The 65,270-nt window shown below is 45.1% G+C and overlaps 2 protein-coding genes across 2 annotated transcripts; both read right to left on the bottom strand.

The window, feature by feature from the left end:
- Positions 1-38,612: 38,612 nt before the first annotated feature.
- Positions 38,613-39,566, bottom strand: LOC115645466 (olfactory receptor 52E4-like). Its single transcript, XM_030550144.1, has one exon. The coding sequence runs from the start codon at positions 39,558-39,560 to the stop codon at positions 38,613-38,615; it is 948 nt and encodes a 315-aa protein (XP_030406004.1). The 5' UTR covers positions 39,561-39,566.
- Positions 39,567-44,283: 4,717 nt separating this feature from the next.
- Positions 44,284-45,231, bottom strand: LOC115647933 (olfactory receptor 52E4-like). The gene has a single exon (XM_030554886.1). The coding sequence runs from the start codon at positions 45,229-45,231 to the stop codon at positions 44,284-44,286; it is 948 nt and encodes a 315-aa protein (XP_030410746.1).
- Positions 45,232-65,270: the final 20,039 nt, after the last annotated feature.

Raw genomic sequence — 65,270 nt, 5'->3', positions numbered from 1 at the left:
ACTATACTTACCTACATGCCTCCAGCTTTCATCCAGACCACACCACTCAACCCACTGTCTACAGCCAAGCTCTACGATACAGTCGCATTTGCTCCAACCCCTCAGATAGAAACAAACACCTACAAGATCTCTATCAAGCATTCTTACAATTACAATATCCACCTGCAGAAGTGAAGAAACAGGTTGACAGCACCAGAAGAGTACCCAGAAGCCACCTACTACAGGACAGGCCGAAAAAAGAAAGTAACAGAACACCACTAGCCATCACCAACCAGCTCCCAACCAGTGGTGTATTATCGCCTAGGCCAACAAGGCATAGGCTTAGGGCGGCAAATTTGCTCACGTCCCCTCCCCATCTCTGCCTCTTCTCCAAATCCCTGGCCCGCCTCCTCCCCCAGGCATACTGCACTTCCCTCCTTCCATCTCCCTCCCTGGCTTGCCATGGAAAGACGCTGGGAGGGAGAGAGAAGCGAGTAGTGGCACACCCAGAGGAGGGAGAGCAGAGCTGAGCTGCGACCCACGGGTGCAGGGAGTAACCCGGGAGAGGGGGCAGGAACCGTTTCCCACCCTAGCTCATCTCCACTCCACAGCCGCCATCCCCCGAACGTGCCACAAGTCCCCTTCTCCTCCCTCCCTCCCAGGCTTGCCGTTGGGGAGCGGAGGTGAGCTGGCGCATGGGGGATGCATGGCAATTGTTTGAGGGCCTAGGGGTGGCAAATTTGTTAATCTGCCACAGCCCCCAACTAAAACCTCTCCAGCACATCATCAAGGATCTACAACCTATCCTGAAGGACAATCCCTCACTCTCACAGGTCTTGGGAGAGAGGCCAGTCCGCTCTTACAGACAGCCCGCAAACCTACAGCAACCACACAACAAAAACATTAACCCAGGAACCTATCTTTGCAACAAAGCCTCTTGCTAACTCTGTTCACATATCTATTGAGGGGATACCATCATAGGACCTAATCACATCAGTCACACTATCAGAGGCTCATTCACCTGCACATCTATCAATGTGATATATGTCATCATGTGTCAGCAATGCCCCTCTGCCATGTACTTTGGCCAAACCGGACAGTCTCTATGTAAAAGAATAAATGGACACAAATCAGACGTCAAGAATTCTAACATTAAAAAACCAGTGGGAGAACAGTTCAATCTCCCTGGCCACTTGATTACAGACCTAGAAGTCACAATATTACAACAAAAAAACTTCAAAAACAGACTCCAACAAGAGACTGCTGAATTGGAATTAATTTGCAAATTGGACACCATTAAATTAGCCTTCAATAAAGACTGGGAGTGGATGAGCCCCACTACAGTTCCTCACATCTTCTTGTCAATTGCTGGAAATGGGCCATTTTCATTACCATTACAAACAGTTCTTTTTCTCTCCTGCTAATAATAGCTCACCTTAACTGATCACTCTCCATATAGTGTGTATGGTAACACCCATTGGTTCATGTTCTCTGTATATATAAAATCTTCCTACTATATTTTCCACTGCATGCATCCGATGAAGTGGGCTGTAGCCCACCAAAGCTTATGCTCAAATAAATTTGTTACTCTCTAAAGTGTCACAGGTACTCCTGTTCTTCTTTCCCTTTACACAAACCGGCTTGAATACATTTGAAAAGAAACAAGATCATTGTGTCAGATGTGGATGTGCAATGGCAGGCAAATTTGGTGGATATGCACATGTTCTCCAAATGCACCAGCGGTTTTAAGTACATCTTAACAGTGATAGACATTCTATCCAAATATGCCTGGGCCTTAGGCCTAAAAGACAAGACAGGTGTTGAGGTATCCAAGGCCTTTCAAGCTATTTTCAGCAAAGGTTGCGTGCCTCAAAAATTACAAACCAATCGGGGGAAAGAATTTTTAAACAAACCTTTAAGCAGATTATTAAAGTGGCATGGAGTTCACCATCTTCTTACTAATTATGAAGTCAAAGCAGGGGTTGTAGAGCGATTTAACAGAACTTTAAAACCTAGGATGTGGAGATATTTTACAGCCCATAACACCTTTTGCTACACTGATGTGTTACCTGACTTTAAAGAGTTACAACCAGAGATTCACAGAACTATATGTACCAGACCCGCTGATGTTAGCTCTTCAAATTCTTTGAAGGTAAGGAAAATGGTTTACGGAGATGGTTTAAAATAACACTGGTTGTTGCCCCTAAACAATCCCCCAGAGGGGGATTCCACTCACTCTCCCTTTTCACAAATATGACCCAGACAGTGTCGTGGTACAGGCACCACTCTTGCAACCTTTCTAGGAGGTTGTATAGTTCTAAGCAGGCATAAGCGGTGGTGAAACAGGCTATGAAGACATTGGTATTACCAGAGACAGAGTACCGGTCTTTTGCGTGCTTCCAAAACACACACATGGTTTCATTGTCGATAAACTCACAGGATGAAACCTTGTAACTGAGGGAGAAGAGATACTGAAAGAGTGGAGAAATTGGAGTGTCCAGAGAAGAGCAAAAAGAATGATTAAAGGTCTTGAGAACATGACCTATGAAGGAAGGCTGAAAGAATTGGGTTTGTTTAGTTTCGAAAAGAAAAGACTGAGAGGGGACATGATAGCATTTTTCAGGTATCTAAAAGGGTGTCATAAGGAGGAGGGAGAAAACTTGTACACCTTAGTTAGCCTCTAAGAATAAACAAGAAGGCAATGGGCTTAAACTGCAGCAAGGGAAGTTTAGACTGGACATTAGGAAAAAGTTCCTAACTGTCAAGGTGGTTAAACACTGGAATAAATTGCCTAGGGAGGTTGTGGAATCTCCATCTCCAGAGATATTTAAGAGTAGGTTAGATAAATGGCTATCAGGGCTGGTCTAGACAGTTTTTGTCCTGCCATGAGGGCAGAGGACTGGATACGATGACCTCTCGAGGTCCCTGCCAGTCCTAGAATCTATGAATTTATAAAATCTAAACGTTTATTCATAAAAGGAAAAAGATACAGATGAGAGCTAGAATTGGTTCAATGGAATCAATTACATACAGTCATGGCAAAGTTCTTGGTTCAGGCTTGTAGCAGTGACAGAATAAAGTGCAGGTTTAAATTAAGTCTCTGGAGTACATCCCCAGCTGGGATGGGTCATCAGTTCTTTGTTCAGAGCTTCAGTTTGTAGCAAAGTCCCTCCAGAGGTGAGAAGTAGGATTGAACACAAGATGGAGATGAGGCATCAGCCTTTTATCATTTATCCACGTGTAAGAACACCTCTTTGTCCTTACTGTGGAAAATTACAAGCAAAATGGAGTTTGGAGTCATATGGACAAGTCCCTGCATACTTTGCTGACTCACAAGGTGTATCTGCCTTCTCTCAATGGGTGTAGCTGATGGTCCTTAATGGGCCATCAAGCAGGCTAGGCAGAGCTGACACCAACTCGCCTGGGATGTCACCCAGAAGCATAGCATAAGTTTGAAATACAGACAGGATAGAGCCAATATTCATAACTTCAATTACAAAATGACACATGCATACAGACAGCATAATCATAACAAACAAGCCATAATCTGGTTTTAGACCCCTTCTAGGACCCCCTTCACATAAGATTTGGTGCCACTACAGGACCTTGGTTGTAGCCATGTTCTATGCAGTCCCAGTTCAAGTCAATAAGGTGACACACACATCTTCCGGTTTGGTCATTTTCTTTAAAACATGGTCACGGTCAGGGTCTGCACTAAATTGCACAGCATTTATCAAGGTCACCTCTTACGCTAAATGTTCTTGGGTTAGGCACAGACATTGCATAGAATACCCTATGGCAAGAACAGTGTTTAATAAGCTTTCCAAATACAGCTCAGCACACAGGCCCCGGAGCTTGCAGTTTATATCTACTGAAGTCATGGCGCCGTTGGGCTGGCACATCTATGACACAGCCCTCACAATCTTCAAAAAGCTTTTCCCTAAGGCAGTTATTCAGGACAGCATAAACAGCAACACGTACAATAGTCTGCATGACTTTTTTTATGCTCATGATGTGGCACTGGCTCAGTTAGTTCCATGCCAAGCCTCCTAAACTCCTCATAGCCATCATCCTCGGAGTCCTCTTCAACAATTTGTATCGGCTTTGAGCAAAAACAAGGAGAACCCAGTTCATCTTCGCTGCTTGATGTAACGCTGTCCAGGGCCTCCGGGTCCTCTAGAAAGGCATCGTCAAGCTGTCGAGAGATTTACAGAAAAGAAACAGTGTAAGTTCTCCCTGCTTGTTTTTAAATAGACACAACCCAACCCCCACCCCCCGGTTCCTAAGCCCATTACACCCCATCATCAACGGTCACTTTTTAATCATTCATTTACCTGAGCATGTCTTTTCCGTTCACCTTCTCCTCCGATGACTCCCCCAAGCTGTGTTTGCCTTCCATCTCACAGGGGCGGAAAATGAGAGGCCCTCACACTCATCAGGGTGCCTCACGAGAGTTTGGGTTTCAGGTACTGGCGTATCCATCAACGGCTGAGTCAAAGAGCCCTTGTGGGAACTGTCGCTAATGTAGCGCTTTCTCCACACATGTTCAAAGGCCTTCGGGGCTAAAACAAAGTCCAAAGTGCTCACAGAGGTGGTGAAAAAGGAATCCATGTTTCCATGATTTCTAAGGCACGTATCCTTGGTAAAAGATGGCCCCTTCTGTCCCAATTTCTGGGACTTATGGGGTGATAGTGCTGCACTCTGATTGGCAGAGGGTGCTGGGAGGAGTTCTCAGAGGGGTCACATGACCCTCATCTGGATTGATGACCCTGCCCCGCAACACCACTGATTGGTCAAATCTGCTCTCGGGGTGGTTCTATGCGGCTGAAACCCATCGTGATTGGTAGAGTGCAGTTGGAGGAGATCTTAGAGGGGTCACATGAGCCACATCTGGATGAGTCACCCCACCCTGGAACACCTCTGATTGGTCAAATGACCTCTCGGCGTAGGCCTATGGGGGTGAAACCATTCCTGATTGGTAGAGGACAGTGGAAGGAGTTCTTAGAGGGGTCACATGACACACTTTGCTTTCGGTCATGTGTCCGCCTTGACTCCAGAAGTAATATCCCTGTGGGTGGGGCTTCTCGTGATAGGCGGATGGCGTTTAAGGGTGGTGGGGCAGGGCTTTAGGAGTCAAAGGGCCGGTTTGGGTTTGATTGATGGTAGGCCCCTAATAGTACTACTAGACAGACTTAGGGTCCCTTGCCTTTCAAAAGGGTGGCTTTGTCAATTTAGTGTCAGCTCTTCTTGAAGGAAGGATTGATTCTTGAACCATATGAGGTAAAGTAACAAATCCAGTGAGCTAGCCACACCCTCAATCTCATCCAAGCTCCCAGGACCCCTTCATATTGGAATCTGAATTTAGATGTCATACCCCAAGGAGAGTCTCTTATACATCAGTCTCTGTGTCCCAGGACAACAAGCCATTCTTCTCAGCCACTTTAGCCCATGCTTAGCAGATCCGCTGGATGATAGGGAGATGTTGGAATTTGTGGGCCCCTTCTGTTAGTGGGCATGCTGGCAGGGTGGGATTCAGTAGTGTGGTAACCGGACACCCTTGGAGGCCCTTGCCTTCCAAAAGGGTGGCTTTGTAAATTAAGTGTCAGATGTTCTGGAACGAGAGTCCTTGGAAATTCAGGGACTTCACTTTCTTTTGAAGCTTGCTGAAGGTTTGCTTGAGGCACATTAACATCTGTTTGAGCACTGTAACTTTGCTCCTGGAAGAGGATGGTGTCCTCGCTCTGGAGGCCTTTGGTGACTTTGGGGGAGAACCATCAGGATTCCCAGTTGCTTTCTCCCCAGCTTGCCAAAGCCCTGTTGTACTCGTCGCAATGGACACCGTCTTTGGTTGCTTGGTGGGAGCCGTTTTCCTCATTCCATCCTGCTTCTTGCTCTTGCCTGCTGGAAGGAGCCACATCTCTGGCATCTTGTTGTGGTTGGATGATGCTGAGGAGTCTCCTGGAGTCCATGGCTGTGGAATTCCATGGGATCTTGTGGGAAGTCAGCACCTGCAGAGTCAGCTGGTCTCTTCCATCGAAGCTTACTGCACTCCTTACAGATTTTGATTGGCGGCTGGTCCCTGGGGAGCTTTGAATTCACAGTTCCATCGAACCCCTGTGAATCCACGATGTCTTGAAGACCATGCAGCTCAGCAGATGTCTCCTTCTGAGTTTGCTTACCCTTCATCTTTCCTGGATATGCCTTGCGGCACTGCTGGCAAACTGAGACCTGGCCCACCATGAGGCAGGAGCTGCTCAACATTTCTGTCAGCTGCTTGATCTGCAGGTCGTGTGCAGCCTGCCCAGCAAGGAGAGAGTCAAGAGTGGATCTTGTGAGCTGTTCAGAGCCTGGTGCCTCTAGGGCAACCTGGTGGCATTGGGTCCTGGGAAGATCTGCCCTGCTCTCACCTGCCTGTGCCCCTGGCCCCAGGCAGGAGCCTTCTCCCAAGATCACCTTCCTCTCCATGTGCAGCTCCAGCTTCTCTTCAGTCCCTTTGGTGCCGCTCACACTGGTAAGGGGCTTTCTCAATTCGCTCCTACAAATCTGGAGTGTGGCTTCGAGGGTCTTCTCTGCTATTGTGGTTCCTGGAGGTGGCAATGCCAGACCCACCATTGCTGGCAGAGTGCAGCGATCTGGGTTAATCTGGTTTCCTGCCACCCCATCATTCCTGCCCGTCTCCACGGTGGTATCTTCCACTGGCGTTGGAGGACGTGTGGAAGAAGAGGAGCTTGTGCTTTGCCTCCCCGTCTGCAGGAAATCGGTCTCCATCTCACTGAACTCCACACTGGCTCCCCTGGCTTGGACGGCGTGAGGCAGCTTTGCTGGGGGCTCTGGGTCCAGGGTGAGCAGCCCCCTCTGCATGTCGAGATGCTCACGCCTTATGTGGAGTTCGATGGGGTGGGCAGGCTGCTGTCCCATTGTTGGGAATGCCACTGTCCTGTGCTTGCCTGGCTCCCTGGGGGGGCGGAGTGGCCCAGGCAGGGCAGTCTCTCTCAGGAGGGGAGCATCTCTGTGCGACTCTCTCACGATCTTAGGAAACGCCTTCATTTGGATCTCTGAGCATTTCTGAGCCACGTGATCCTGCAGCTTGACCCTGGCCGTAGGCACAAGCCTGGCCAGGATGGCATCAGGGGATGCCATGATCCTGTGGGCCTTTTGGTGCAGGGGTCCCCAGGGGCAGACACATGGCTCCTGGATCTCCTGTGCATGCTGAGCGCTGGTGTCAGATCTCAGAGGCTTTGAGACCTTTGCTGGAAATCCAAAATTGGGCCGATCTGTATTGAATGCCCATTGCTGCTTGGTGTCCTGCTCACCCAGCAATGGCTCCCTCGGGATGGGGGTTTGTGGAGCCCCCAGTTGGCTCTGCAGATGCTTCTGTCGGATGTTGAAGTCTGAACCATGCTCTGACATCTGGTCCAGACCTATGTTCTGCTCTCGCCGGTCTCGTCTGCTGTAGGCAGGAGGACTGGGAAGAGGCTGGGCTTGGATAGGATGAGTGGATCCTTCCCAGCTTGCGACAGTCATGACCTCCCTTGTGTGGCAGAGGGGCTCTGACCAAGTCATGGAGGCTTCTCTCAGGGAAAAGGAGCTGGGACTCCAGAGGGAAGAGGTGGTGGATTCCATAGGGGAATAGGAGAACTGGCTCATGGCAGATGTCGACACACCCGGCCTGTGGGAGAAAGCAGAAAGGAACAGATGGAACATGGCCCTGCTGAGCAAAGGCAGGGCTTGGACACAGCCTTCCAACAGTAGTGCAATGGGGCAGTGCCTAGGCATGCGTTGCACACCACAGCCTGACACAAGGACATCAACTGGGTAACGAAGGACTGAGAGGGGGAGCTGGCACTCATTTCATCTAGAACGATAACCCCTTTGTTACACGCACATGTGCAGCACCTAGCACAATGGGGCCTTGAGCATGATCAGGGATCTACTGCTATTTTAATAGAAAGATTAGCTAAAACAATTGGTTTAGGGGAGGAAGATGTGAGCATGTGTGTGTAACCCTTGCCAGAGGATGTTGTGAAGGCCAAGACTATAAACTATAAAAGGAACTAGATAACTTCCTCAATGGCAATGAGCTACCTGGGTTTGAACCCAGCTGATGACTAGTGTTTGGGGTGTATCATGTGGTGTCCCCTCACTACTTGTCTGTTGCCTACTCTGGGGATTAGCTCTCGAGGTCAATGGCCCTTCCAATTGTCGCATGTGGTCACTGTCACTTCCACAATGACGCAGATAATTTTCCTGTTCATTGCCCCTCTGGTTTATGCCACGCCTTTGGTGGCTGGTAGGGAAATCTGGGCCCACACTTCACATTGGGCTCCAGGCCAGGGACCCTCAACCCAGCAGTTCTGGGTTTTCCTCTCCAAGCCTGGACTGCTTCCTACTACTCCTGGTTCCCCTCCTTGTTCTGGGTGCACCAGCTCCAAATACTCCCCTCTCTTCCCAGGGAGGGGCTGCCCTTTCCCAGCAACAGCCCCTTTCTGTTGTCAGCTTCCTGGCTTTATAGGCCCTGCCTATTCCTGCCCAGCTGAGCCTGCTCGAAATCAATTCCCTGCTCCCTGGCTCTTCCTCCAAGTGCACCCTGTGGAGTTAATGGGCCTGCCTGGCAACCTGAGCCCCTTCCAGTGCTATGTGGGATGTATACCTCCTCACAGGGTGTCACTTGATTGCTTTTTCTTTCAAACACAGCACGGGCAGGTGCTAGATAGTCGCCTACTGGCATATATTGCCGTACAGAAGGATTTGATCCTACTCACAACCCCAATGTGTAGTCTCTGCATTTAATTTCTGATAAACACTCAGCTCACTTTCACTGGTCTCTCACCTTGGAAGCTAAAGCCTCTTAGTGGCTTTTTCCCTGTTATTTTAGGATCCTGGAGTGTCTGATTGTCCCTGCTCCCTCCTCTCTACATTCACTATCCCCTGTCACCCAGCCCCCAGTCTGGTGCCCCCCGGTCAGTTGCCTTACGGTATCAGAACTTCATCCAGATGTCTGGCCACGTACTGTAGCCTCCTCTCAAGGAGCCTGAGGCTGTGAGCCAAGGGGAGCTTCTCCAGGGGCACAGGGCAGCTGTGGAACAGAGAGAGCAGATAGCTGAGTGCAGGCCCTGCCCTCAGGCCCTCTTTTACCCAGAGGTGCGGCACCAAAAGGCTCCCTGTCCCATTCTCCACTGAGGCAGCCTCCTCCCCTGCAATACCCGGGCCTTGGATGGTCTGCTTTGGGGTTAGCTGGATTGTTAGGTGAGCCCTGTCTAATGCTGAGGAGGTGAGAGTGTATCCTGCTGGCAGTGTGTGTGTCATGTCCCACCCACAGAAGCTAATCAACATATAGGATAACAGCCTACTATAGCTGCCAACTAATACAGCTACCTCTTTAGCTCTAAGGGGTGCTTTATGCTGCAGAGCTGAAGGTCCAGGGTTCAAATGCTACTGGGAATCTATCCTGGGAGACTGGAGGAGGGGCCATTACCCAATTGCTGGTGGATCCCTTTCACCCTACTCACCGTACCAGAAAGGCCAGCCTTCCTCCTGACCTTCTCCAACTCACCTCCCTAGGGTGCACGGGGCCTGCTCGCAGAAAACATTTTCTCCCCCTCTTGGGAGGGGAGGATGGTCCAGTCCAGTCAACACCATCTACCCCCACACACACACTGCCCCAGGTTAAATGAATCGTATGATGCTTGAGGAAGGGAATGACCCACTGTACGAGGTGTGGGGGTGGATTAGAGATGGCAACTTCTGCTGGGTGGGAATGAATTGCATGATTCTAAAGGAGAAGAGCTGCTTGCCTGGTACATAGGTCAGGGCAGGGGAGGGATTACTCAGGCTACTGCTCCTGGGTGGGGATGAATTGCATGACGCTATAGGATAGGACTGACCCATTGCAGATTTATGGAGAGGGGCATTGCTTACCATGTCTCTAGGGATGCACAAGCCTCCTCCAACTCTTCCTCACAGCACCCAAAAGCTGCCAGAAGTGAGACATAAAGGAGACATTAAGCTGCTTGGGCACCCTCTGCTTCCTAGCACTCTAGAGCCCCAGATTTCACAGGCAGCCTGTGAATGGAGCCCCAGCCAGTGCCTCTGCATGACTCTGGGCAACACTGTACCTTTGCAGGAAGAGGGGAGGCAGGTGGGGGAATAGATCCTATTTCTCTGCTTTGCATGGGGCCTGAGTCTGCCACCACAGCTGTGGGATCAGGAACTGCTTACCTTTCGATTTCTTCTTTTTCTTTCTATGCCTCCTCTTCCTTGGAGAAGCCTGCCACACACAGAGAAAGCAGCAGTGTTAGAAGAGAACTCCTCAATTAAACTGGGAGAACAATGAGCCAGAGGTGACTGCCATGTGGGGCCAGAGGGAAGTTTTTCCGTGTGGGAGAGTATTGCACTATAAGGCATCATGGGTAGGCATTGTGCTTTCCTATGATGCAGACAATATAGTGCACACATCACAACCCATAACAGAGGTCACTGGAACAATCCAGGGGTTGGAGAAACAGGGATTGCTGGTACAAGGAGCCTGCAGAGTTTATAAGCATTGAAGGAGAGAGCCTGCAAAGTTCTCTCTCCTGCAGAGATGATAAAATTCTGCCGGTTTTAGGATTGCAGGCTATGCAACTAAGTCCAGATACCATGCACGTAATTCAGACCTTGCGGGAGAAATCTGACCTCTGGACAACAGTGTTTCCTAGATACATATTTAAGGAATGCATGCTATTGGGGTTTTATCTGCATGCATTTGGGATGGCCGTGCTACTTCTGAGTGGTGAAACCATGAATGGGTTATGCAAATCCTAACAAATAAGTGCTGATATAATTCCAATATCATCCTTAAACGGCAGCTCTTTTACACCAAAAAACAACAACAACAGTTTGGCATGAGTTCAGCCCACTTGCCTGGGAGCTGCAAAGTTTCTTGAAGGTAAACTGCACTGCTTGCAGCTTAACTCTCCAGGCATTCCTTTCACAGGCTAGATCTTTCTTGCCTCGGCTCAGCCCCTGCCCTCATCCCCCACAGTTTAGTTCCTTTATTTCTCCAGGTGTTTTCAGCTGTCTTCCTTTTTGGGCAGAGAGGTGGTGGAGAAGAACCTAGATTAATTCCCTTTGAATCCTTAAATAGGATTTGGCTATTACAGGAATCCTTTGTCTCCCATTTTGACCCCTCACTCCCTCCTTTTGGAAAAATACCACCAGTCCAAAATGATGTCCATCCGAGGGAACTGGGATTGTTTAGTCTGCAGAAGAGACAAATGAGGGGGGATTTGATAGCCGCTTTCAACTACCTGAAAGGGGGTTCCAAAGAGGATGGATCTAGACTGTTCTCAGTGGTGGCAGATGACAGAACAAGGAGTAATGGTCTCAAGTTGCAGTGGGGGAGGTTTAGGTTGGATATTAGGAAAAACATTTTCACTAGGAGGGTGGTGAAGCTCTGAAATGGGTTACCTAGGGTGGTGGTGGAATCTCCTTCCTTAGAGGTTTTTAAGGGCAGGCTTGACAAAGCCCTGGCTGGGATGATTCAGTTGGGAATTGGTCCTCCTTTGAGCAGGGGCTTGGACTAGATGACCTCCTGAGGTCCCTTCTAACCCTGAGATTCTATGGATTCTATGATTCTGTGAGGTGACATGATCACATGACCCTGCAGTGTCAAAGCAGCATCCCAGGAAACTTCTCAGGAAGGAGGAAGTTTAGTATCTTCAAAGTCCTATTGTCCTCCCTAATAGTCCGTCCAGGTTGATTGCCTACTGTTTGGGGGCATTCCCCTGGTGCAAGCACTTCTGTAATTGATACAGAGCCCATATTCCTAACTTCAGATACAGAAATGATACATCCATACAAATAGGATAATCCCATTCGTTCATCATAACCTTTCCAATGATATGTCACATGACCCATCTTGCATAAAACATAGCTTAGTTATGCCATATTCATAGAACAATATTTGTATGAAGAATATGGGGCATAATGTCACAGGGGTGAAGAGGCATGTGGACAAGGGCGATCCAGTGGATATAGTGCACCTGAACTTTCAGAAAGCCTTTAACAAGACCCCTCATCAAAGGTTCTTAAGCAAAGTAAGTTGTCATGGGATAAGAGGGAAGGTCCTCTCATGGACCAGTAAGTGTTTTAATGATAGGAAACAAAAGGTAGGAATAAATGGTGAGTTTATGAAGAGAGATAAATAGCAAGATCCCGCAGGGATTTTTCCTGGGACCAGAATTGTTCAACATATTCATAAATGATCTAGAAAAGGGGGGAAACAGAGTAGTGGCCAGATTTGCAGATGATACAAAACTAAAGATGGTTAAATCCAAAGCTGAATATGCCCTCCTTGTTCCGAGATGTATCACTCTGTGCTGGGATGTGTGAAAATGCATTTTGTTTGAATGAGCCCCATTTGCCAAACAAACTCTCCAGAACTCTCTGTATGACTGCCCTGTCCTCATCGTTATTTACCATTCTGCCAAACTTTGTGTCATCAACACATTTTTAACAGCAGCAATTTTGTATTTACTTCCAAGTGATTGAAAAAATATTGACTAGCATCAGACCTAGTACTGATCCCTGCAGAGCCTCATTAGAAACACCCACATTCGATGACCCTTTTGACAATTACTTTTTGAGATTGGTCAGTTTGCCATTAGCTTGTTCCCAATCCGTTTAACTTGTGCTCCATTGATATTTTGTACAGTGCTAATTTTTAATCCAAATGTCCTGCGGTACTTGGATGCATTAACAGGGGAATCTCAAATTGGAGAAGAGAGGTTATTTTACCTCTGTATTTGGCACTGGTGCAACAACTGCTGGAATCCTGTGTCCAGTTCTGGTGTCTAACATTCAGGAAGGATGTTGATAAATTGCAGAGGGTTCAGAGAAGAGCCAGAAGAATGATGAAAGGATTAGAAAACATACCTTGTAGTGATAGACTTGGGAACTCAGTCAATGTCGCTAAAAGAGATTAAGGGTGGTTTGAGAAAAAGTCTATAAATCCCTACATGGGGAAGAAATAATTACAAATGTGCGCTTCAATTTAGCAGAGAAAGGTCTAACATGGTCCAATGGCTGGAAGTCGAAACTAGACAAATTCAGACAGGAAATAAGGCGTCCATTTTTAACAGTGAGAGGAATTAACCATTGGAACAATTTACCAAGGTCATGGTGGATTGATTCTCCATCATGGCAATTTTTAAAATCAAGATTGGACATTTTAATAAAAGGTATGCACTAGGCATTATTGTGTGGAAGTTCTTTGGCCTGTGTTAGACAGGAGGGTCAGACTAGAAGATCACAATGGACTCATCTTGCCTTGGAATCTATGAAAAACAACACCATACAAAACTCTAAGTTTGTCACATCTATGTTTGACATGGCCCATTTTCCATAAAACATTGTTAACCTGCTTTAAATATATTCCTTTCCTTTAATTCTTCACTGATTGATTCCCATATCAGTTTGTCCATTATTTCAGGCTAACTGGCCTATAAGAAGCTGCGTCAGGCTTTTTGAATCTTGACAAAACTTTAGCACACTTCCAGCCTTCTGGAATTCCCTCAAGAATCCTAAATTGGTTACAAAATTAACATCAGTGGGCCAATAACCTCCTGAGCCAGCTCTTTGAGGACTCTTGGGTGGAGATGATCCGAGCCTGCTGATTTAAAAGTACTTATATTTGGTTCCTGCATTCAGCTGGCATCAATCCAGCCTTTCCATCTTTCTAGGAGTCTCACTTACCTCAGATCTGGCGAGCCTTATCACAGCATAACAGACCAGAAAGAGCAGCATGAATTCCAGGATCTCTAGGCAGGAGGCAGAGTTGAGATAGAGGAGGAGTGAACTCATTTCCCTGGGCTCAAACACTAAGACACTCTCAACACAGACACTCTCAAACCAGTAACAAGTACCCAGGCTACACCTGAGGGCAGGTTGCTGCTCTGGCAACAGGCAGGTGCTGATGTGATGTCTAGGTCACAATGAGGCTGCCCTCCTGCAATCTCCCTCTAATTTGTGAGGTGTCAATGCTGTACTTAGATGAGGAGATGGGATGAGGCAACCGCCCAAGTAGGCTGAGCAGCTGAGCTCAGAATAAGTCAGGAGAGAGGGCATCAGGTCTCCCAGGAAAATCCTGGGTCATTTCCGAGCTCTGACTCTCAAGCCCTCAGGCAAGGGACATTTTTTCTGTACTTGTGCGAACTCCTAAAACCGCTGTGACTGAGGCAGAATCTCCCAGCCTGAAGTGAGAAGCAGCCCTGACGTGATTATCTAGTGCTACCAGTTCAGAAAAACTTTCATGGTATCACAGCCCAAGCACTCCAATACCATGAGCGGGGCCCCACCAAAATCATGAGATTGGCTTCAAAATAATGAGATCTTCAAAAAACATTCATCTGGGGAACTTGTCATATGCCTTCTCGTGTCTGAGCCGCTAAGTTGCACTCAATTCACATTCTCCAGCTTCTCTTTGCAACTACGAGGGCTTCAAATTGGCTAACAAATAAAATAAAAGAAAGAGCAGAGATTCTCAAATAAATCACTTGACTCCAGCAGTGGATGCTTTAAGAAAAGCACCCTATATCATAAGATAATAAAGAGCCCTACCTCTTATCTAACATGTTCAATTAGTAGATCTCAAGGCACTTTACAAAGGAGGTCTGTAGCATTAGCCCCCTTTTCCAGATGGGAAACTGAGGCACAGAGAAGAGCAGTGACTTGCCCAAGGTCACCCAGCATGACAGTAGCAGAGTCAGGACTAACACTTATGTCTTTTGAGTTCCATTTAGTGCTCTATCCACTAGGCCACAGTGCATTTGAAGTAAGGGGTCAGAGTCAATACATTCCTATAGTGGTTCTTTTGGGCTCTTCCAGTACCAACGTTATTCAAGTTACACATTTTGACCTGTGGCCTGTGCGGGCACAGGGGCTTCCTTGTTAAAACGAGTTTCTCATAGCAGGTTGCATCTGAGTTCTTGTTAGGCCTGAACAGAAGTTCACTGGACCATGTCTCCAATGTCCCCATGGGAAAGTTTAAAAGCCATTGAAGGCCTTGCAGTGCACTGACATACTGGGATTTTCAGAAAGCCTTTGAGAGGGTCCCTCAGCACAGGTTCTTAAGCAAAGTAAGATGTCATGGGATAAGAGGAAGGGTCCTCTCATGGATCAGTAACTGGCTGAACCATAGAAAACAAAGCGTAGGAATACTGCATGGAGATGTGGTCTCTCCATCTCAAAAAAGATATCTTGGAATTGGAAAAAGGTTCAGAAAAGGGCAACAAAAATGATTAGGGGTGTGGAACAGCTTGCATAGGAGGAGAGATTAATAAGACTGGGACTTTTCATCTTGGAAAAGACAACTACAGGGGAAATGATAGAGGTCTATAAAATCATGATTTGTATGTAAAAAGTAAATAAGGAAGTGTTATTTACTCCTTCTCAGAACAAAAGAACTAGGGGTCACCACATGAAATGAATAGGCAGTAGGTCGAAAAGAAATAAAAGGAAGTATTTCTTCACACAGTGAACAGTCAAGCCAGGGAACTTCTTGCCAGAGGATGTTGGGAAGGCCAAGACTATAAGAGGGTTCATAAAAAGAACTAGATAATTTCATGGAAGATAAGTCCATCAATGGCTGTTAGTCAAGATGGGGAGGGATGACCCACCATGCTCTGAGTGTCCCTAGATTCTTTTTACCAGAAATTGGAAATGGATGACAGGGGATGGATAACTTGATGACTCCCTTTTCTGTTCCTTCCCTCTGAAACACCTGGCATTGGCCACTGTCGGAAGACCGGATACTGTGCTAGATGGACCTTTGGTCTGACCCAGTGTGGCCATTCTTATGTTACAGCTGTTCAGCCTCCTTGATACCTGTGATGTCATAATCCTGCTCAGTTCTCCAGTCCTCCTTGGAGTGTGGATGGAAAGCCAGGGTAGATGTCACCTAGTGAGCTGGGCCTGTAAGAGCAACCCGTGTTCAGGCAGAGAGGGGTTCCTGGGAGAGCAGCGCTGTAAAGCGCCAGTGTAGCCATGGCCAGAAGCTTGGGACACCATTCCTGCCCATCCTGCTAATAGCCATTGGGGGACCTGTCCTCCATGAATCTATCTAGCTCCCTTATGAACCTCGTTATACTACTGGCCTTCACAACAGTCTCTGGCAAGGAGTTCCAGGGGTTGACGGTGCGTTGCATGAAAAAAATACTTTCTTGTGTTTGTTTTAAACCTGCTGCCTATTAGTTTCATTTGGTGGGCCCCTTGTTCTTATATTATGAGAAGGAGTAAATAACACTTCCTTATCTACTTTCTCGATACCACTCATGGTTTTATAGACCTCTGTCATATACCCCCTTAGTTGCCTCTTTTCCAAGCTGAAAAGTCCCAGTCTTATTAATCTCTCCTCCTATGCAAGCGGTTCCACACCCCTAATCATTTTTGTTGCCTTTTTCTGAACCTTTTTCCAATTCCAAGATATCTTTTTTTGCCATTGCCTGTCACAGGGGTTACAGCTGGTGTACACGAAGCCAAGCAGCTGGGTTTCCCTGATGGCCAAGTGGTCCCCATGGGAATGTGCAGACATGCTTCATATAGACAGTTGCCTCTCTGTCTGAACAGATACTGCCTGCTGCTCGTGTAACCTCTCCGATGACTCCTTGTCCTTTAAGGTGAAGATCCCTGGTGTCAGCGGCTTCCCGTCTAGCAGGAATTGGGTACGTTGGCAGGTTTCACTATCATTAAAATACAAAATGAAAGGTAAAGGCTGCAAATTGTTTCCATTTGCAGATGTTCTGCACAGCAGCCGAGGACTCAGCTGGGCTGTCGGAGTGACTCAGTGAGGGAGCTGGGGGGCAGGCAGTGCTAGGTAGCTTGGGAACCCCTCCCCTACATCTGCCCAAGCTCTACATTGGGCTGTTCAAGTTACACAGAAATCTGACATTCAAAGCGAGCTCGGAGTGTTAAAACCCTAATACCCCAAGTTTGGATTCTGAATGGGTCCGATTTCTAGACATGCAGTGCACTCTGAGTCCGATCCTTCCAGGGGCTGAGCCAGAGGAGACCCTACTGAATCTCAATGACTAGTTCCCAAATCACCTCAGCTTTAGTTGATGCAGGAAATTTAATCAGCAAATACATTTTCAAGAGTTTTATTCTCCGGCTCAATTTTTAAGGCAGGAGAAATCAGAGCTGAATTGCTCTGTGGTAACAGGTCCAAAAGGGCATACTTCTGTTTCCTGATGGTTTGAAGGCTCCAGTTTTTCTCCTCTGTAGATACCCCTCAGAGTTACAGGGTGACCGGCATCTCTGTCCCGTCTCTGGTCTCCGAGTACCAGATGTCAGGCCTCGGACCCTGCCCTCTCATGGGGTGGAATCTCACAATTTCCCCACCCTTGACTGGGCCCTGAGCTACCACGTATTGTGGATCATCTGTTCTTACCCAGCAGATCTGGCTAGGTTTGGTACCCATGGTTGACATGTGTGCATGAAAGTACAGATGTGTAAATCTTATGGTAGAATATTTCATTGCAATAGAAATATCCCAAACCAACCTTTTGTGAAATGAATGAATGCCAAAACACAACAGTGACTCTTTGATCAGTGAACAGTTGTGTGATACTGTCTCCTGGTAAAAGACCATTAGCTGTTTCTAACACTTACATTTAAAGTCATGAAGATAATTTCCTTTGTATTACCTGTGAAAGACTTTTGTAAAAGTCCTGAGAGAACAGAACTGCTGAGTAGAGCTGAGGTTCAGGAAGAGGGAGTATTATACTGTCTTTGATGCAATTTACACCCATCACCTTTACAAGAACATGGCTGAAGTAACTTGCACATTCAACCGGATATTAGTGCTAACCCAGTTTTTCCACTATTTACCCAGGAGCAGCGCCAGGGTTTTCAGCGCCCTTGGCGGGGGTCCTTCCGCGCTCCCGGTCGGCGGCAATTCTACGGCGGGCTGTGAGGGGTCCTTCCGTGCTCCCGGTCTTCGGGGGACTTCAGTGGCGGGTCCCGGAGCGAGTGAAGGACCCGCCACAGAATTGCTGCCGAAAACCTGGAGCGCGGCAGGACCCACCACCGCCGAATTGCCGCCTTCAGCCAGTCAGGAAACAGAAATACAGGCAAGTCACATCTTAGGCACATTTAACATGCGCGAATTCACCTTTGTGCAGTCGGTAAAAACGGAAACAAAAGAAAAATTACAATATAAAACCTGCATCTGTAGTGCGGGCAATTCCGCCCGCCATTCTACTCAATGAGTGTTTCACCATTCGTGGTTTTCACTTTACGCTCTAACCGTGGAACGGAACCCTCGCATAAAATGAGACTTGCTTGTGTGCCCTCAGAGCAACACAGCTCTGAATTCCTGCATCTACAATCCAGTCAAAGAGTAAAATTGTTGAAAATGCATTTCCTGATTCAATTTCCAGCAGGAAATAGACCTGATGCAATTTGAGAAGTAGTCACTGATATTCCGTGGGGTCTCTTCTTCCTCAGCCCCTGGCAGGATGGGGCCCAGAGCACACAGCACCTCTACATATGGGACTTGCTCAGGGCATCAGGCTTTTAGCATTGCAAGCTCGCTCTGAATGTCAGATTTCTGTGTAGATGAAATTACTCCCCGTGGAGCATGGGCAGATGTAGGGGAGGGGTTCCCAAGCGACCTACTGCTACCTGACCTCCATCCCCACCACTAAGTCACCCCAACAGCCCAGCTGAGCCCTCTGTCGCTGCACTGAACATCTGCAAATGGAAACAGCTTGTAGCTTTTACCCTTCACTTCACATTTTAAAGACAGTGAAATCTTCTAACGTACCCAATTCCTGCTAGATGAGGAGCTGATGACACCAGAGGTCTTCACCCTAAAGGACAAGGAGTCATCGCAGAGGTTGCAGGGCAGCAGGCAGCATCTGTTCAGACAGAGAGGCACCTGTCTTTATGAAGCATGTTTGCAATATCCCTTAGGGGTCACTTGACCATCCGGGACACTTAGCTGCTTGGCTTCGTGTGCAGCAGTTATAAACCCCGTCAGAACGAAAGGCAAAGTGCAAGAGGTGAAATGAGAGGGAATGTGTGCTAATGCTACCCAATGAGAGTGCAGAACCAGGCCTGTTGCAGGCTGTCTTGCTGGAATTGGGGCTTATCATCCCTGTTATTCACATGGCTATCTTGAGGGTGTCCGAGTGGTAATGATGATGCCATAACTGCTGTGATCTTGCTGAAATAAACTAAAATAGAATAATAATATTAATATAGGAGCAGATTTCTCTGAAGCAGCCCCCTTTCCTGCATTACACACCCCAGGTGCTGACCAGAGTACAGAGAATCCACAAGTCTCTGTACATGGAAATTTCCCTCAGATCATTCCAGGAGGGGAGCTCCCTTCCTTTTCCCTGAAGAATGAAAAGGGGGGACCCAGGACCCAGGAATCCCCAAAGTTATGCCCTGATCTCAGTGATCCATCGGGAGCTAGGCCCACCCATGCACAATCTCTGTGCCTCCCCAACTACTCCAGGACCCTCACCAGCTCCCTGGAAGCTCATTAGAGATGTGCTACCAGGGCCTGTCACAATAGCCCACAGAGATTGGCAGATTGGTTGGTGTAGCTGAAGGGCACAAATCCTCAGCTATAGACTGGTTGGGAGGTTTTGCCCTTTCCATATCCAGAGTGCAGCCAGAGACTCCACCAGTGCAGCCTTCATTTATGTTATGAGGGAGAAGCAGATGAAAAGTCCCAATTTCTCTAGGGGATCCAGGCATCTGCAGCTGGGCAGTATCGTGGAAATTGAAATTTTAGAGAAAAATGATCCATTTTCTTTGAAAACACACCCCAGAGAATGGATAAAAAGGAAGCATTTTAGTTTGTCTTACTTTTATGGGGGGGCACCTGGGGGGGACCTCTCAGTTTTCCAGCCCAGCTCAAGCTTGAACCATGAGCCTCTGTCCCATTTCAGGTGTGAAATGATGTTCTATGTCCATGAATACTCACGCATTTCACTTTGAAATCTGTGTCCTGCAAACCCTCATCGTGCCTGAATAACAGCTCTGGGGTCACCATGTACTAGAGAGTGAGAGCTCAGGGAATGCCTGTTATCGCTCCAGATACAGGCTGCAGACTGACAGAACAGAACCTGAGGAGAACCAGTCAGCTACTAACCGAGGGACAGAAGAGCTACTAGACTTTTGTTTGCTGACAGGTCATTGACTGAGGGCTGAGACACTGGGATCTTTCAGGTTCTGAAGAAATCCAGATGACAGATGCTACATTTTATGTCCCACTCTAGCCTGAGAAATGATCTCTGAAAGACGATTGGAGGGGAACGAGTGGGTTTACATGTGTGTCAAAGTACAAATGTGTAAATGTTATGCCAAAACTTTTCTTTGTAATATAAATATTAAAAACACAAAGTTTCATGACATGCATGTATATCAAAAACCAGCAGCAGAGTTGTTGGAATCTCTACAGGAAGGAGTAGTGGGGTCTTTACTGCATAAAGGTTTTTGCTTTAGAAAGTATTTCAGTAGTACTCCAAATAGCTATTTGGGTACGGTCTCCCGGTAACTGACCAGTAGCTATTTGTAACACTTACATTCAGAGTTATGAACAAAATCCCTCTGCGATTCCAGTGCAAGACTTTCCAGAAAGAACCGCTGGGGAGTGATCCAGCGAAGAGTAGAGCTGAGGTGCAGGAAAGGGGGGTGTAGTAATGGTTCTATATTGTTGTGATGGGTTGGATCACAGAAAACTCTAGGGACGTGCCACCTGATGTGCCGAGATTACCTCTGAGCCCATTTTCCCTGGCTGTTTGGGACTTCAGTGCCCTGCCTGGTTTGAGCCAGACAGGCTATGTCTGCTGCAAACCCAGACCCAGATCTCAACAACATCCCCCAAAAGCTTTAGGCTTAACTGAAAGCAGCTTGAGAAGTGTTCTTGTCTCCAGCACTCAGATGCCCAGCTCCCAATGGGAGGTCCTAATGGCATCCAAACCCCAAATAAATCCTTTTTACCCTGTATAAAGCTTACACAGGTAAACTCACAGATTGTCTGTCCTCTGTAGCACTGGTAGAGAGATGCACAGCTGTTTGCCCCCCAGACATACTCTGGATCAATTAATAAGTAATAATTGATTGTATTAAATACAGAAAGTAGGATTTAAGTGGTTCCAAGTAATAACAGATAGAACAAAGTGAATTACCAAGCAAAATCAAATAAAACATTCAAGTCTAAGTCTAGTACAGTAAGAAAGTGATTACAGATGAAATCTCCCCCTCAAAGATGTTCCAATAAGTTTCTTGTACAGACTAAGCCTTCTAGTCTGGGTCCAGCGATCCTCACCCCTGTGAATACTGTCCTTTGTTCCAGTTTCTTTCAGGCATCCTTTGGGGTGGAGAGGCTATCTCCTGAGCCAGCTGAAGACAAAATGGAGGGGTCTCCAAAGGGCTTAAATAGACTCTCTTTTGTGGGTGGATTCCCCCTCCTCTCTCCTATGCAGAATCCAGCAAGTCACATGTCCGCGCATGACTCAGAACTTTACAGGTGGCAGCCATTGTTCACATGCTACCTTCAAAGTCCCCAGGTAGACTTCTTCTTTGGATTGGAGTCTTCCAAGGTTCTATTGTCCGTTCAGTGTTTCTTGATTGGGCACTTAACTTGAAAATTCCTTTCTTAAGAATCTGACCAAAGGCCTTACTAAGGTTACTTAAAATCAAACAAGTACACAGCCTATATTTATAACTTTGAATACAAAAATGGCACATGTACAAATAGGATGGATAGATTCAGTAGATCATAACCTTTGCAGAGATATGTTACATGCCATGCCCAGTTATGTCATATATACATTCATAAGCACATTTCCATAAAGCACATTGGTTAAACATCTTGCAAAATAAATAACCCACAGAAGACATGTGGGGAGATAATGTTTGTGGTTTTGTGTATTTACATATGTATGAGTAATGTGGAAAATGTAATCAACAGTCCCTGTCTGTGCTGTATTCTGATAATTCAGAGGTCAAAACAACATCCTATCATGTAAATAAATTGTAAACACAGGCTATCTCAGTATTCATCTGTCTTTGAAATGTACTGTGAATGGTGGAGAACAAGCAAATGGCCTTATGTTAATTTATACAGCTAAGTAATGGTGATGGACGTCCTTCAAAGTCATCCTAATTACCTGTTGTTCTCTGAGGAATTTCGACTTGTCAAAAGACATGAAATTGTATAAATGATCCTTGGTTCCTGAAATATACAGGAAAAAACCAAAACACAAAGAACTGCCCAGTCCTCTCTGACTCACAGAGAGCACAAGATCTCTCAGCTCCCTTTGGGAAGCTCCCATAAATTACTGTTTACTGCTAAAGCTTGATATTGGTCTTACCCAAAAGGGTCATTCTGATGTTCTTATAGAGATACCAGATATATCTGCCTCCTGTTGTACCCCCCAAAACCCCACCCATCTTCTTCCCTCCCCGAGCTGAGACAAAACCCAGGAGTCCTGATGGGGTCTCTCTCTGCAGAGTTAGTAATAAAGTAAGAACATACATCAAATTTTTAAACCTAACCAGTGTCCCTTAAGTGACTTGCCACATGAAGTCAGAACCTGTTAGTATTGAGCTGACTGCATCTAATATTTATTTAATTTTCTTTCTTTTATATAGGAATAAAATCCAGTGAGTCTGTCAGCTAATTGCTACGTTATCTGTCAAAAACGTAAAATTTTCAGGTGCCTACGTAGCCCCTGGAATCAAGGTTAAGGCTGCTGTCCCCTTACCAGAGCTGGCTCAGGGACTGGCGGAAACAAGGGCTCTGGCCAGCGATCGCAGTGAAAATACACAAGACTCCACACTGGGCTGTGGAACGGGCAGGCCCCGCTCAATTCCCCTTGCCTTGTCTGAACCAATGCTGCTCTCACACTGGTGTAAATCTGCAAAGCCCTTGGCATGTCACTCTCCCAGCCCCTATGGGGGGCGTATGCTCAGGGACAGGGAAAAGCTGGCGACTGTTTCTCTATCTCACGCTCTCCGCTAAGCTGCGGCTCCCCACGTGAGGCAGAAACTCTGCTGAGATCCCACAGCGATGGCTGTAAACCTCCCTGCCCAGCGCTCCTCTGGCAGAGCACAGAGACTCTCCGGATGCCTCCCGCTGCCCGGACAGCCCCTCTCTGCTGCACAGGAGCTGGGTGAATGCAGGGCTTTGGAGCCCAGAAATGGCCCTGGTTAGTTGCACCTGCCCGACATAATAGCCCAGAGGAAGCATGAATTCCTCTAAGCTCAATTACCAGCTTAGAACCTGTAGCACTGCCACCAACCAGGAATTCCAGTGCCTCGTTGTCATAACATTTTTCCCAGATTTGGACATTAGCGTCCAAAATATGGGGGTTAGCATGAAAACCTCCAAGCTTTGTTACCAGCTTGGACCTGGTAAAGCTGCCACCACCCAAAAAATTAGAGTGTTTTGGAGCACTCTGGTCTCCCCAAAAACCTTCCCTGGGGACCCCAAGACCCAAATTCCTTGAGTCTCACAACAAAGGGGAATAAACCATTTCCCTTCCCCCTCCTCCTTCCCAGGTGTTCCCTCCCTGGGTTCCTGGAGAGATATACAGAAGCAAGCTCCGTGAATCTAAACAGAGGGACTCCACCCTCCCTGTTTCCAGTCATGGAAACACAAGTACCGAGAGAGCTAATCTCTCTTCCCCCCTCACCCAGAGGGTATGCAAAGTCAGGCTTAGTAAATCTAACACAAAGAGATTTTCCCCCTGACTTCTTCCTCCCACCAATTCCCTGGTGCTGCTGCAGACTCAATTCCCTGGTGTCCCCACTAAAGAAAAACTCCAAAAGGTCTTAAAAAAAAAAGCTTTATAAAAAGAAAGAAAATACATAAAAATGGTCTCTCTGCATTAAGGTGACAAATACAGGGTCAATTGCTTAAAAGAAATATGAACAAACAGCCTTATTCAAAAAGAATACAATTCAAAACACTCCAGCAACTACACACATGTAAATACAAAAAAACCCCAATATAAACCACTGTTTTATCCCTTTGTACTTACAACTGGGAAACAGAAGATTAGAAAGGCAGGAGACAGAAAAAAATCACTCTCATAGCCGAGAGGGCCAGGCACAAGACAAAAAACAAAGAACTCAGACACAAACTTCCCTCCACCCAGATTTGAAAAAGTCTTGTTTCCTGATTGGTCCTCTGGTCAGGTGTTTTAGGTTACTGGTGTTACCCCTTTACAGGTAAAAGAACATTAACCCTTAGCAAACTGTTTATGACACTCGTACACTCTGGTAGTCAGAAAACTTTGCCCGGGGACCCCCAAGACCCAGATCCTCTGGATCTCAACACAAGGAAAGTAAACCCTTTCCCTCACCGTTGCCTCTCCCAGGCTTCCCCTCCCAGGGTTACCCTGGAAGATCACTGTGTGATTCAAACTCCTTGAATCTTAAAACAGAGAGGAAAATGCACCAATTCCCTGGTGAATCCAGACCCAGTCCCCTGGGGTCTCACCAGAATAAAAAAACAATCAGGTTCTTAAACAAGAAAAGCTTTTAATTAAAGAGAGAAAAACAGTAAAAATTATCTTTGTAAATTTAAGATGAATTAGGTCCAAGGTTTTTCAGCTATAGACACTGGGAATACCCTCCCAGCCTAAGTATACCAGTACAAATTAAAATCCTTTCAGCCAAATACACACTTGAACTTCTTCCAACCAAATACACATTTGCAAATAAAGAAAACAACCATAAGCCTAACTCGCCTTATCTACCTAGTACTCACTAGTCTGAATCTATAAGAGCCTGAATTGGAGAGATTGGAGAGAAACTTGGTTGCACGTCCGGTCCCTCTGAGCCCCCAGAGTGAACAACAACCAAACACTAACAGCACAGCACAAAAACTTCCCTTCCTCAAGATTTGAAAGTATCCTATCCTCTGATTGGTTCTCGGGTCAGGTGACAGCCAGGCTTACTGAACTAGTTAACCCTTTACACTCAGAGATATAAAGTACTTCTGTGCTATTAACTTTTCTTATCTGTTTATGACACGCCCCCCAAATCAGGATTTTCTGCACCTGCAAGGCTTTAAACCATGATTTGAAGACTTCAGTGGCTCAGATATAGGTCGTGGCTTGTTTCAGGAATGAGTGGGTGAGATTCTGCAGCCTTCATTGTGCAGGAGGTCAGACTAGATGATCATAATGGTCCCTTCTGACCTTAAAGTCTATGACTGGTTATTAAATGGAAGAAAGATTGTTTGGAAAGATTTAGTAAAGACTAGTTTGGAATGTTATTAAAATGGAAAAAGAGAACTTAAAGGAAAATAAAGATTTTTGTTATTAAAAGCTTAGTATGAAAGAAAAGAGGCAAGTTATTAAAGAAAAGAAATATTTTTGGTTAGGTTTATTAAGGAGAGATGATTTTAAAGGACAAGTTTGCCTTCTTATTAAAGAATCTAAATTTAAAAAGTTTATTAAATATAAAGTTAGGTTAAAAAAGAACACATGCTAGAAGAAAGGGAATTTTATAAAGTGAAGACTTTTTAGTAAGCACATGATAAAAATATAAGGGTAGGTTAATAAAGAAACATTTAAAATATTAAATATAAAGGTAGGTCCTTACTGAGGGTCATATAGGCCGCTCGAGCCTTGCCTGGACAGATAGGGAGCCAGCCATAGGGCCTAGGTTAACCTATCTCATCCGGCACCCAAGACTATCTACTCAAAGGTGCAGAGGAAGGAGTGTGGCTCATTAGCGGGGCCCATCTTACACAGTCCCAACCCTGATACTGAGGTGGAACTCAACCGTTTTGTAGAAGCTGCTGGTGCACATTGTCTTGATCCCTTATAAAGTCTTGTAGGGTTTTCTGCTGTTCCACTTGCCAGGAGAGTACGGTCTTCTTCTCCAGTTGGTGGGATTTCTGGAAGGCTCACAGCACCTTTTGCATATCCTCCTGTTACTCCGCCAGCCATTGCAGGGTTCCTTCCATCTCTGGGCTGCCACGCACTCATGATGGCTCTGGGTCCTGGACATGCCGCCACATGCAGCCAGTGCAGCTGGACCCCTCTTGCTTCTGCCTTTGCTGCCCTCACAAACCAATCAGGGACACCTCAGGGAGATGCAATCACCAGTGTATTTAATTTATAGTTATTTTCACCACCACTTTACTATCTATACAATGGATTTCGCAACCAGTTATCACAAGCAGCAGACTAGAGCCACCAGTCCCTCTCAGTCTCTGACCTTTCTCTTCCCTGCCTTCTTTCTAGCCTCTATAGCCCCTGGCTAATGAAACTAGCAGCTGTTTCTAGATGGCAGGTAGCCACAGGTCTATTCAGCCAGCTCCAATCTATCCCTCTTAATTGAAGCAGGTGTGGCAGTGGGCTGACTAAGCACTCCTTGCCCAGCACCCTGTCACAAGGGCCAAACAAGGGCACTTAGCTCTCACAATGGGCCATAGAGGAAACACTTCTCTGTAATATGTTCAGTGGCTGCTTTTGTGAGTAATCAAAGCATGCAAGGACATATGATATGCTCATGTGATCCTGGACTCCAACTTAGACCAATAATGTTCCAGGCACCTGGGCTGTGTCTGGACTGTAAAATTTCATGCACGGGGTAGAGGATATAGAAGGAGCCCTGAGACATCTCCATCTTGTCTTCATTTCTTTGCACTGGGTTTCCAAGAAGGAAGCTCTGTACAAGAATTGATGACACCCAAATTCCTTGGGTATTTTTCAGAGAGACTTTTGCAAGCTAGCAGTTTATTCTATCACTCCCATGATTGTCATCTCTGAACACTGAAATATCATTTGTATGTATCTGATCTATTGACCATTTATAACTCTTCTTCTTTTCTTATTAAATCTCTACTAGGCAGCAGTGTGATTATTGGGTACAATCTTAGTCATATTCACCTGGCTAAGTGGCTCTTGAGATTGGAAGGACCCTATATGTGCTGTAACTGGTTTTCTCTCATCATCCATCATGGAGTCCAGTGTCCAAATGGTAAGCTAAGGGCTGGGACACCTCAGGAGACTGCACTTTGGCTTCTAGTTAACCAGTGTGGTCAGACAGAAGTTTATATTTGTTGCTGGGTTGGTGTGATGTAATGAGAGAATAACCACTAGTGTTGGGTGAGTCTGCCCTATTTCTCAGCAGTTTGTCCTGAATTTGGCAACCGCGGCTGTGTCCCACAGAGGCACAGTGACACATGGACTGTGACAAGGTTGGGACTCACCACTTAGCGCCTCCTGCTAGTTGTCTCCGAGAATTAGCTCAGTCCAGTGGAGCACCCTCTCCTGGTGGTGTCCCACCCGTTGTCTCACCTTGGTTGGCACTTGAGCCTGTGTCGCTTTTCAGCTCACGGTGTCCTCTTCATGACCACTGCCCTCCGGCTGTGCCCCTCAGTCCAGCCACACCCGCTTCCGTGGGGGGGGGTCAATAAGCAGTCTTTCTGCACTCCAGCCACCATGTCCAACTACACCCCCAAAGTCTAATCCCTCCAGCAAGGGATCTGGTGTACTCTGTGATGGCCGCTCCCCATGGTCAATGGCTGGGTGTACTGAAAGGAGGGAACGGAGGGACCCAGGCCTGCCCTCTACTCTGGTCCTGGCCCAGGGACCTTCTGGCAGCAGCCTCACTGTCCTCCTTTTTCCTTACCTGAGGAGGTTGTGAAGGCTAGGACTATAACAGCATTTAAAAGAGAACTAGATAAATTCATGGTGGTTAAGTCCATTAATGGCTGTTAGCCAGGATGGGTAAGGAATGGTGTCCCTAGCCTCTGTTTGTCAGAGGGTGGAGATGGATGGCAGAAGAGAGATCACTTGATCATTGCCTGTTAGGTTCACTCTCTCTGGGACACCTGGCATTGGCCACTGTCGGTAGACAGGATACTGGGCTACATGAACCTTAGATCTGACCCGGTACGGTCATTTTTATGTTCTTATGTTGCCCTCATCTGTCCACTTCCCTGGGCTGCTTCCCCTATGCCCCCTTGCACCCACTAGGCCCTTCCCCTCAGGACCTGCAGCCTCGCAGGCTACAGCTCCCTTTGGCTCCTCGAGCCTGGCCATCACTGCGCTGTCCCAGGTGCTAGTCTCCCAGCCCTGGAGACAGACCTTCCTCTTTGGCTAGGACAGACTGACTGCTCCTTTCCTGGACAACCTTTATATAGGGCCAAGCTGAGCCCTGATTGGCTGTCTCCAAACTTGGCTCTGATTGGCCCCCTTAAGCCCTTTTCTTATTGGCTGTCAGTCTGCACAGGCCCACTGGCCTTCCACAGCCCACACTATCAACATGTGGGATAGCCACCCCACTACATGGACACAGAGTTGACTATCGATAGGTGCTTCACAAACTGTTGCTCACTATTCCCAGGAGGTATCTCACTTTTACAGATGGGGAAACTGAGGTAGCAGGAAGGGAAATGTCTTGAGCCAGGAACACAGCCCATCCATTGCTTAGTCTCTCTTAGACCGGGCTTGTATAGTCCATGTAGCATCACAGAGGCCTGGTGCCTCTCTCCACCGGATTCTCCAGTGAGGGGAATCTCTCCTGATTTCAGTGGGGCTGCAGCCACTTAACTAGAAATAAAGCATCAGCAGAGACCAGTGAGCTGAGAGTGAACAGTCCCAGCTCTGTCATAGATTTGCTGGGTGACCTTGGACACAGCCTCTCCATGCATTAAATGGAGATTATTATTTAATATGTTCAATATCCTGCTACCAAAATGCTTTAATCAGAGCCTTTGAGTCACATGCTGCATTGATTTGGTTCCTTGCAGCACATTGTTGGTCCTCTCTGTAGAGTTCCAGGTAGTGTGTTGTCCCTGGTAAAAAAGCAAGACAAAGCTGAAAACCGAGCTGTGTGGAAACCTGTTTCTGTGGCTGTTTTTTGTTTTGTTTTATTTTGTTTTGGGTTTTTCTTTGGCTGTTTCTTTAATAAATTCCTCTTATTTAAAAAGGACTGCAATTCCACAGATCATAGCACACAAGTAGCCTCACTGCATCTAATTCAATGCAGAGGAGCAATGCCCGTTTGTGACGTTATTGATATAAACTGGGACCATATAGAACATGGTTTACAACTGAGGTCCTGTAGTGGCACCAAATCTTATGCAAAGGGGGTCATATAAGGTGTCTAAGACCAGGTTATGGGTTGCTGGTTATGATTATGCTGTCTGTATCTCTGTATCATTATGTAGTTGAAGTTATAAGTTTTGACTGTATACTGTCTGTATTCCAAATTGGTGCTGTAGTTCTGGGTGACACCCCAGACAAGTTGGTGTTAGCTCTGCTTAGCCTGCTTGATGGCCCATTAAGGACCATCAGCTACACAATTGACCCATTGAGAGGAGGCAGATATGCCTTGTGACTCAGCAAGATATGCAGGGATTTGCCCATGTGACTCCAAACTCCATTTTGCTGTAATTTTCCACAGTAAGAACAAAGAAGTGTTCTTACACCTGGAAGTGCCTATATAAGGCTAATGCCTCATCTCCATCTTGGCTTCAATCCTGCTTCTTACCTCTGGAGGGACTTTGCTACAAACTGAAGCTCTGCACAAAGGACTGAATGACCTATCCCAGCTGGGGATGTTCTCCAGAGACTTGATTTGAACCTGCAGTTTACTCCATCACTGCTACAAGCCTGAACTAAGAACTTTGCCATTATTGTATGTAATTGATTCCGTTTAACCAATTCTAGCTCTCATCTATGTCTTTTTCCCTTTATGAATAAACCTTTAGGTTTTAGATTCTAAAGGATTGGCAACAGCGTGATTTGTGGGTAAGATCTGATGTGTATATTGACCTGGGTCTGGGGCTTGGTCCTTTGGGATCGAGAGAACCTCTTTCTTTTACTGGGGTGTGGTTTTCATAACTTTTCATCCCCAGGACGGGTGGCACTGGTGGTGATACTGGGAGACTGGAGTGTCTAAGGAAATTGCTTGTGTGACTTGCAGTTAGCCAGTGGGGTGAAACTGAAATCATTTTTGTCTGGCTGGTTTGGTTTGCCTTAGAGATGGAAAAACCCCAGCCTAGGGCTGTGACTGCCCTATCTGAGCAATTGGTCCTGAATTGGCACTCTCAGTTGGGTCCCGCCAGAACCACATCGTCACAGTGGCGTAGTCGGCAGGATCCACAGAACCAGGTCAATTAAGCTTTGGGTCAGAACCGCATGCTATCCAAATTTGCAATTTTGGAATTGAGAGTTTAGTTGGTTAAATATCAGTGACCATGAGCCAGAAAGCATCAGCAAAAGCAATGAAACTGCAAGCCCTGATGGACAGCCTGCAGTTTGAATATGAGCAAAAACTGGCAGAAATTCAAATGAAAGAGAAGCAAGCCTTGGCCCAGCTGGAGGAAGAAGCTGCTGAACGAGAGAAAGAAGCTGCTGAATGAGAAGAAAAAGCTCGTAAGGGGCGTCTGGAACTGCTGGCTGCTGGGGAGAAAGCTCGACAAAGGCAACAGGAGCTGGAACAGGAGACTCACAAGATGCAACAAAAAACTGCCAGACTTCAGCTCCAAGTCAAAGAAGCAAGGGAAGAACAGCAGAAACTGTATCCTCTTAACAATCCAGTTTATAACTATGTTGATCTGTGGTATTACTCTGGGCAGTTTTCTGTGTGTAACCAGTTTTGCTATGGCCACGGAAAGGGGGAATCTAACCTGGTGGGTAATAGCTGTTTGTCTGTGCAAGAAAGCAGTATGTCTGTGAATGGAGTTTCTGAATGTCTGTCTAACATCTCAGAAGTGAATCTGGAGTTAGATCAAGAGTAAAAAGATCTCATTGGGGAGGAAAATGTTTCTCAGGAGCAGATTCAAGTAAATGGTCAGGTGGAAGCCCTGACTGAGGAAGGAAAGGGTAGATTTGTAATGGGTAATGGATTGGTGGCTAGTATAGCTTGTAAAAGTAAACCTAAAATGGGTAACTGTGATTTGCTGGAAGTAGCTCAGTGTAGTGAAAAAAGTAGCAGCTTATCTGTGGGGAGTGGCAATGTGCCTGGTAGGGAAAGTTTGGAGGAGCCTAGGCAGCCTTGTGAGCTGATGGCTTTGTCTAGTCTGCAGTGTGGGAAGACAAGGATAGTGGAAGATGAGTGTCCCTATCCCTTACCTGTTTCGTGTGTGGAGAAATGTGACAGAGAAGGAAATGTGCCTGTGTCTGTCAGGGGTATTGACTTGCCTATTGTGATAAACAGATAGCTAAGGGTTAATGTCTCTTTCACTTATAAAAGGGTTAACAAGCAGTGACCTGAAACACCTGACCAGAGGACCAATCAGGAAACAAGACTTTTTCAAATCTGGATGGAGGGAAGTTTTGGGTGTGAGTCCTTTGTTTTTGGGCTGTTCTCTTTCTGGGCTCTGAGAATGACCACAGGAAGCTCCAGGCTTCCTAATCTTCTGTTTCCAAGTTGTAAGTACAAGGATAGTAAGACAATAGGTTTATATTGGTTTTTTTTTTTTGTATTTACATGTGTGTAGTTGCTGGAATGTGTTAAATTGTATTCTGTTTGGATAAGGCTGTTTGTTCATTTTTTCCTTTAAGCAATTGACCCTGTATATTGTCACCTTGATACAGAGACCATTTTATATCTCTTTCTTTTTTTTTATATAAAGTTTTCTTTTTAGGACCTGTTGGAGTTTTTTCTAGTAGGGGCTCAAGAGGGTTGAGTCTGCAGCCCACCAGAGAATTGGTGGGAGGAAGAAGACAGGGGGGAAGAGAGAATCTCTTTGTGTTAGATTTACTAAGCCTGAATTTGCATAACCTCTGGGTGAGGGGAGAGAAATATTTGATTTCTCAGTGCAGTGTTTCAAGGACTTGAAGCAGGGAATCTACCTCCTCCCAGATTTCCCCACCCTGGGTACTCTAGGAAAGAGGGTTATTTCCCTTTGTGATGAGACTCAGGGCATCAGAGTCTTGGGGTTCCCTAGGGAAGGTTTTGGGGATATCAGAGTGAGCCAGACACTGGAATTCTCTGGCTGGTGGCAGCGATGTCAGATCCAAGCTGGTAATTAAGTTTGGAGGTCTCATGCTAGCTTCTCATGTTCTGAACTCTAAGGTTCAGATCTGAGTAGGAAAGTTATGACACCTGTGGAGGAAGCTACCTCAGTCTCCAAGCAGTTGTCTGTGAACAGCCCTGTGTGCTGGGACAAGGGAAATAAGATCCCAAGCTGTGTGTCTGGTGAAGCAGAAGGTGTCTCCAGCTTTTCTGTGTCTGTGGAGCAGACAGAAGGTGCCTTTCAGCCTGTGAGGGTTGAGAATAGTGCAGTTGTCTCAGAGTTGGCTGTAAATACAGCGAAAGCCCAGGAAGGGAATGGTCCTAAGTTTGTGTCTGCTGGGGAGAATGGCACTGTGACTAGGTTGCATCCAGTGAGTGTCATAGCAAAATCCCAAAGACCAGACAATTCTGGTGCTTGTAATTTGCCCGTTGCTAATGTGTGGTTGGAAAAGGGTGTAGCAGCTCTGTCTGCTCAGGGTGATACCCTAGCCAGGGCACAAGGAGAGCAAAAAGGTGATTTAATTGTGTTACCTACTGACAGTTTAACAACTTGTAAAAAGGAGGAAAAGTTTCCTAAACTTGTGGGTGTTGAGCCTGACAACGTGCAGGTGGCCAGTGACTATGAGGAAAGTTGCAGAGGGAAGGAGAAAACCTCTAAACTTTTATCTAGTAAGTCTATAAGTTTGCCTAAAAGGGAAATGGGTAGAAATCTGCCTGATGGGCCAAAGGTGATCCTGAATGTAAGTAAGACCCAGAAGAAGTCTGTTGTAAATGAGGAAAGTGTTCCTTTACAGCAAGCCCTAGGTGAAGAAGGTAAGAGCAAAATGTCTGTAAGGGGTGAATTGTTGCTTAGAGAAGTTGCTAAGGAAAGAAATCCTCATGGTAATCTGTGCAGGCAGTTTGGTACAACTGAAGAGTGTGAAAGTGATTTAATCAAGGAAGTTTTAGAAAACTTTTTGCTGTTAGGAACTACTGTGAATGGATCCACTGACTTTCCTTTTGAAAAATCCAGTGTGGATAGCTTTGAGACGGTCTCAGATGGAGTAAAAGTTGTTAAGGAATTTAAACAGCCCTACGACCAAGTGCCTGGGTTTGGCCAGCTTGTTGGGAAGACAATGGTGTTGGGACAGGAATGTCTCCATGCTGATTCTGTAAGTGAGCAGCCTGTGCTTCAGGATCTGAGAACAGATTGGGTTACTGGTGTTTCAAAGCAGAATAGTTTTATGGATAAAGACTTGAGGATCCAGGAAAGAGCAAACAAACTCTCACCCTTAAACCCTTTGGATTTGTGTGCTATCTCTGTAAGACAGAGTCCAACATTGAAATTGGTGGCAGCTAAGAAATTAAAAGCTGGTGTTTGTGTTAATGCAAATTACCTGGCTGGTAGGGAGAAGAAAGACTTGCTAATAGCTGTTAGCACAGGGAGCCCACCCATCAGCCAGTAAATTTGGTTAAGCAAGAGAAATCAGGGTTTAATCCTGCAGGACAAGAAGGAAAGAGAAAACTTTTGGCTTCCCTTTGCAAAATTTAGTTAACCCTAAAATTCCCAAACTCCAATGGTATTGAGCCAAAGGTGTGTGGCATAACAAACTTAATTGTAAATGGACACTTGCAATGAATTTGTTGTTATTGCTAATGGTGATTTTTGTAACTAATGTGTTGCTATTACCAAGAATTGTAAGAATGTACAATGTGCCCAATCCTTTTGAAAATCCCTTGAATGTGTTGAAAGCAGTACATGAGAACACACTTTATGTTAAAAGGCCTTGCTATACTAACGTTTCACAGTTAATGCCTGTAAACAGTATTGAAACTTTTCACAGGGGAAAAGACATTCCAGACCTGACCTGCACTAGGAAAGGGGAAACTGAGGCACGCTACCATATTGATTGCATTGCTAAATGCCAAAATTTGTCTACTGTGAACAACATTAAAATCTATGTTGATTTGATATTAATTGGGTTCCAAACATTTGCCAGAGCTTGTACAGATAAAATAGCTAGTTTCTTTAGCTCTTGGCAGGTTCATATAAGACATACAGGAATCCTGCTGCAAGGGCAGATCCAATCCACGGTTGTTCAAACTAAGTTTTACCTTGAGTTTGTAAAAAATAAATAAATAAATAAAAATAATAAAAAAAATTCAATCATGTTACTGAACATGACTTTGATAAACAATTTCTGTTATACACTGATATGGCTTCTAACCCAACACTAGCTGTAGTAAGACAGACCCAAGGATGGGGAGCTCTTGGGATGCAGTCAGAAATGTCTGTGTCATCCCTTCCTGCATCAATTTTGCATTGGCGGTGTGCTGTTATTGATATAAACTGGGACCATATAGAACATGGTTTGCAACCGAGGTCCTGTAATGGCACCAAATCTTATGTAAAGGGGGTCACATTAGGTGTCTAAGACCAGGTTATGGGTTGCTGGTTATGATTATGCTGTCTGTATCTCTGTATCATTTTGTAGTTGAAGTTATAAGTTTTGACTGTATACTGTCTGTATTCCAAATTGGTGCTGTAGTTTTGGGTGACACCCCTGACAAGTTGGTGTTAGCTCTGTGTTGTCAGAGGTGTGTTGTTGTCAGATGCTACCGGTGTGGTGCTCTGCTCTCTCCTTGTTGGTATCACTCGGCTGCGTGCGTGTGTTCCCTCTGTGTGCCGTCCCAGCTTTGCGCAAATAGCTGAAACAACAGACCCGAAGAGAACCCCCAATGACCACAGAGTCTAGTAAGGTACGAAGGCACGTTGGCCAGGTTTATTGCCGTATGGACACAACGATAGTTCCCCTAGTTTGTTACTCTAGTAAAAGGCATACTACTAATATGTGCCCACGGTCAATGGACTCGGCTCAGTCAGTGGCGGGACTTTCCACTGCCCCCTCGGCCGGACAAAGACATCGCCCAGGGATACATTTTTATACACAAGTACAAACAAGTTACACATCACTCCTGACGTATTGAGGTGCAGCCCCTCTATGCAGCAAGGTACAACCCCTCTACGTAGTAAGGTGCCGCCTCTCACCTTGTACATGTTGGCTCGATCAAAACAACTCTATCCATCCTATTACCCTTTTGCCCCTGTCATTGGGATGGGTCGGCCTGTTCCTTGTTATCTATGTGGAATATGCAAGTATGTCAATGTTCTGATTTCTAGTGTCAGTACCTTTTAGGTACGTATCTTCTTGCAGCATCAGCCCTTTCCTTGCCAGCTTCTGTGAGCAGGGCCTGCCTCTGACTCAAAGCTTCACTTTGCTTTATGTTAGCAAAGTCTTGACCATTACTTTAGTTGAGGCCTCAGGCCTCAAACTGGGCCTTTATCAGGGCCTTCACTTACTACACTCTGCTTAGCCTGCTTGATGGCCCATTAAGGACCATCAGCTACACAATTGACCCATTGAGAGGAGGCAGATATGCCTTGTGACTCAGCAAAGTATGCAGGGATTTGCCCATGTGACTCCAAACTCCATTTTGCTGTAATTTTCCACAGTAAGAATACAGAAGTGTTCCTACACTTGGAAGTGCCTATATAAGGCTGATGCCTCATCTTCATTTTGTCTTCAATCCTGCTTCTTACCTCTGGAGGGACTTTGCTACAAACAGAAGCTCTGCACAAAGGACTGAATGACCCATCCCAGCTGGGGATGTTCTCCAGAGACTTGATTTGAACCTGCAGTTTACTCCATCACTGCTACAAGCCTGAACTAAGAACTTTGCCATTACTGTATGTAATTGATTCTATTTAACCAATTCTAGCTCTCATCTCTATCTTTTTCCCTTTATGAATAAACCTTTAGATTTTAGATTCTAAGGGATTGGCAACAGCGTGACTTGTGGGTAAGATCTGATGTGTATATTGACCTGGGTCTGGGGCTTTGTCCTTTGGGATCGAGAGAACCTTTTTCTTTTATTGGGATGTTGGTTTTCATAACCATTCATCCCCAGGATGGGTGGCACTGGTGGTGATACTGGGAGACTGGAGTGCCAAAGGAAATTGCTTGTGTGATTTGCGGTTAGCCAGTGGGGTGAAACTGAAGTCATTTTTGTCTGGCTGGTTTGGTTTGCCTTAGAGGTAGAAAAACCCCAGCCTAGGGCTGTGACTGCCCTGTTTGAGCAATTGGTCCTGAACTGGCACTCTCAGTTGGGTCCCGCCAGAACCGCATCGTCACACCGTTCATGGTCAGATCAATGGTTATTTTGCCCTGGATTTGAGGGGCGTGTATAACCCAGAATCTGATCACTATGTGCATTCAGCCACCCTGAATTAACGGAACACAACACCACATAGCTAAAGTTATTTTGGAGGGAAGATGTATTTGGGTGTGGGGCTTTGGCAGAAGAGACAGGGTTAGGGACGGGGTCCCAGGGGTTATGGTGGCTAGTTCTCTGTAAACATCCACTCAGTGTGAAGCGACAGTCAAAAAAGTGAACAGAATGTTGGGAATCATTAGGAAAGGATCGATGATAAGACACAAAATATCATATTGCTTCTGTATAAATCCATGGTATGTCCACCTCTTGAATACTGTGCAGAGATCTGGTTGACCCATCTCAAAAAAGATATATTGGAATTGGAAAAGGTTCAGAAAAGGACCACAAAAATGATTAGAGATATGGAACAGCTGCCATATGAAGAGACATTAATAATATTGGGACTGTTCAGGTTGGAAAAGTGACTACCAAGGGGGGATATGACAGAGATCTCTAAATCATAAGTGGTGTGGAGAAAGTAAATAAGGAAGTGATATTTACTCCTTCTCATAGCAGAAGAACTAGGTCACCAAAGAGGCAGCAGATGTTTTTTTTTAAAAAAAAAAAGGAACTACTTCTTCACACAGTCAACCTGTGGAACTCTTTCCCAGAGGATGTTGTGAAGGCCAAGACTATGACAGGTTTCAAAAAGAACTATATACATTCATGGAGGATAGATCCATCAATGGCCAGGGTGAGCAGAGATGGTGTCCCTAGCCTTTGTTTGCAGAAGCTGGGAATGGGTGACGGGATGGATCCCTTGAAAATTACCTGTTCTATTTATCCCGTCTGGGGAACTTTGGATTAGCCATTGTTGAAAGACAGGATACGGGGCTAGATGGGCCTTTGGTCTGCCCTAGTATGGCTGTTCTTAGGGGTCCAGTTTGCAACAATTGGAAATGTGACAGCCCAATGAGTTCTACATAGACGCATTCCCCAGGTTGTCGCTCTTACAGAGCACAGTAAGGTCAGGAAAGGGTTTAATGTCTCTTTGACTGTTCAGTAAGTGATTCAGGGAAGAGGGCCCAGCACCATGTCAGCAAACAGCTCTGCACAGTGTTTGGTCCGAGATCCAAAGTATCAAGAGAACTTTAGGTCCCTTTATGAGTAAAGAGCCGGAGCAGCCATTTCCAGATCTGTTCGGTCCTCGCCCCGTAGATGATGGGGTTTAGCATGGGGGAAAGCAGGAGGTACATGTTGGCAATGAGAACATGGAGGCGCAGGGCTGCATTGTGGCCATACCAGTGCATGAGGGAGAAGAGATGTGGAATGTAGAAGGCTAAGATGGCACAAAGTGGGAGCTGCAAGTCCCGAAAGTTTTGAACCAGGCGTCCTTTGTGGGGAGGCTGAAGGTGCCCCTGAGGATCTGGGTATAGGACATGGTGATAAAAAACACATCCAGACCCTTCACACAGATTAGCACAGAGAGGCCATAGTAACTACTGACACGGGTGTCAGTGCAGGCCAGCTTCACCGCAGCCATGTGCTCTCAGTGTGTGTGGGGGATGATGTTGGTTCTACAATATGGCCGCCACCTCGCCAGGAAGGGATAAGGCAGTAGGAGCATGGCACCATGCAGCACCACGGCAAGCCCGATCTTGGCCACCACAGGGTTTGTCAGGATGGGGAAATCTCTCAGCGGGTGGCAGATGGCCACGTAGTGATCAACAGCCATGGCCACAAAGATCCCAGACTCTATCACTAAGAAGCAGTGAATGAAGTACATCTGGGTGAGGAAGGCGCTGAAATCGATCTCCCTGGAATTGAACCAGAAGATGCTGAGTGTTTTGGGCAGGATGGATGTTGGCAGAAACAGGCTGGTGACAGCCAGCATGCAGAGGAAATAGTACTAAGGGGGGATATGATTGAGGTCTATAACATCATGATTTGTGTGGAGAGATTAAATAAGGAAGCGCTATTTACTCCTTCTCATAATACAAGAACTATGGGCCACCAAATGACATTAATAGGCAGCTGGTTTAAAACAAACATAAGGAAGTGTTTATTCACACATGGTACCGTCAACCTTTGGAACTCTTTGCCAGAGGATGTTGTGAAGTCCAAGGCTATAACAGGGTTCAAAACAAGAACTATATAAATTCATGGGGCAGATAGGTCCATCAATGGCTTTTAATCAGGATGGGCAGGGACATTGTCCCTAGCCTCTGTTTGCCAGAAGCTGGGGATGAGTGGCAGGGAATGGATTACTTAATTATTTCCTGTTCTATTCATTCTGTCTAGGGCACCTGGCATTGGCCGTTGTTAGAAATAGGATGGATAGTGGCTAGATGGACCTTTGGTCTGACCCACTTTGGCTGTTCATATGTTCTTATTTTCAGTAAGTGATTCAGGAAAGAGGGCTCTGCACTCCAGAACACCAAGAGAAAACTTTAGGTCCCTTTATGAGCAAAGATCCAGAGCAGCCTGTTCTGTATCTGTTTGGTCCTCACCCCGTATATGATGGGGTTCAGCATGGGGGGCACCAGGAGGTACATATTGGCAATGAGAACATGGAAATGTGGGGCCACATTGTGGCCAAATCGGTGTGTCAGGATGGAGAAGAGACTGGGGATGTAAAAGGCTAAGATGACACAGACGTGGGCAATGCAGGTCCCAAAAGTCTTGAGGCGGGCATCCTTTGTGGGAAGGCCTATGATAACCCTGAGAATTTGAGTATAGGACACAGCGATAAAAAACACATCCAGACCTGTGATGAAGAATACCAAAGACAGGCCATAGTAATTACTGGCACTAATGTCAGCACAGGCCAACTTGACCACAGCTATGTGATCGCAGTAGGTATGGGGGATGATGTTGGTTCTGTAATAGGGGCACCGCCACACCAGGAAGGGATTGGGTAGTACGAGTATGCTGCTGCGTAGTACCACAGTGAGACAGATTTTGGCCACCGTGGGGTTTGTCAGGGTGGTGGAATGTCTCAGGGGATCGCAGATGGCTACATACCTATCCAAAGCCATGGCCACAAAGATCCCAGATTCCATTGCTGAGAAGCAGTGAATGAAGTACATCTGCATGAGACAGGCACTGAAATTGATTTCCCTGGAATTGAACCAGAAGATGCTCAGCATTTTGGGTAGAGTGGACGTGGACAGGACCAGGTCAGTGGCTGCCAGCATGCAGAGGAAATAGTACATGGGCTTATGGAGGCTTGGCTCCCTCTTCACAATGAACAGGATGGTGAAGTTCCCCAAGATGACTATGATGTACATGGTGCAGAAGGGGATGGAGATCCAGACATGGGCAGCCTCCAGGCCAGGAATGCCCAGCAGGATGAAGGTGGAGGGGTTGGTGAAGTCGGTTGTGTTAGTATCTGACATGGAGTAGGGGAGAAGGTGTCCAACTTTGAGGCAGAATGGTGTCTCCTGCATGTACTGTATGTCCCCTGATTTTCTGTATGTGCCCAAGCTCTAGGGTGATGGTCGTAGTACAAATGCCTGGATGGAGAGACAATGTTAATATGAGACACTGCATGTGCTACCGGAAACTGTTCTCATGGGGCAAACAGATTGGTCACTCTTCATACACTGAAAATGACATTTTTGTTATTCAGAGAAATTAATTATGAAAAAATGACCCTACTTATGCAAATTCCATACTTTATGGTGCTCCATGTGTGGGAAATGATAATAGGCACCAACAGGAAACACTAAGGTGGATATGCCTTATAATAGGATGGAGAATAAACTGCTTTGGATCTGTGTTCAGTTATGGTGACCCTCTCTCTATAGAGGATCATATAATATCAGGCTTGGAAAAGGCCTCAGGAGATCATCTAGTCCAACCCCCTGCTCAAAGCAGAGCCAATTCCCAGACTTTTTTTTTTTGGTTAAACCCCAAGTTCGCTAAATGGTCCTCTCAAGGATTGAACTCACAAGCCTGGGTTTTGCAAGCCAATGCTCAAACCACTGAGCTATCCATCCTCCCTTTGCAGTAGCAGATAGAAAGGGGATTTCCAAGAAACTGTATGAGACTAGGGGAGGCGATAGATGAGAGGAAAATAAAGAATGGAACAGTTTACATTCAAATGGACAGAGAGAGAACAGTTCCTAACCAGTAATATCTAGAGATACTTGTAATATTCTGGGGTCCACATTTGAAAAAAGATGTTGAAAACTTGGAGAGGGTGCAGATATTGGCAGATCCAGACTGGATGTTTTTTTTTTCCTGGAAGATCTGCTTGGAGGGTTGTTTACACTTAAAATGCTACAGCCGTGCTGCCATAGTGCTTCAATATAGACACTATTTACACATATGAAGGGTTCTCCCCTCAGCACAGGTAATCCCGGAGAGGTGGTAGCTAGGTCGATGGAAGAATTCATCTCATGCTGTCTACACCAGGACACAGATTATCCAACAAGTTCTTGGAATGTATAGGAGAGAACTTTTTTTCCAGAAACTGGAGAAACCTACTAGGAGAGAGGCTGTTCTAGACTTGATTTTGACATATGAGGAGGAACTGGTTGAGAATTTGAAAGTGGAAGGCAACTTGGGGGAAAGTGACCATGAAATGATAGTTTATGAATCTAAGGAATGGTAGGAGGGAGAATAGCAAAATAAAGACAATGGATTTCAGGAAGGCAGACTTGAGCAAACTCAGGGAGTTAGTAGGTAAGATCTCATTGGAAGCAAGTCTAAGGGGAAACACAATAGAAGACAGGTATTTTTTCAGAGGGACATTATTAAGGGCACAAGAGTAAACTATCCCTCTGCATAGGAAACATAGGATGTATGGCAAGAGACCACAATGACTTAACCAGGAGATCTTGAATGATCTAAAAATCAAAAAAGGATCCTACAAAAGTGGAAACAAGGTCACATTATAAAGGAGAAATTTTAGCAAATAACACATGTATGCAGGGGCAAAATTAGAAAAGCCAAAGCACAAAAGATCAAAATAACTAGAGACAAAAGGGCAACAAGAAAACATTCTACAAGCACCTTAGGAGCAAGCGAAAGACCAAAGACAGGGTAGGTCCGATACTAAATGAAGGGAGAAAAACAAAAACAAGAAATGTGGACATGGCAGAGGTGTTTAATGACTTATTTGTTTCGGTTTTCACCAAGGCAGTTAGTGGTGTTTGGGCACCCAACATAGAGAATGCCAGTGAAAACGGGGTAGGTTCAGACGCTAAAATAGAGAACAAAAAAGTTAAAAGTTACTTGGACAAGTTAGATGTCTTCAATTCACGAGAGTGGAATGAAACGCATCCTAGAATACTTTGAAGGAACTGACTGAGGAAGGATCTGAGCCATTAACGATTATCTTTGAAAAGTCGTGGGAGTCAGGGGAGACTCCAGAAGATTGGAAAAGAGCACATATAGTGCTTGTCTATAAAGAGGGAAACCCATGCAATTACAGACCAGTCAGCTTAACTTCTGTACCAGGTAAGATGATGTAGCTATTTATTAAGGAATCAATTTGCAAACGTCTAGAAGATAATGAAGTGATAAGTGACAGTCAGCATGGATTCATCAAGAACAAAACATGTCACACCAACCTCATAGCTTTCTTTGACAGGGTAACAAGCCCTGTGGATGTGGGGAAGCAGTAGATGAGGTATATTTAGACATTAGTACAGCTTTCGATACAATCTCGCATAAACTTCTCATTAGGAAACTAGAGAAATACAACCTAGGTTGAGCTACTATAAGGTGGGTGCATAACTGGCTGGATAACTGCCCCCAGAGAGTAGTTATCAATGGCTCACAGTGATGCTGGCATGGCATAACAAGTGGGGTTCCGCAGGGATCAGTTTTGGGTCCGGTTCTTTTCAATGTCATCATTAACGATTAAGACCATGGCGTAGAGAGTGCACTTATGTTTGTAGCTAATAAAAGTTGGGAGGGGTTGGAAGTCTTTGAGAATCAGATAAACATTCAAAATGATCTGGAAAAATTGGAGAAAAGGATGATTATTCATCTTGAAAACATGACCTATGAAGGAAGAATGTTTAGTCTAAAAAGGAGAAGACTGAGGGGGGGAATGATAACAGTTTTCAAATAGCTAGAAAAGTTTTTACAAAGAGGGAGAAAAAGTGTTCACCTTAACCTCTGAGAGAAGACAAGAAGCAGTGGACTTAAATTGCAGCAAGGGAGGTTTAGGTTGGACATTAGGAAAAATGTTTCAAAAAAGGCAAATGCAATATTCAGTTATATTAGGAGAAATATAACATGCAAGTGACGGTACGACATAGTATTCCTCTACTCGGTGTGCCTAGGTCTCAATTGGAGTAATGTGTCCACATTTGCACATCAATTAACAGAAAGGATGTAGAGAACCAGGAAAGGATCCATAGGCAAATAACAAATAATAAATGTTATGCAAGGGATGGAATGCAAACTGTATGAGCAAACCAAAGAAACCAATATGTTTACTTAGAAAAGAGGAGATTAATGGGGGACATTTTAAATGTATTTAAACACTTGAAAGGCTGCCATAAAAAAGTGGAGGAAAGTTATTCTGTCTTACCACAGAGGGGCAGGACAAGAGGCAATGGGTTAAAATTCCAGCATAGTAGATTTTAAATTAAATTTCAGGAAAATCTTCTTAACTTTAAGTACAGGAGGCCAATGGAACAGACTCCTAGAGAAGTCATGGAAGCTCCCTCTGTGGAGGTTTTCCAAAGTTGTGTGAATGGCCAACAGTCTTAGATGACTAACACAAAACCAATCCTGTATCTTGTCCGGGGATAGACTAGCTGTCCTTTGTGTTCCCTTATAACTCTATGGCTTTTTCATTCTATGATGTGAAATCCTAGTGCAGACCCGGCCTTAGTCACGCAAACGTCTTTTGGCTTAATACGGAGGTAACTGAATGAAATTTAATGGTCCTCTACTTTACAGGAGGTCAGACTTGATGATCAAATGGTCCCTTCTGACCGTAAACCCTATGGATCTATTGATAAAGAAAGTAGATCAGGCATTTATATTCAATGTGTCTCATAGCATGGACAAGGGAACATTTAGTTAAACTGAAAGTCTGAACATATAACATTGAGAAAAGGTAATTGCAAACATAATTCCTATTTGGCCTCTAGAACTCAATGTCTAGAACTCAATGTCTAGAAGTAGACATTGAACAGAGTCAAAGTCAGCCCCTCCACACTGGCCTGGCAGTGCAGCAGGCAACTTGGTATCACCTCTTCAACTCCCAGCATCTCAGGCTCTAGGTTGGGGAAAACAGGGTGACCATCTCAGCGCTGAGGTGTCTACCTTATACCCAGACCCCCACTCTTGCCGCCAACTAATCTCAGTGGCTGGATCCATGTGGGTTTCCTTCAGGCAAACCACAAAGTACCCTACATCACAAAGGAAGGAGAGCATCTGGGAAGTGTGGAGACCCACCTTGGAGCCTCTGGTGTTCAATGTTGAAACGATGGTTGGCTTCATTCTGAGGGCTGAGGTGGATCCTTGTGGGCAGGGAATCGACAGTCGGCCTTGCAATTGCTGACCAACTGAAAGCCTTGTCACAGAAGTTGCAAGTCCACTGGTAGACCAGGATGTCCTACCTCCTAGTTTCCTCCACTCCTGCAAAACAGCCCTTTCTGCTCTAACACACTATACCCCACTCACCTCCGAGAGATGAGATAGATTCCAGGATTCTTTATGAGATCTCTCTGTCTCCACAGAGTTAATAACAGTGTAAGAATAAACATTGATATGTTAACACTAACCAGCCCCCCATAAGATGTGAAAACATGTTGGTTTTAAGATGACTGGGTTGCAGCTGTCAAGAGGAAGGGAAGACAGGAGGAAGTGACATGGGCAGGGCATTGAGGAGAAGACACACAGCAGGGTTGAGACTTTACAAAGGACTTGGGGTAAGATTGTAATTTCAGAGATCCAGCTGTGAGCAATTAGAAAGGTGGTAGTAGTGCACACAGACTGACTCCCAAGTTCATCTCATTGACAAAGCACAGGAAAGGGTTTAATCTCACTTTTACTGTCCAGGAAGTGATTCAGGGAAGAGGCCTTAGCACCATGCACCAGCCAGCTCTGCACAGAGCTCAATCTGAGAGCCAGATCACAGGGAGAAAACATTTAGGTCTCTTTATGAGTAAAGAGCTGGAGCAGCCTGCCCCAGGTCTGTTTGGTACTCACCTCGTAAATGATGGAGTGTAGCACAGGGGGAACCAGGTCGCACACACTGGCAGTGAGAACGAGGAAGTGCAGTGGCACATTGCGGCCAAACCAGAACATGAGAGAGAAGAATAAATGTGGGATGTAAAAAGCTAAGATGGCACAAAGATGAGAGATGAAGGTCCCAAAAGTTTTGAGCTGGGCATCCTTTGTGGGGAGGCGGAAGATGGCCCAGAGGATCTGAATATAGGACACTGAGATAAAGAACATGCCCATTCCGATCACAGAAAAAAGATCAAACAGGCCATAGTAACTACTGATGCTGATGTCAGTGCAGGCCAGCTTCACCACAGCTATATGCCGACAATGGAAGTGAGGGATGATGCTGGTTCTGCAATATGGCCACCGCCTCGCCAGGAAGGGATAGGGTAATGCAAGTATGCCACTGCGCAGCACCACGGCCAGGCCTATAGTGGTCACAACAGAGTTTGTCAGGGTGGTGGAATATCCCAGAGGATGGCAGATGGCCATGTAGCGATCAAAAGCCATGGACATGAGGGTACCAGACCCCATCCCTGAGAAGCAGTGAACGAAATACATCTGGGTGAGGCAGGCACTGAAACTGATCTCTCTGGAATTGAACCAGAAGATGCTCAGCAGTTTGGGTTGGGTGGCTGTGGACAGGACCAGATCGCTGATGGTCAGCATGCAGAGGAAATAGAACATGGGCCCATGGAGGCTCGGCTCCCTTTTCACAATGAAAAGAATGGTAAAGTTCCCCAAGATGGCTATGATGTACATGGTGCAGAAGGGGATGGAGATCCAGACATGGGCAACCTCCAGGCCAGGAATTCCCAGCAGGATGAAGGTGGAGGGGTTGCTGAAGTCGGTTGTGTTCGAATCTAACATGGAGTATGTGAGATGGTGTCCAACTGTGACGCATAAGGGTGTCTTCTGCATGTGCCCTATGTGCCCTTGACTTTCTGTGTGTTCCCAGGATCTCGCATGAGAGTCGCAGTAGAAATGCCTGCATGGACAGACAACGTTAATATGAGACACTGCATGCAGTAGTGGAGGCTGTTCTCATGGGAGAAGCAGATTGATCGCTATTCACACACTGTAAAATTACATTTTCATTATTCAGAAAAAAATAACTATGAACAATGACCTTATTAAATCCAATTCCATATTTTGTGGTGCTCCCTGCACTAATAATTCATACACTTTGTAGTGAGGGATCCTTAAGAGGCAGCAGTAGGAAACACAAGTGTAGATACTGATTTTCCATCAATGTTCCTTAATGCAATGAAAGCCTGGATAGGGAGTCCATACTGAAGAGAGGTCCCCATTCATCCAGTTGCTGGAACTCAGAGAGTGGGGGAAAAAAACTTTTTCTAAGACGTGTGATGAGAGAAACATCCAAACTAGAACATACGTCAGGGAAAAGACCGGGACGACATTGATAGCAGCTGAAAAGAAACACCTGCTCATTTTCAGCAGTGGGAAAAAAACAAAACAATATTTAGATTCTTAAGATATGGGATGGAGAATAATATGTTTGGTATATTAGAAACAGATAGCTGGGTTTGTGATGACTGGGAGAACTGTGTGGTGACTTGCCTGCCTGGTGCAAAGGTTGTGGATTTCTCGAGGCATCTAGAAAGACTCAAATGTGGTGCTGGGGAGGAGTCGGTGTTCGTGGTATATGTAGGTACCAATGACATAGGGAAGGGTAGGAGAGACATCCTGGAGGCCAAAATTATGCTGCTAGGAAAGAGATTGAAGTCCAGGACCTCTGTGATGGCATTCTCAGTAATGCTTCCAGTTCCATGCACAGGGCTGGGTAGGCAGGCAGAGCCTCAATGCGCGGATGTGACAATGATATAGAGAGGAGGGGCTGGGGCCACAGGAAGGATGTGGATCCAGGCTGCTACACTTAACATTAAAAATGTTGCAGAGCAGTTTTTAAACTAAGAGATGGGGGAAAGCCGACTGCTGCAGAGAAGCACACGGATCAGACAGAGACTTCTCTTAGAGGAGAGTCTATTGATAGAGATTCTCTAGTTTTTAGTCAGGAGGAGAGGATGGAGGAGGATAAACTATGGGCCAGATCAGAAAAGAAACATTCACCTAAAAAAGAATCTGACACCTCAGAAAAGGGCAGACAAATAAACAGGGACAAGTTTTTCAAGTGCTTGTACATAAATGCTAGAAGTCTAAATAATAAGATGGATGAACTAGTGTGCCTCGTGATAAAGGAGGATATAGATATAATAGGCATCCAGAAACCTGGTGGATTGAGGACAATCAATGGGACACAATCATTTCGGGGTACAAAATATATCAGAAGGACAGAACAGGTTGGGGAAGGGTGGAGGGGAAGGAGTGGCACTATATGTGAAAGAAAATATAGAATCAAATGAATTAAAAAACTTAAATGAATCCACGTGTTTCACAGCACCTCTATGAATAGTAATTTCATGCTGTAATAAGAATATAACAATAGGGATCTATTATCGACCACCTGACCAGGACAATGATAGGGATGATGAAATGCTGAGGGAGATTACAGAGGCTATCGAAAAAGAGAACTCAACAATAGTGGGGAATTTCAACTATCCCCATATTGACTGGGTACATGTCACCTCAGGACGAAATGCATTTCCTCCAATTCTTACACAATTTTTTCTCTCTTGAGCTGGTGTTGTTTCCTTTTCTGCTGATTCTCTGTATTTTTCTTGGAACATAACAAGATTGTTTTTGCACACATAGTTCTAATAGTTCTTGACCTTAAGTTCTTGCTTCGGTTGCCAACTTGAAATGTGTGTATTCATGTCAAGTATATGTCATTGATACTAGGCCTCAAAATATAAAATATTAGATGGATATAAATCACTTTATATATCCCAAAACTAGTATGTCCAAAAGCCTTTCCCAAAAAGAATGCATGTTATAACTTTTCATAGGATTTACCATCAATATCAAACTCTTTGTTTTAAGGTTGACCACTAGCAACAAACCATCATTACATTTACCAATAACGTCAAACCTTTCATTACAGGTAGGCGTTTCCAATAATATTTATTACACCGTGCCTTTTGCTTGGACAATTTGGTTTGTTGAAAATGCATTTGGTCTTTTAACTCCATCCTGAACCTTAACATATGTTGAGTTACTGGGTTTCCTTTCCCCTCAGTGCCCCCTTCAGGAGGGATCTCAGTTCAAGCTCGTCATTGAGTACTTGCTATTCAACGCTCTGATGAGGGAAGGATATAAGGGCACTTTACATGTTAGCTAGCCATCAATGAAGCTGCTTCCCCACCCAGAGTTCTGCCCATGGAAAAAGTCCACCCCCAAGTTGGGCTTTCCTTGTGATCCCCACTGCAAGCACTTTTCCTAGAGGGTTGTGATGGTGATCTGTGCTCCCTGGGCAAAGTGTTGTGCCTTCTCCCAGCAGTACTTTCACAGCTGCTTTCTTTGTCTTACCAGCCCAGAGAATCTCCTTCTCCTCTCTATCAGGTGGGTTATTAGCATTTTCACAGACAACCATTTATTCAGTTGAATCCATATCCTGTCTTAGAGCTGCGAGGGAGGTAGATATGCTGGGTGGTAGAGATAGGATCCAGACTGACCTAGACTAATTGGAGGATTGGGCCAGAAGAAATCTGATGAGATTCAACAAGGACAAGTGCAGAGACCTGTGATTAGGATAGAAGAATCCCGTTGTCATAGACAGATGGTTAAGGGTTAATGCCTCTTTTACCTGTAAAGGGTTAAAAAGATCACCTAGCCTAGCTGACACCTGAGCAGAGGGACCAATGGGGGAACAAGATGTTTCAAAAGGAAGGAGGGAATTTTTTCCTTTGTTGAGAGTTTCAGTTTCAGCCGGAGTGAAAAAGATCAAGGAACCAGCCTCTTATCAGAGTAGTAAGTTTTAGAAAAGAATAAATATATTTATGTTTATTTCTTTGTAACCTGTCTTATGCAAATAGAGGCAGAATCAAATTGGGTATTTGGGTATTATTTTTTTAATGTGTAACTAAAATTGTGCCCAGGGGACATCCTCTGTGTTTGAAATCTCTTGTCTGTGAGAGTAGCTGGTATGCTAATCTCTCCCAGAGGGTTTTCTTTTACCTTTCTTTTCTTTAATTAAAAGCCTTTTTCCTTAATACCCGATTGATTTTTCCTTGTTTTTAGATCCAAGGGGATTGGATCTGGATTCACCAGAGATTGGTGTGAGAAAGGAGGAGGGATGGTTCATTTCTCCTTGTTTTAAGATCCAAGGGATTTTATCTGGACTCACCAGGGAATTGGTGAAGGAGTCTTTCAAGGCTACTTAGGGAGGGGAAGGTTTTGGGGGGACAGGGAGTGATCCAGACACTGAAATTCTGGATGGTGGCAGTGGTACCAGATTTAAGCTAGTAATTACGCTTAGAAGTGTTCATGCAGGTCCCCACATCTGTACCCTAAAGTTCAAAGTGGGGAAGGAACCTTGACACCTATGCACTGCTACATACTGAGGATCGAGTGGTATTGCAGCATTTCTGCAGAAAAGTACCTGGGGGTTAGCATATCAGTAGGGTTATCATCCAAAACCCACACTGATAATAAGCTTTGAAACACTCAGTTTCTATGTGCACTTCGGGCAAAGGCACAAGGATTTTTGACTTCTTCTAATAAAAGCTCTGCCATATGTCCTGGCAACACGTCACCTTCTTGCTCTATATCCTGCTAACCACAGACACTTCTGCCCTGTGTCTTCCCACCAAGGTGTTCCCTGCAATTAATGATAGCATCCTTGATGTGCTTCATTTGTGGTTGTGTAGAGGCTAATTTTAGAAACCCAGTATGATAAGTGACAGGTGACTGAGGAGCTTCTGTACTCAGGGTCTCTGTTCTCATTTATGGATTTGTGTAGAGGTGCGAATCAGTGGAGTGAAGCGATTCTGGTTCTGCTTTATCAGCAAATCCAATTGCTGTTTCCATTCTCCCTGTTTCTTCTCTATTTCTCGATGTGTTAGTCCCATAGCCCTTCCGTGTTCAGCCTCCTCTCTGGCAGCCTCTGCTTGCGTCAGCTCCAAAATTCCCCTATGTTCTTTTCCTTTTTTCTACTGCCTGCAATCTGAATAGCTCCAACTTCACAATTGTTTCACTGTTTTCACTGACTGTGCTGCTTTTCTCTAGTGCCCTCCCTTTACTGAAATACGCAAACAGAAAATAACAAACTGGCAACCTCTTTGTCTCATCCCCACTCTACACCAGTGCAAGTCTGACTCAGAACAAACTGTGTAGCAACCCCTGTTCCTGAGCAGACTGCCCTGTGTACAACACCTTGTTTTAGGTTATATATATATATATATATATATATATATATATATATATATATATATATATAATATAATGTGTGTGTGTGTGTGTGTGTGTGTGTGTGTGTATAACAGTTTTATTAAGTACAGAAGTGTAGATTTTAAGTTATTATTAGTAATAAGTGCACAGACCAAAGTAGATTACCCAAGAAATAAAACTAAATCATAAACTGAGATCTATATCCTAGACAGGACTGGGCTCAAACAGTGTCTCAACCTGATGGTACAAACAGTTCACGAGTCTTCACCCAGAGGCTGGGAATTCCACTTTGCATCCTGGGTCCATCTCCTTAATCAAAGTTTCTTCCTCTAGCCATGTTGTTAGGTATTCAGATGTGGGGAATAAGACCAAGTGGTGATGTCACTTACACTTTTATCAGTTTCTGCCATGTGGAGGGAACTTCATTCCTTCATTCCTCCAAATAAAGCCCAAAGCACGGTTGCAAATTTGCAAAGAGTGCTGTGGCACCTTATAGACTAACAGACGTTTTGGAGTATAACCTTTGAGGCGTACGTCTGACGAAGTGAATATTCACCCATGAAAGCTCATGTTCCAATACGTCTGCTAGTCTGTAAGGTGCCACAGGACTCTTTGTCGCTTTTTACAGATCCAGACTAACGCAGCTATTTCTGTGATACTTAAGAACAAAGTTGAAATCTGAGAAATAAACAAAACCACAAACTAAGTTCTATACACTAGACAGGCTTTGAATCAAACAATGTGTCACCCTGATGGTACAAACAATCCACCAATCTTCCACGCACAGGCTAGAAATCCCATCAGCCTGGGACCACATCTTCAGTTCATTCCCAGGTTCTAATGTCTTTCGTGTTGAATTGTTGGGGAATTCGGCCAAGTGATAATGTTGCTTCTGCATTTTATAGCTTCTGCCAGGTAGAGGGAGCTTCATTTTTCCAAGCAAAAGCCCCCAGCACAGTGAGTGGAAAGGTACAGATACAAGATATAGTCCAGAGTCACAGGAGCTAGTAACATGCCCTTGCATGTTTTGATGGGTCATAGCAGGAGCCATTACCCGTATCTTGGCGAGAATCTCCCCAGAAAAGTCCATTGGACACCTCATGAGACATATTTTGAACAAGATTTGTTGAAATACAGTGGAACTCGCTATAATGCGATAATTGGGGTCCAAAAAATGTGATGGTGGTAAATGGGGGTCATGTTATAGCGGGTTCCTCTGTACTTGTGTTCAACTTCCAGTTTCAACTTACAACCATTAAAGGAGGTTTGTCCAAGGCAGGAGGAGCAGGATGGCGAGAAAAAAAAATGGGGCAGCCGGAGCGGTGAAGCAAAAAAAAAACTAGGGCACAAACTTTTGGTGGCACTTACTTGGCGGCTTGTGGCTGCATCCCCTGGTCACACTGGTGAGCCTCTGGGTAGGCGGCGGCTGCACTCTGGCTAGCGGGACTCTCCGCACTGCAGACATGCCCTGGGCAGCAGAGTGCGCGCCCCGGCTAGCGGGATGGAGGAAGCAGGGGGGAGAAAGAAAGAAGGGAGGCTGCCAGGGACACTCACCACTCAGCCTCTCCTGCCGCACCACCTGCCGGGAGGGCTCCGCACCGCTCCTGCCTCAGGTGAATTGAAAGTCGTCGGTCACCAGGGAGGGAAGGACAAGGGCTGCCATCGGGGCCAGACTCGACCTGTTTTCCATTACTGCAGGGTGCGTTATAGCAGGTTTCCACTGTAATATAACAGTGATGACTATGGGGGTGCCAGGGTGTTGCCTTGGGGTACAGATTGTCACAGCAATATGTCTATCAAAGTAGAGATCTCTGAGATATAATGTTCTATTTTCGTTTAAGACATACATCAATGCCCTGAAAAAGACTGCATTCTGTTATGTACCACCAGGATGAAAGCAATCCAAATTACAGAGCCAAGGAAATGAAAAAGTGTTTTCCCAGCTACCCGTCGCATGCGCAATAGATGATCCCCTGAAAATGTCCCTCTAAGTTTCCTTGTTCAGTGACAGTCACCTGCACTTTCTGTTTCTCAGACCTCAGCCTCACACACAGTACTGGATTAACAGCCCTTTTGCCACAGTATCTGGGGAGCCATTAGTCCTGCTAGTCATCATCATCTTCTTCATGGCAAATCCCAAGGGAATGTAGGCTCCTTGCAAATGGAGTGCTGGCCTGATCAGTCTCCAGGAAAGTGCTTAAAGGGGTCTGGTTGCATAGTCACTCAGTGACTGTCTTGTGCCACTGAAGCTTTTGGTGTGCGTGTGATTGCTGGCCATTTAGTGGCATTCCTTGGTAGGCCCACTTCACAATTTGCTGCTCATTTGCTCTAGTAATGTGTCCACAGAAAGGAAGCTGCCAAAACTGACGCAGCCGATGGAGACTGTTGTGGGTTCAATGTATCCTCTCTCCTAATCCACAGCTGCTGGAGACCAGGAGAATTGAAAATGTCAGGCCAGAGTGCTCAGAATTCCTCAGCTCCCACATTTCTCTTCCATCTACTGGAGCCAGGGTACCCATTGCTCTACAGACCTGCAGCTTTGCAGCCACGCTGATGCCCTGACATCCCCACAAAGGCTGCTGAAGGGAACAGGGCAGCAGCTGCTGCTTTCCAAGTGCCACATCTTTCAAGATGCCTCCAGCTCCGTCCATGAAGCTGCCATCTGTTCAGCCATCCCTCTGGACAGGTTAATAGCAATCCGGTTAAAGGTTGAAATTGAAGATTGCTTAATGACGGTTATGGCCAGGGACTTTGTTTTACCTGGATGAATAACCAGAGTAATGTGTACAGTTTCTTGCCCAGCCAGATCAGCTCTTAGGTGGAGCGATTCCCATTGAGAACATAAGAACATAAGAACGGCCGTACCGGTCAGACCAAAGGTCCATCCAGCCCAGTATCTGTCTACCGACAGTGGCCAATGCCAGGTGCCCCAGAGGGAGTGAAGCTAACAAGCAATGATCAAGTGATCTCTCTCCTGCCACCCATCTCCACCCTCTGATGAACAGAGGCTAGGGATACCGTTCCTTACCCATCCTGGGTAATAGCCATTTATGGACTTAGCCACCATGAATTTATCCAGTTCGCTTTTAAACCCCCCAGTTCTCTTTTAAACCCCCTGCTACACCCGCAGTTGCCACTGAAGTTGATGGAATAGCAGCCCCATCCCTGCGGCTGCTCACAGGACAAGTCCTGGCCCCAGATGGAGCTGTTACTGCAACATGGATTGAGTGTGATATGTGGTGAGTTCTGTGCTTCTCCCAGATTCTGCCTTTGGGGCAGGGAGTTTGTTTAAAAACAGAGGCAGGGTGATTACAATAACAAAAGGCTCATCCTTAAATTAAGTTCAGACTCCTTATACGTTCCTGAAAGTGTTACCAGGCATTCCCATTAAAAGAAAGGAAACAAAAGGTAGGAATAAAGGGTGAAATGGACAGAGGGAAATAGTGGTGTCCCCCAGAGGTCTGTACTGGGCCAGTGCTATTCAGCATATTCATAAATGAACAGGATAAAGGGGTAAACAGTGAGGTGAATAAATTTGCAGATGATATAAAATGAATCAAGATTGTTCAGATCAAAGAAGACTCTGAAGAGTGAAAAGAGATCTCACAAAACTGGGGGGACAGGTCAACTGGTTGGAGATGAAATTCAGTGCTGAGAAATGCAAAGTAATTCGCATGGCTAAATATAATCCCAGCTAGACGTATCAAATGAAAGGGTCGAAATTAGCTGTTACCCATTAAGAAAGAGATCTTGGAGTCACTGTGGATAGTTCTCTGAAAACATCTGCTCAATGTACAGTGGCAGTCAAAAAAGCTAAGAGAATGTTGGGAATCATTAGGAAAGAGAGAGATTATAAGACAGAACATATCACAATGTTTCTATCAATCCATGATATATCCATGTCTTGAATACTGTGTGCACATCTGATCGCCCCATCTCCAAAAAGATATATTGGATTTGGAAAAGGTACAGAAAAGGGCAACAGAAATTATTAGGGGTATGGAACAGCTTCCATGTGAGGAGAGATTGAAAAGACTGGGACATTGTAGTTTGGAAAAGGGATAACTCAGGGGGGATATGAGAGAAATTCTGTAAAATCATGAATGGTGTGGAAAAATTAAAGAAGGAAAAGTTATTTCCTCTTTCTCATAACACAAAAACTAAAAGTAACCTAATGCAATATATCTTCTTGATATGGGCAGACCAGATCTGCAGGTAGGATTTTAGGTGTGGGCGTACAATGGATTTATATAGAGGCAATCTGATATTTTCAGTCTTATTATCTTTCCCTTTCTAACTGATTCCCTGCTGCACATTGAGTGGATGTTTTCAGAGAACTATCCACAATGACTCCAGCATCTCTTTCTTGAGTGATAACAGCTAATTTAGACCCCATCATTTTATAGGTATAGTTGGGATTATGTTTTCCAATAGCCATTACATCATCCACACATCATTGGAGCATACTTTGTCCCTCCTGCAACTCATGGCTTTTCCTGCATCTGGAATCTGTCTTTCTGCTGCAGCCATAGCCCTGCAACCTGAGTCCCCCCTGCCACCCTTGTGCCTCTCTCCTGCCCCAGCTTCTCCTGACTTGTCCAGTCTCTCTGGTTTTGAAGGGCTGAAAAACACTTCCTCTATCTGATCCCTCTTCTGGGGCATTGGAAAAGACACAGTGAAAGGCAAGAGAAATGATTAGGGGTATGGAACACTGTTCATATGAGGAGAGATTAGAAAGTGTGGGCCATTTCAGCATGGAAAAGAGATAACAAAGTTTAGATATGAGGTCTGTAAAATCATGTATGGTGTGGAAAACATGAGTAAGGAAATGTTATTTACTCCTTCAAGTAACAGAAGAACTAGTGGCAATCCAATGAAATTAATAGGCAGCAGATTTATTTGCCTCCCGCTAGAACCCACTCCCCTTCCAGAGCTGAGACAGAACCCAGGAGTTCTGACAGGGTCCCTCTCTCCACAGAGTTAGTAACAAAGAAAGAATATACATTACAATTTTATACCTAACTGGTGTCCTTTAAGTGACTTGCCTCAGGATTTAAGGACATGTTAGTATTAGAAATGAGGGGGAGGTCTCACATTTGATTAATTTTCCTTCTTTTATGTAGGAATTAGATACAGTGCTTCTGTCAAAAAAACCCTAGAGTTTTCCATAATCTAAGTAGCCTCTTGTCTCATGGTTAACATTGACCACTTGGTGAGGGGGCTGAGGGGAAAGAGGGTACCCCAATCTTGGTTCCAGTTTTTCAGGAATTTGTTCCTGGCACGCTTGTGGAAATGGACTGTGTCTTTAGAATTATAGCATCATAGAATCTCAGGGTTGGAAGGGACCTCAGGAGGTCATCTAGTCCAACCCCCTGCTCAAAGCAGGACCAATCCCCAACTAAATCATCCCAGCCAGGGCTTTGTCAAGAGTGACCTTAAAAACAGCTAAGGAAGGAGATTCCACCACCTCCCTAGGGAACCCATTCCAGTGCTTGGAAGCTGAAGAAAGGAGCAAGAGGCAGGGGCAGGTCCTTGTGGGAGAAGAGGTAAAATAGCGGTGGAGTCTTGTCAGAAGAGGTGAGGCAAGGGGTGGGTTTTTGGGGGTCCAGTTAGCAGCAATTAGAAGTAGCAACCCATTATATTATACATAGACAAGTTCCCCCGCTTGTCATGCTGACACAGCACAGTGAGGTCAGGAAAGAGTTTAAAGTCTTTCTCACTCTCGGGTAAGTGATTCAGAGAAGAGGGCCCAGCACCCTGTCACCAGCCAGCTAGTCATGAAGCTCAGTCTACTCTCTCAACACGTGTCATGATTTAATACACCTCAATCATATCTCCCCTTAGCTAACTCTTCTCCAAACTGAAAAGTCCCAATTTTATTAATCTCTCCTCATACAGAAGCTGCTCCATACCCCTAAACATTTTTGTTGCTCTTTTCTGAACCTTTTCCAGTTCCAATATGTCAGGGACTCTAACCCCGACGGCAAAGTTCGTTGTCTGACCGCGAGAGAGACAGGCAACACCAGCAAGGTCCGATCAAAAGCTCTTTATTGACAAGTGCACGCATCAATAGAGAGCAGCTCGTCTCCAGAGAGAACCAGCCCCCTCTTTACATCTTAGTATAAGCCTATATAGACAGTTCCATCGCGTCATAAATTATTCACTGGAGCAACCCACCCCCTTCTTCTAACAACTAGAAACTAGACACCTTTAGTATACATGCATGCCTAAAGTTAGAAATGTAGGGGAGTTAAAAACAAACAAAGAACAAAACCAGGGAGTGAAAACAAGGAGGCTGGGAAACTAGGGCTCCTATCAGTTCTTCGAAGGAGCTGCCCGAACACAGCACATCTGGTACTATGCCAGGAATGCAGCTTCTCTTTTATCTCACTTTTTCCCAGCGCTTATGACACATGCTGCTGCTTCTCAGTGTTTTCTACTCAGGGATTACCCACAAACCTCTGTTAGCCTGACTTTGGTCAGGTTGGCATACCTGGTTTTGTCTGCTATATCTTTATTCAGGCCTAACAATCCCCCCTTTGTCCCTAGAGGACCATAATGGGACTCTTGGGACACATATTCATTTAACAATTGTACGGGGGAGGCTAGTAAACCATGACCCAAGGTCTCAGTGGAGGTCCTTAAAACTAAAAGTGTGATCAAGAGATATAGCATGGAAAACAACAGAACATTCTTAATAGCTTGTAAATCCTTGCCAATTAAGCCAGAGTGATTAACAAAAAAGCAACATTTTTCCCCGATGCAAGCACAAGCTTCTCCTTAATTTAGCATTCATGGCATTTAGCACACGTTTATTTTGCAAAGTTACTTTTGCTACTTCATCAGTCTTTCGTTGCAACTTTTGGAAAGCGTCTATTAATGCATTAGCTGTTTTTTTAAGCTCTGCAGAAATATTTACAACTGCTCTCTTGAGCTTAGCCACCCACAATCCAGGAATGAGTGCACGGACAAAAGAGCGGAATTTTGTTTGTCTGACAACTAAGGGATTGGGGCACTGACTATAAATCAGTTAGGTATACCAAGTGGTCTAATTTTCCAGATGTTTCGGTGAATAATTCAGTTTCATGTGCATCCTCCCCATGGACCCGTCAGGATTCGGTATGTGGAAGCCCACACCCCCCGGTCCAAATGCTTGGAAGGAGCACTGTAAATGTTTACACTTCCACCCAGAAAGTCTTTAGTATATTTTCATGACCACAGATTAGATGGTACTTCTGATGTTTCTGTAAGGGCGGTGGGCCAAGTCTGGTACTCAAGATCACTCCGAATGGCCATTAGCTGGTCATTCAGGAAATTCTGAATCTCCAAACATACTAGATCCCACTGCAATGCCTTCCCAGCCTCAGTGATATTTAATACCATCTTTCCTTGGTGTAGTACTATATTACATTTGTTATTTAACTATTTTAGGTACTTTTAAAAGGCATTGACATTAATAGCATAGGAGGGGGTTACATTATTAGTCACTGGAATGGTTTCAATACAGGTAAAATTTCCAGTGGCAGAACAAACTCTTCGGGTACTTGTTATTTAAAATCCAATACATGCTGAAGAATTTATCCAGAACACAGGGCACAGCCTGTAGAATAAACCCCAAAATTCAATCAATACCACATTCCCAAGCATGGGTCCCACAAATTTTTTCTGCCAGTGTACAATTCTTTGTTTCTTCACCAGGGTCAGTTCTTAATGTCCTTTCTAGTCAGGAATTCCTGGACTTTGGCAATTTCAGTGGAGTGAGTGTTTCTTCTTCTTTCCCAAAACAGTCGTGGTGCAGCATCATATAGGGCAGAGGTTACTAGCACATAACCCTGTAATGGCTTTGCTTTTTGTAGAAAAATTCAAAGGCACAATAGATCTGTCGGTGGACAAGGGAGAGGTTACCAGCACGTCACTTTGTACTTTTTTCCTACTGTCCAGAAGACACAGTGGAGCTAGAAGGAGAAATAGGCTAATCATCAGTAGGAGAATTCTCCCGAGTTGGAGGGGTCTTTTTGCAGTGAGAATCATGGGTCCAAACAGTCAGTCTTTGGCACTTCACAGTGGTGTTGGTAGTCATCAGGACTTAAGGGCCTTTCCAGCATGGAGCCAAGGCAGTCTTTCGTTGGTGGACCTTTACATCAATCCCGTCTCCTGGTTGTAAGGAGTGGCAGGGCTGCTAGGGTCTTTGGGTAGTGATTCCTTACCTGTGAGAAAAGAAACTTAACACATTTCATTAGTGCCTGGCAGTGTTTTTCAGATCTCATAGCTGCATGGGCAAATTCAAGCTCTCCTTTTCCTGGTTGTTAACCAAGTCTTAACTGTGAGCAGTGTCCTTGAATGGAGTCAGTGTCTTATTTATAGCCTGAGCTTGCTATTTTATTTTATTTTATTTTTTCAGTTAATTCATTCTGTTCTTTGTCCTTCTTTCCTTCTTGGCTTCTTTTAACCTGCAAAGGAAACTTTCACTTTTTACTTATACACCTTTTTCCCAACAATGAACACCTACACATTGTCATTATACAGTACATTAGTCTTATTATTTAATGTATGCCACATATACCCTTTCACTAAAATAACTTTATTACAGAACTTTGGAGCAACAGGCCAGGACAAGCACACCCACTTTGAGGAGTTCACTTAATACAACCTGTAGTCCAATAGCTTCCCACCTTCCCCAGCCCTCTGGCTAGAAATCTGAGGTAGCCAGAAGGATCCCATGTTCAATATGGGGAGTGGGTTAACTTTTCATGTCTTTGCTTTCAAAGACTGTTGGTATGCAAATTTTAACAACAATTTTTGCAATTAACAATTTGGCCAATGAAGTTTCTTTTTCTTACTTAAGGAAATGCATTAGACTTTAATATATCACATTGTCCTGATTTATTTAAACACTTTGTATTCCAAGTTGAACAAAACAAGTATGTGCATTTTAATTTAACCTTTTTTTGCCTGATTCCAAACCAGACCATCCCATGAAAACACTAAACACAACAATTCCGGCCACAAGACAAACACCACAAGACAGAACATAGAACACAAAACATAATTCCTATTGTGCCAGTAAATGCATGGTACGTTGAATGCTGTTCAGCTGGCATCAGTTTTCTCTGATTATCTGAAAGACAAAAAAAACAGAGGTCTACCCCTTCTGGGCAGTCAATCATTGCTTAAAATAGACAAATACCCTTGTTGATTTCAGGAAAAACAGAGGATTTATCCCATATTTTATGTGTTTCATAGGCAGCCCAGGTTTCAGTGGCTCCTACCTTATCAGTTAGATAATTTGCATTAATACAGATGCTTTCTGGCTTGCTTTTTACTTTTAACTGTTGCTTTCAAACACTGAAAGAAAACATGACTACTTATAGTGCCCTTACAGCCTAATAAAATTTCAATTACATAGCACTATATACATTCTTCAGCTAATTTAACTAAATTCTAAATAATTGCAATTAACAATTTCTTTGCCTCAATTTATTTACAAACATTTCAAAGACACCAAGAACTTTCCTCTTTAGCATTTTTACAAAGTTCAACTGCTGTTTTCCTCAGCAACTACAGAGTTAACTTTTTACTTTTCCTTAAATCACTTGCTTGTCTCCCAACAGCCACTTTTATTAACTTAAATCACCATTCCAAGTAAGTCCTGGGTATTTGAAATCCCCATGCTTACACTTACTTACTCCTTCCTTCCACTACACCCTTAAAGTTTTCCAACCTGTTTTCCAATCTCTCTGTCTGTTGCCTGCCCGCCTGGGCCCGATCTTGCTTTTCTCACTGAACTGTCCCTTCCATAGGCACCAACTTGTTCCACTACCAGTTTAGCTAGGAGGGTGGGCTTCTCAACTAGCCCCCACCCCTCCTGGTCTCTTGCCTTAGACATTCTTACTTACAAAACTACCTGAGTCCTCCTTCATGAGGCTTGCCACCTGGACGAAGACACATGGCCCATTGGGCAAAGGCCATTTACTTAACATATAATTTGAAGGACTATTTTTAGAGGGTTTACCCAGAGACTCATTCATCTGTTTGACACTTAAACAGAAAAGAGACTTACACAGAGCGCAGAGGAAATTACAGTCTAAGCCAGACTTTCCCACTTCTATACACTGACCGCTACAGGGGACGGGACAGAAGGATCTCAATTCCACCTCAGAGCTCTCTCGCACACATGGCTTCCACTCCGAGGAATTACGAACGAGAGGTTCAGTTCCGCCCACACTCCTAACACCCAAATGAACAGAGCAAAAAAAAACAACAGTAACTGGTTAAATAGAACAGAACCAGAACCAGATAGTGTTTCCTTATCCTATTAGGACTCACTTTTACTCATGCAGTTCTCAGCATATAACACCAACAGTACCAAGCAAAGCAAACACAAAATAACAAGGGTAAAACAAATAGATGGTGTAAATTCTGCAGGGCTCCCCCCTTCTTAATTGCTCACCAAACTGTGACAAATTTCTGTTACCAATCTATCCCTCGTGTCAGGTGATCAGGCTGACACTACAGGATCGTTGGGGGAAGATAAAGAAAACACACCATATAACTGAATTTTAAAGCTTCATTAATAAAATAATAAAACAACAACGGAGAGTGTTGGGAACGCTCCCACATCACTCAGGAAAATATTAATACCCCAAGCCCGAAGCTCCTTTCATACTCACACACGTACGTTCAGACTGGCCACTTCTGTGTATAATGTTCAGAGGAGGGGGAGAGGTGGAAGGGAGATTATCCTGTTTACAGCTCGTCCAGAATTTCCAACATGCTTCTGCTCTTGGGAGGGCTGTTCTCTTACACCCTGGAATCTCCTGCGGCATCTCTTTCAGAGATTCCAGTCCAGGTCGGCTGCCTGCAGCTTCTTTGGTGTCACCAAGCCACACCGACTCCAGGGTCACAAAGGCACTCTGTTGGATCTTACTGGACGGTTAAGCTTTGCAAATGTAATTTCAGTTCTGTAACTTGTATTTCTTTTGCTTCGCCTCTGTCTATATTTTTTCCTTCACAGCCAGCTGGGGCCGAAAGCAGCCCCTCCCTGCACCAAGCACAGTCCGTGCCGATTCCTGACCCTGAACGCAGAGCAACCCCCTCCTTCCATCCCGGGACCAAGATGATTTTTAAATTAACCCGTTCCTTATGTCTTTTTCTTTCTTTTTCTCTTTCCCATTAAACATTCTAGTAGCAATGCTAACTACTTCAGACAAACTTTTCCCTTGCGTACCATCTGGATGCTCTTTAAATCTCTTTGCAATATCCTTTGCACATTGTGACATGAAAACCATTTTAACCATCTCCTTTCCATGATCAGTTTCAGGATTTAAATTCCCATGCTTTTTAACTTCACAAATCAGTCGAGCACAAAAGTCAGAGAGGTGCTTATCTGGATGCTGAACACAAGCAGTCACCTTGCTCCAATTTGGAGTAGCCTCCCCTGCATCTCTAATACCATTCAAAACAGCTTTTAAAAATCCATCCAACTTTGTCTTTTGAGCTGGATTATTGGGATTCCAGTTAGGGTCAGTAATTAGCCAAGGTGCATTCAAATGAGCTGCAGATTTTTCTTTTACTTTTTGTCTTTCATCTTTTGTCATGAGAGTATCTAATAACTGATTTACATTTGCCCAAGTGGGCACATGAGTGTAAAAGATTGTGCAGAACATTCTTTCCACTGCCTCAGGATTGTCTCATAAGTGAGGCATAGTGCACTGCCAGTTAAACAAATTTGAAGTTGCAAACAGGATATGGGTAAAACCATCTCATGTTCCTCAGCAACCAGTAGAACCAGATAAGTTCTCAACGAGGCTTGTCATATCAGGGGTGTCTCAGAAACATTCTCCCTCATGGAGTTAAGTAACCTAGTGGGGGCCCACAAGGGCAAGGACGAGGGCTGCTGTAATATTGGGGGTGTTTGAAAAGCACTCCCTGACCAAGTTTGCAAAAGGCTGGCTGGAGGCTGCACAGAGGGGGTGAGGCTGCCTGATTCTTCTGAAGATGAGGGACCATCACTCTGAGCTCCCCCTTGATTCTCCTCTGTCCCTGAACTGTCCCTAACCTGCTTTTGAATCTTTGCACTCCATCAGGGGGGGAAAAACAGGAACAAAATTGTCCTCCTCCCGGTGCGGCTCTGGGGCATATGGTGGGGGATTTTTTTTACAAGAGCTCTCCATACAAACAGCTTCAAAAGCTACTCATCCCTCCATGGGTTCATAATTATACCATACAAACAAGTAATCCATTTGTCCCGGCCTAAGATCAACCAAAATATCCCTTAAGGAGTTCATCCTATCTGTGGAAAAGGTTTTACCCTCCGGCCAGTCTCTAGTCGGGGACAAATGAAAGGTAAATGATGGCCATTGGATCCAATACAGATTTCTCATCTTAAATTTAATTAGACCAGCTGTCTCAGAAATCTTTTTCCAATCTCTAAGTATCAGAGACAACGGGGCGTCCCCCGGGCACTTATTGCCAACTTGTCCCATTTTAATGAAGGGACTCTAACCCCTCTTTCCCGGGTCGAGGTAAAGGGACTCTAACCCCCACCTCCCCGCTTCGAGCGCTCGCTTACCTCTCCGGGGACTCAAACACCTGGACTGGGACTCAAACCCAGGCTGGGACTCTAACCCAGACAACTTGGATCCTGCGCAAACCTGGACTGGGACTCTAACCCAGACCTGGACTGGGACTCTAACCCAGACCTAAGTTGTCAGGGACTCTAACCCCGACAACCTGGACCCTACTCAAAGGGTAGGTGGACGTTGCTGGATTTCTACGAGCTTCAGCTGGTTCACAGAACACGCCTTATCGCCAACGCAGAGATCAGATCACCAGGCAAGGCTCCTCTAAACTGGAGGATGCGCGCTGCGTTGCCTCAGGGTCCGATCCCCCGCCGGAGAGTCAGACGGGTCCCGGCGGAGTCGCCAAAGATGTCAGGGACTCTAACCCCGACGGCAAAGTTCGTTGTCTGACCGCGAGAGAGACAGGCAACACCAGCAAGGTCCGATCAAAAGCTCTTTATTGACAAGTGCACGCATCAATAGAGAGCAGCTCGTCTCCAGAGAGAACCAGCCCCCTCTTTACATCTTAGTATAAGCCTATATAGACAGTTCCATCGCGTCATAAATTATTCACTGGAGCAACCCACCCCCTTCTTCTAACAACTAGAAACTAGACACCTTTAGTATACATGCATGCCTAAAGTTAGAAATGTAGGGGAGTTAAAAACAAACAAAGAACAAAACCAGGGAGTGAAAACAAGGAGGCTGGGAAACTAGGGCTCCTATCAGTTCTTCGAAGGAGCTGCCCGAACACAGCACATCTGGTACTATGCCAGGAATGCAGCTTCTCTTTTATCTCACTTTTTCCCAGCGCTTATGACACATGCTGCTGCTTCTCAGTGTTTTCTACTCAGGGATTACCCACAAACCTCTGTTAGCCTGACTTTGGTCAGGTTGGCATACCTGGTTTTGTCTGCTATATCTTTATTCAGGCCTAACAAATATGTTACCCGGGATTCTTTCAACCCAAAGCTCGTGGTAACGTTTACTCTGTGCGAGGAGGTGTCAGGAAATAAATCAAGGGAGACACGGCCGTCCGACTGATAGATGGCTGGCACAAACAGGACAACACAAGAGTTCTTTCACTTAAAGCTAAACTTTGTTAGTCTCAAGCCCTTACACACATCTGCAACAAGATTAGTAAAACACCCCCATCCCTTGATAAATACCAAAGCTGAGTGTGGCTTTTGAGTGATATAGCAGGAGCCCGTCTGCTGCTGGGGAACAGAAGATGCATCCAGAGGGAGAGACCAGTCCCGAAGGGTCTCCAAACGAGTCCCCTTATTTATACATTAGTAATAGAATGACATGTCCCGTAAAGAAACCTTGTTAAGTCAGCATTTCAATGATCAAGCAAGAAGTTCCTTCTGATTATTGATTAACCAGATTGTTATAGATTTTTTCCCCACTTTGAACTTTAGTGTCCAAAAGATTGAGACCTGCATGATCCCTTTTAAGCTTAATTACTAGCTTAAATTTGGTACGCTGCCACCAGCCAAAAATATAGCGTTTGGCACACTTCCTGTTCCCCCAAAACCTTCCCTGGGGAACCTAAGACCCAAACCCTTTGGGATTTAAAACAAGGAGAAATAAATCATTCCCCTCCTCCCCCCCCCCAGACTTTCCCCTCCCTGGGTTCCTTGGGAAGCTTCACACAGATACAAACTCCTTGGATCTTAAAACAAAGAGGGATTAACCTTTCCCCCCTCTTTCCCCCCCAAATCCTTGGTGAGTTCAGCCTCAATCCCTTGGATTTTAAAACAAGGAAAAATCAATCAGGTTCTTAAAAAAGAAAGCTTTTAATTAAAGAAAGAAAAGGTAAAATTTATCTCTGTAAAATCAGGATGGAAAATACTTTACAGGATATTTAGATTTATATAGACTAGAGGGACCTCCCCCGCCAGCCTGAGATTCAAAGTTACAGCAAACAGAGGTAAAAATCCTTCTAGCAAAAGGAAAAGCATTCACAAGTTGAAAGAAAACAAACATAAGACTAATCCGCCTTGCCTGGCTACTTACAAGTTTGAAACATGAGAGACTGATTCAGAAAGATTTGGTCCCTCTTAGCCCCAAGAGTGAACAACGAACAAAACAAATAACACAAAGAAAGACTTCCTTCTCTCCCTGCCTGCAGGTATATGGGATCTCAGGGAGCAATTACCACTCAGGTGGGGTGCCAATTAATTTCTTTATTAAAGGAAAAAAGGAAGTGGTGGGAATTTAACAATGAAATACGATGGGATGGGGTGTATAGGGTGTTTACAATAGACAATGATGGGGGGGTTCTTATTGAACAGTGTAGGGAGTTCTAACAGTGGGGTACAGTAAGTGGGGTTCAGCACAATGGGGTACAGTACAGTCAATAAGCATATCAAAAAGAAATGGAAAATAAAATGGTAGCTTCTATACAAAATGGTCAACAATTTTAGATAGAATGTATTAAGTGGTTAGTGGCCTTATACACAATGTAACACAATGGTATCAATGCAAATACAAAGTATATTAGAAAAGTGGAAGCAACCAATGGGGTGTTATAATTACAAGTAAAATGTGAATATAAGTGAATTTATGCAATGTAACGGTGTAAAAGAAAAGTAATGACTTAATTGTGAGGCCAGGATAGCAGATAATCTGTCAAGGAACAGGAGTGGGGAGGGGAGTGAATGATCAGTGGTAACTGATGAGAGGAGAGTGCGGCTGGAAGCAGCGAGGGACTCTGCAGCCCTGCGGGGTGAGGACAATGGAGCAGCGGGACGGTGATCTGCGGTAGGGGAGGGGCAGCGGAGAAGGGCTGGAGAGAGGTTTAAGCAACAAGCGGACACCAAAAACAAAGGGAAAAAAGCGGCCAAGGGTTTGGGAAGTTTCACAGGGGGAGAAGCAGCAAGGGGTTTGGGGAGTTCGGAGGGTGATGCAGACACGGAGGGGGGAGCAGCAAGGGGTTTGGGGAGTTCGGAGGGTGATGCAGACGCGGGGGGGGGAAGCAGCAAGGGGTTAGGGGAGTTCGGAGGGTGATGCAGACGCGGGGGGGGGAGCAGCAAAGGG

The sequence above is a fragment of the Gopherus evgoodei genome, chromosome 1 (assembly GCF_007399415.2).
Source record: "Gopherus evgoodei ecotype Sinaloan lineage chromosome 1, rGopEvg1_v1.p, whole genome shotgun sequence".
Classification (NCBI taxonomy): domain Eukaryota; kingdom Metazoa; phylum Chordata; order Testudines; family Testudinidae; genus Gopherus; species Gopherus evgoodei.
This window is presented reverse-complemented; position numbering and strand designations above follow the sequence as displayed.

What these genes read in the sequence shown, in the direction of transcription:
- LOC115645466 (XM_030550144.1), bottom strand. Translation starts at nt 39,560, where the DNA reads ATGTCAGATACTAACACAACCGACTTCACCAACCCCTCCACCTTCATC.
- LOC115647933 (XM_030554886.1), bottom strand. Translation starts at nt 45,231, where the DNA reads ATGTTAGATTCGAACACAACCGACTTCAGCAACCCCTCCACCTTCATC.